Below are 69,842 nucleotides of genomic sequence, written 5' to 3' on the forward strand. Positions count from 1 at the left end.
TGTGCTACTGTATTTTTCCAGTGTTAACTGACTTGGCTTATGACATAGTGCACATAGACTCTCTATTTATCCAACTAAGTAAATGGAGACATTACACTTTCAAAGGTTGTTTTTTTTTAACCTAATAATTATTTTGAATTTTCCCTTGGGAATTAATAAAGTATTTAACTGTTTGTCTGTCTACTGTAAAAACAATCTATCTATCTATCTATCTATCTATCTATCTATCTATCTATCTATCTATCTATCTATCTATCTATCTATCTATCTATCTATCTATCTATCTATCAAAGAAAATTATTATTTGGTTAAATGCATTGATATTGATAAAATGAATACATAATATTGTGCAAACGTTTTAAAGGTACTCATTGCAAACAATGAAATAAAATATAAAAAAGATTATCCTGAACTATATTAAATTATGCATTTTGAAACTGTTTACTCCAGTAGTTTTCCAGTCGTTTTTTTTACTCTTTTAATGTGGTCTCAGTGTATATTTCTCTAGGCTTCCTTTCAAAGTTTTTCTTCGGACATTGGCTGCCTTTTTGGTAATTTCCTGTCCAGTACTTGTACTTTACTACGACAAAGTATTGCGCAACGTGTGCTGAAAAACTGAGCGAAAAAGACAATGCTCAAAGCCTTTGTGCCTCCATGATTAGTGTGTCTGTACTGTCCTTCAACAGGTCTGATAACTTTCTACAATGAAAGGTATCTGAAAGAGGAAACAGGAAAAACATGCAGCAATGACCTGAGAGGTGCACCATCATTCAGTTGATCATCGATTGTTTGTCAGGTTTTTAGCTAATAGCTCTTTCAGAATCACGTTGCTGGTGCTAAAACACTCTTAAATGTGTCAAATTGTGTTATCAGCCAAATAAATCGGAACAAATTGAGTCTTCGTGACAGGAATGTGCCTAAAGATTAAGTTTCTGTTAAGTTGTCTGACGTGTTTCAGCTAAACACCGGTCCATCCCAGGAGGAAGCATTTATGCCTGAATGATTCATAGGTCAGAGTTTAAGGGCTGAAAACGATTTTCCTGAAAATGGTCAGGTACTGGACTAAAAGTGAGTCAAAAATTGTTTTAAAAAAAGAACCAAAATTATGAGGAAATCTAAAACCTTGGAGAATTATTGATCAAGTCCACTTTAAAAGACGACAAGAAAGACCAAAACAAAAAAGTTGGGCATGACTTGAAACCTTTTCTCAGAACTGCATGTTTTTGAAATTGTTTTCTTCTGACAGGCTCTAAAAATAAATTTAAAAACAGCTAATTGGCCACAAATTCCAAAACTGACACAAAAGGCAATAATTATGGCTATTGCTTTGTGCCTTGAAAAATATAAAAAAGCCTCAAGAAAATGAAGGACAGATGAATCCCACACTGCAAAACAGGAAATGTCTGGAGGATCCCCAGCAAGGAATGGAAAACCCGACTCTCCAACTCATCTCTGCCTATCCCAACTTCCTCCCCTTTCAGATCCCCCTAACAACATGACTCGAATGCAGCTAAGAGCCTGCTCGTGGCAGCTATTATTATAACGTGATGACAGGCCCAGTCACAATCAGAGCCTGGCCATTCCTTTCATAATGAGCAGAGGACGAGGCACAGTGGACTGCTGTGATGAGACGCAACACGGGTGGGTGCTAGGAGGTGATCTAACCATTAAAAACTGTGTGCATGACTGCAACTTCTTAATCAAACTGCATTACTTAATGATGCAGTCTTATAAGATTGTGTAACAGGCTGAGATTTGTCGCTTAGATTGTATTAAAGTGATCGAAAGCAGACATTAAGAAAGGGAAGGAGAATAAAAGGATATATAGGGGAGAGGTAATGTTGTGCAAGAACTTTACTCTGGTTGTTTGTGTCTCAGGGTGACTATACACTGTTGGCTAAATAGAGTTGAGCTGGGAAGAAACATAAGTGACTGGCTGCCTTATTATTCATTCATCATTGGAGTGTGTTTGTGTGTGTGTGTGTGTGTGTGTGTGTGTGTGTGAGAGAGAGAGAGAGGGAGGGTTTGTGGGGGTGTGGGATAGGGAGGGGGCTGTATGTGTGTCAGGCAGAAGTCCTGCTCGTCTCGCTCCACGATTTAAGTCAAATCAGAGGCAGTCACTGGCACACAGCTGCGGTGGTCTCTCTTATCTCTGCCTGTCTGTGACGCTCTGAATGCATCAGCAGCCTCCAGGTTCCACACCACAGGTAAGAGCTCGCATCATTTTCAGGACTGTCTCGATAACTTTTTCTATAAAATATTCACAGATTTTATTACACAAATGTTTAAAGTCACTTTATCTTTCTTAAACTGCTCAAATTATACTTTTTTTTTGTCCAGAAGCAGAAAGATTCATAATCACATATATATATATATATATATATATATATATATATATATATATATACGTTGTATTTTAAAGCAAGTCTTTGCACAGAGTAAGTCCTTGTTCTAGTTTTATCTGTCATCTCGACCGGCACGGCCTCTCGTTGCTGTTTGCTCAAGTTATTCGCATGGAAGTCCTGCGAGCCCTTTAAAAAAAAACATGCTGTGAAATCCCGATGAGGAGAATCCACAACCGTATTGTGCAGCCTGTAGAAACAAAGGTTTCGTAGATCCACAGAAAATTTGATCTGTTTCCTGTTTGAGGAAACAAATAACGTAGCTCGGTGCCTTTTGAAAATTCTAACTTATGAAGAATCTCATCTCAAAACATTGATGGAAAAAAGGAGAATGGAGTCAAGAAAGCAAGAGAACTTATTGGGGAGAAAACAGGTAGGCCTGGAGCTGTTGAAGTGCAGTAAAACAAGCAATAATTTGGATTCATGTTTCACCTTCCTAAATGCTTATTTTACCTCGGATGTTTCCGGATTTAAAACAACGGCAGCTTCATGTTCCTGCAGTGAAATAATCCTCTAATAAACTATCACAACTTAACATAAGTGGGTGAGAAATGGATTTCTTATCGGTCGTGTTATTGTAATCAAACATAGCAGTGCAGGACAAGAGTGATGACTCTGAGGCAGAGGTCTGTGTAAGTCACATGTACAGCAGAGTTTTGTAAACAGTAATCTGTGGACATGGCTTCTGGAGCCTATCATAAGTTAGTTTGTGCACTTTTTCACTTATAATCCAAGTGTTTCTGAAAATACAGGCACACTGTGTGCACTCTTAAAATGTGCAATTATTTTTATTGTTGCAAAACGGATTGTTTAAGAGTTCTCAAACTGAAGTGACAACCTGTAATTGGAGACAAAAAAAGAGGAAGAGAGTTAAAGGAGGATACGGCTGAGATGCGGCATTCTTTTAGACATCCATATGCCTAATCTTCAAGGAGTATGACTAATAAATGACGTAATTGTGCGGTTTTAAAACTGCTGGTGCATAGTGGTGATAAATTTATGCTCCTGTGACATGTTAAACAGTGCAGGATGTAAAAAGTTGAAAGCGCCCATTGTTGCAGGGCTTCCTGTTGACCAAACAGGGCTGAAACGACGTTTAAACGAGAGGATGATCAGGAGATGGCAGGCTTAGAGGTGGTGCAGTGAGGTGAACTTCACTTCATAATGGGCTGGTATAAATCATTAACTCCATCAAGCCAGGCGCTTTAGTGGCTCTCTCTTTGGGTGGCCAGATGGTGGTGCTCGTGTCAGAGCGGAGTGGTGCTTCAGAGCCGAGCCGCAGATAGCTCAGTTGACGGGAACCTTGTTTCTGTTCAAAACTTTCTCCAACTTTCCCGGCTTTTCGAAAGATTCCCATGATGTCACGCAGGAGGAAGCAACATTTAAACCCCTCTGAAAATAGGATTAGATGTTGCAACTATAGAGCCGCTCAGACGTCAGCCAGGGAGCTGTAGGGCAGAAATGTCCCCAAACTTCCTCTTAATACTGATTTTTATCGTTCATTGTGACCAGCTTTTGTGTTTGCAATAAGCGCAGAGCCTCACAGTCTTTTGTCTTGTCTTTGAGGATGCAGCTTGCTCTTGTGGACCTTGTGAAGAAGATGTTTACCTTCCTGTCTGTGGTCACCCAGGGTTTATGGCTGCCATTCAGTAATGTGCCATCTCACTCGGAGCTATAGCTCACTGGACACAGTAACACTTAATAACCTGCTTCCGATCCACCTTCTGTCTGAGCCACCTCACCGCTTTTATAGGACTCACATGCATATATGCACAGCAATGACTTTTAGCTGCGTTTATGTCACTGCCCTCACTATCAGCATTTCCCTCATGGAAAAATACTGGTGCTTAACTAGTGCTAAAAATTGTATACTGTCAGTTCCTTCCTGTTTTCCAGGATCGGAAATTGTCTAAGCATTGGATTTTGATTTAACTGATCTACTAATACTACTTCTTTTAAGAATAGTGTGAATTTATAATCCACTGTTATGATCATTAAAAATTACCTGACATCTGAACTAGTGCTTTGCCGTGACATCAGTGACTGTGCAACAAACTTACAGAGATATTTCATTTTTCTGTTGCCCTTGGCGCTCGCGCCGCTTCCACGCTCCACAATTCCCACATCTGCAACCGATACGGTTGTTGCTTTAGTGCGCAGAGAATTCGCCCACCGAAAGCTGGTGGAAAATGAAGAGATCCTTCATTTAGAGATAAAACCTTCACACGTCACTGCTCAGACAGTTTTAACACCAATCAGAGGGCAGCAGGAATGCAGCCAGTGGAAGGTTTTCAGCTTGATTCCTGCTGTAAATCTTTGGTCTGCCTAAGCAAAGATATATTTACATCAACATCACTATGTTAGCTTGATATATCTATAAATTATTTCTCGTTTTTCTTCTGAGGCAGCTGTTAAATGTGAATAAAATCATATCGCTAGGTCGCCATCTTGTGGCAAGAACTATACTTAGTTTAGTAAAAATAAATTCCAATTTGATCTGTCTGTTCTTCCTTAATATCTTTTTTATTCCTTTATCACCTACATAATTATTTAAATTGTCATGGCATCATTGTGCTTGTTTAGCTGCTTTTTTTAACCTTTAACATCTGCTTTCTTTAATCTTTCCACAAAGATGTTATTTGCACATAATTAGTAACAGAAATGTCTTTCTAGCTTAAATGTTTCACACAAAAAGGCTTATGTTAATATTATTACTTTAGTTGCACTAATGACACCAACTAAGCTTTTCTAATAAACATAAAGACTTTCAGCAAAACAGGAGGATTTGTTTTTTTACAACCATGTGATATTCTGCTCATACAAATGAAATAAAAGCCAAATAAAAAAAAAACTAGCCCCGAGGCAAATTTTCTGCAGCACGCAGGTTTGATTTTCTCACAGAGTGAAGTTTCCACAGAGCCGAATCCCTGCTGTCCTGTTTGTTTAGGTGTAGCTGATTAGAAGTTCTCATGCTGGGTACAGTGTATCTCTGCACGCCAAGGGTTTCAAATGTGACATGTCTTTTACAGTGACTGGAGCCTGAAAGCTCTCCGCGCTCCCTCCTCCCTCCTTCCTCCGTCCTCTGTGTTTAATGGTTTTGTTATCCGAGCTCGCACTTTGCCTTGCAACCTCAATTAACACAGGTCATAACACGAAGCATAAATGTTCTTCTGGGCGCTGTCAGTCCACCCAGATGGACAGGCCATTTGATAAACACCCTTTTACTCTTGCCGTTCATTAGCCCAGGGACGATTTAGAGGAGGCAGACCATCTGAATAATGATCTTTCAAAGGGCATTTTTGGAATATTGAATAACATGCAACATCTGCTTTTCATGGCTTCTTCATTTACAGAAATAACATAAAGCTTCAGGATGGCTTTAATGTGCAGGTCTTTAATGAGCTGGTGTTGGGTGAGCACTTTCATGGGTGCTCGTGTGGATTAGCGTTTATGGGCCATGCCAGCGGTAATGACGGCTCCTCTCCCAGACTGTCTGTGACAGTTTTTCTTGTGTTTCTTTTATAGGACTCGCTGAGGCCCTCGCCCAAGGCCTGTATCAGTCACCACAGACGTCCCCCGCTGACAGGGTTCGCCCCCCCTCCCCGCCTCTCCCGGTTTAAAAGTCCCAGGATTTGGCACTAAAAAGAGAAGATGCTGAACCGAACTGATGGAGTGGCAGAAGGGATAAACCTGTCGTGTGGCATGTCTGGAAGCCACAAATTCATCTTCACCCTGGTGCCCATCGTGTACAGCTGCAACTTTGTCATCGGCATCATCGGAAACAGCATGGTGGTGGCTGTCATCTACAGCTACATGAAGCTCAAAACAGTGGCCAACATTTTTGTTCTTAATCTTGCCGTGTCTGACCTCACATTCCTCATCACTCTTCCGATGTGGGCGATGGTCACTGCCACGGAGTATCACTGGCCCTTTGGGGTGTTCCTGTGTAAGACCAGTGCAGGAATGGTCATGTTCAACCTTTATACCAGCATTTTTTTCCTCACCGCTCTCAGCATTGACCGATACCTGGCCATTGTGCACCCGGTGCAATCACGGCGCTTCCGCACTGTGTTGTACGCACGCATCACTTGTGTCCTTATCTGGGTTTTTTCTTTATTGCTCAGTGTTCCCATAGTCCTGACCAGGGACATCCACCACATCGAAAACTCTAAGAAGACCGTGTGTGGGATACTGCACCCGTCGAAGGAAAACGAAGAGAAGTTAAAAAAACTCCTTCTGGCTATCAGCCTCATGAAAAGCTTGCTGGGCTTCCTGGTGCCATTCATCATCATCATCACCTGTTATTGCCTCATTGGACGGGCACTTTTGCAGGCAAAACACATTCAGAAGACGACCCGTTCCAGGGATGACGAGGTGCTGCGCATGCTCGCAGCAGCGGTCCTAGCCTTCTTCTTGTGCTGGGTGCCCCACCAGGTGTTCCACTTCATGCAGCTGTTCACTCAGCTCATGCCAGGGAAGCACTGCGCCATCCTAGAAATCATTGACACCGCCATGCCCTTCACCATTTGCATCGCCTACTTTAACAGCTGCGTCAACCCAATCGTGTACAGCTTTGTGGGGCACAACTATCGCAAAAACTTGATACGTCTTTTGCGCTGCTCCTCTGTTAGAGGCACGAAGGCTCACCCGAGCATCAGCTCCAAGATGAGTGCCCTCTCTTTTCGTGCCTCTGAAGCACTGAGCCTTACAGTCAAAAGTAATGCTTCCTGTGATGTTAAGTGACCAAAACTGAAACCAGGAACGAAACCGGGTACAGTTTCTCCTTTTGGTTGTTGATCAGGAGGCTTGGGATACTGACTTTTCACGTATTTAAAACTCCAAAAAGCACTGGAGCATTTAGAATGTCAAAAATATGGTATTCAGGGGCCTCTGTGAAACCAAAGGATGGTCACCAACATTACATGTCTCATAACTGGCTGTGCTAAGTATGTCAGTACCACTTCATCAGAAAAAACAAGCAGATCTACTTGGTAGAAAAGACCACGCATAAATAAATATCAATTATTCCATTACATATATGCTGTATAAGATTTTCTGCAGAATTTTGTCAGCATCGTGAGGTAATGTATTGTTCAGTTTTGTGCGCTCAGCAGGTCTTTCACCAGTTTAAACAGTGATCAAGTGCAGTAATCTACTTCTGCATGTTCTGCCAGCAGCTGCATGAGAAGAAAAAATGAACGCGTAACATGGTGTGGTGTAAATTTCCATCTGTAACATATTGGACTAAGATAACTAGTGCCTGTATGTTATGTGGTATTATCAAGTCTTTGTGAAAATGTACGTATCTGGGAGTAAAAATCAGAGAGGCACACAAACCCTCTGATTAGTGATATTTGTCAATGTCTATGTGGTATTTAAAAGTGTTGATAGTTGTTTTGTTTTTTACTCTGTTTGTGTACATTTTGTGAATATATGAAAATATAAATAAAACTTAAAAACGTCAGCCATGAGTTGATTTTTTTTATTACCTCAAAAGGGGACAAATTATCCTTACTAGTCATCAACAAAACATCTGCCCACTAAGGCCCAGCATTCCTTGAAGGAATCCATATTGCCCGCTGCCTTTCATGTCAGAGTCTTTAGCAAAGATCATCTTATCTTGTAAAATGACAAAGTTTTAGCCTTTATGGTCAAAGACTAAAACATGTTTTCTATTAACAGTTTTATCTATTGGTAGTATTTTAACTGAAAGCATCATTATGATCAAACGAAGCTTCACTGGAGGCTCCAGGGACTCTTAAATACTTGTATTCAGTTGGTGCAAAAAATGTTGAAACGCTAATATTGAAATGCTTTTTTGTCTCAAATTTGATGCATTAAAACCTTGACTAGCTGATGGAGAAACAGACTCATCTCTCCCCAGTTCGACATTTAAAGCTTTTTCTTTAGTGTGGATTTTTTGATGGTATCTGAAAGATGCTCTGTGCCTGATTCTCTCCCCACACACACTGCAGAGGTAAGGTTTTTCTCACATGTGAATAAGCTGCTGATCTCCTGAATCTCTTCCAACATACATCGCAGAGGTACGGTTTTCCTCCTGTGTGGAGGAGCTGATGATATTTCAAATTACACAGGTATGAGAAATTCTTCCCACACTCTTCGGCTGATCCTGCTGTGTGTCTCTGAAGCCACCCTCTCCTACGTCAGGTTTCTCCTGTTTCATGCAGAACTGGTTCTTAAAAGCAAAGATCATTGGGAAGAAAGGAAAATAAACTCTCTTGTCCCATTCAAAGGTTATTTCAAATGTTTATATTTTGAGGAACTAGTTAAATCCAGATTTATATTCCTCAAGTATAACCAGATGCTACACATTACAGAATGAGTTTGTTCAAGCACACTAGAAAATAATTAATGTAACAGCTTCTTACTGCATTTATAAATAGAACATTATCTGGCAGTTTTGAATACAGTCTGATTTGTTTAGATGCTTCAGATTTCTCCTAGCAAACAGTTTTAATGTAACTTCTACATCCAAAGGAGTGTCAACAAAGAGAATTACCAAAACCTCAAATCTGCATAAAATGGCAACAGATAAAATAACTTACATTGTTTGGCTGTCAGCTTCATATTCCTTCTCTCCTCTGTCCATGATTCATCTCAGGAATATTAAAAATAACACAATAGGTCTGGCTATAGACATCAAATAAAAGAAGATGCATTTTCAAAATACCCAAATAAAAGAGAGAAAATTCATTTAAACATCACAGAATTAAAAAGTGTCTCATTCCACTTTAGTTTGTGCAATCTGTGGTTAACTTTCACTTAAAAATGTTTTGTGAAAAAAAAAAAAACAAGTTCCAAACAGAAAATGTGAAATCGTTTCAATCAGTTTTGGGCCTCTTGAATATTTTGGTAAACTCACTAACCAACAGACTAAAAATTAATGAGAAAACAGTGTAAAATGGGTGTTTTTCCTACCATTTTTGTGAAAGTCTTCTGCTGGTTAACGAGGTCCTCTCACAGGTCTCAGAGATTTGAGAAATGCAGTGCTTGTTGTCATGGTGATCAAATATGAAACCAGTTTGAAAAATCCGGAATTGATTCAAAAATATACAATAAAATTCCAATTAAAAAATAATAAAGTTAGCATTTCTGGAAAGAATGCGTATAACCTGCTGCTTTGCATGCCAAACATTTTAACAAAGGTCTCACATCATCAGTGCTCAAAGTATGTGTTGGTGATGACTCTCAGCTACAATCACACCAAATTTAAGTTGGATTTTTGTAAAGTTGACTGATTTATAGCTAAGGTCACTTGGCTGTGGTGGCCTTCTTGAATTGGATTGACTCCAAATGCTATCCAGATGTAAATGTACATGTAATTATTATTTTGTGAGAGTTTTATGAAAAATTGACTAGTGGCTCATGAGAGATTTCGTAAGCGCAACAAACAAATAAACACACAAACACATACGGGCGCATTATTTTTTAATGGCTGCAGATCTAAGATAAGGTTGCTATTAAGAGTAACCAAGGTTGAAGTTTCCACAAACATCTATTAATCATTGACTCTTCATTGTGAAGGTTCTTGTTCCTCCACGTGGCACAAAAAAAAAACGAAAAAAAGTGACACTAAACAGGTGCACAGAAGAGGATTGGTTGATCGGAGGCAGGCCGGTGCTTATAAGTGCTGTTCGCAGACAAGTTCGACTTTACTGCAAACATGAAGCTCCTCCTGGTTTTCGGACTGGTGGCTGTTGCTCTGGCTGACGTCACTCGTTTTGAGGGGTAAATTTTTCATTTTGTAAAACAAAAGTTGTTTTGTTTTGTAAATTATGCTCAACGCTGAGGTTATCAAAGTGTCAGAAGTTGTGCTAATTATGGATTTAAACTTTGTTACCACTGAGAGGTAAATTATATTAAATATTTCCAAATTATGCAGTTGAAGCGTAAGTTTGCATTTTTGTTAAATACTAACAGTGTGCTCCAAGTGAGGTGGATACAGTACTGGTAAAAAGTTACCATTCACACCTCATTTATAATATATTTTACTTAAAAAGGTGCAAACTTTCCTATAAGTTTTACAAGTCTTAGTCCAGTCCTAGATGACCATTTTTTAAAAGGAATTTTTGTTTTATATTTATGTTCGTTTGCTTTGCTGAGCAATTTAATGCTCATCTATGAGCCATTCAAGTGTAAGAAAAAACATTAAAACTCAAGGGATGAGCCATTGTTGTAACTGCACACTATTATAAGAGAGCTCTTAGCAAAAGACAAGTTTTTTACTGGGTCTTTAGGCACATTGTTACTGCAGTAAAGACACAATTTGTTTGTATGTTTTCAGTCATATCTGTGGAAAATGGCAAAAATCTGCGTATTTTTTAAATTTAGCTTAAGGTTGCAAATGTGCAGTTACGTTTTGTTTTACTTATGCCAAGTTTTAATAAGATATAAAATAAAGTTCAAAGAATATTCACAGAATTTAATATAATCAAAGTTGTTCCAAAAGTAGAAATAATAGGTTATTTTTAAAGAGCCCAAAAATATACTGTATGTTACTAATTAAGTAAAACCACTGGGAAAGTTCTAATGTTTTACTGTATTTATAGCATCACCCATCTTTTTTTTTCTCTCTACAGAGACAAAGTCTTAAGACTGAAGCCAAAGCTGAATGAACATGTGACCTTCATTAAGGAGTTGGCTAACAGCATTGAGGTACTTACATACCTTTATACTCACCAAACGGTGCTATTTTCTTTGTTTAAAAGGGTTTAGCTGTATTTTAATGTTAGATGGGGTGACATTTGACCGACTTTTAATAAATTAAAAAACTCAATGCCTATTTAGATGTACAAATTGTTATTTTATTTCCCTGTTTTTATTCCTTAAATCAAACTTTGTAGCTACACTATAGCTCCTCATCCTTCAGTAACATGAAAGCTTATTTTTGAGGTTCAAATCTCTGAATTTGTATTGGACTTTGATGCCACCTGCAGGTCGACATGTGGAGCCCTGAGAGCTCTGAACAGGTGACCACCGACATCGAAGTGGACATCCACATACCGGCCAAGTACCTCGACATAGTGTACACCATGTTGGGACAGAGCGACATGGAGCATCAGTAAGTCCAAAATGTGCAAAATAAAATCAATTCTCATTTTTATCAATACAATATATTCAAATCATCATGATGCTATGATGCAATTTCTCCTTAGGATTCTTATTGAGGATGTTCAGGCTGCTATCGAGGGTCAGGCTGACAGTGGAGGGTCTCCCAGAGCCCACAGTTACACCAAGTACAACACCTGGAGCGACGTAAGACGGAAAAAACAACTTCAAATCCCAGTTTCAGTCCTGAAAAGATCTGTTTTCTTAAATATTATATTAACATTTTGATCTGTTGTTTTTCTTTTATATTTTAGATCCAAAACTGGATGAACTCCATTTCCTCCTCCAACCCTAATCTGATCAGCAAGCAGGTGATTGGAAACACATATGAGGGCCGCCCCATGACTGTCCTGAAGGTAATTCACGCTACGATTTGAAAAGCATTCCTACATATTCAGGAATTGTAGTTTATTGTACAAATCTGTTTAAAACCTACAGCTCGGAAAGGCGTCCAGCTCTGCTAAGCCTGCCATCTTCATGGACTGTGGTATCCACGCCAGAGAGTGGATCTCCCCCGCTTTCTGCCAGTGGTTTGTCAAAGAGGTAACAGACATGTGCTTCACAAATATTATTAGCTAGCAGCTTTTACTCATTTTAATGGAATTTCTTTTTGTTTTCGCAATCTTCCTCAGGCTCTGTCCACCTATGGCAGTGATTCTCAGATGACCAGCCTGCTCAACCAGATGGACGTCTTCGTTCTGCCCGTCTTTAACATCGATGGCTATGCGTACACTCACACAAACGTATGCTACAGTCTAGTCTTACACAAACTCTGCTATGTGCATTCTGCGGATTTGCTAAATGTGCATTTCGTCCTCTTGGGAACTTTAGAACAGGATGTGGAGAAAGACTCGCTCCTCGCGATCTGGGTCCAGTTGCGTTGGAGCCGATCCCAACAGGAACTTTGACGCTGGATGGTGCAGTAAGTGGAGCATCTAAAAATTGGTCAGAATGCAAACTCTTGAATTGTTGCCACACTTTAAAGTTCACTACATCTTTTATTTTGATTTGTTTACTTTTGTTTTGCTGTCACTTTCAAATAGAATTCAAACGTGTGGACTAAAAGTGGATTTTACCAAAAAAAAAGATCTTTTACGTGAAGCTGAAATAAAAATAAAAATCTTAGAGAAAAACAAAAAACACACGAGGAGCAGGAAAAAGCCTACAAAAATCCAGATAGACAACAAAAGGATAAGGTGTAAAAAGATCGGAACAAAACTTTAAAAAAGCAGACCAGAAAATAAAAAAATCTTTTAAAAAATAACTTTTATCTTGCCTTTTGCTGCTTCTAGTTTTTAGCTAGCATGCTGATACTTTCATCATTTAAATAGTGTTTTGCTTCTTTCAGCTTCATCAGCATATTTCAGCAAAGTTATTCAACTCTCAGCATTCATGCTGCATTTTAACAGAAAACACAATTTCTCTCATTTTCCTAACGGGTTCTTACCACCTTCTTGTTATAAACGCTTTTCTAAATTGTCACTGCAGCCCTTGGAGCCTCCAGTAACCCCTGCAGTGACACCTTCTGTGGCTACTCTCCCGAGTCGGAGATCGAGGTGAAGAATGTGGCTGACTTCATCCGCAGGAACAAGTCCGTCATTAAGGCCTACATCACCATGCACTCCTACTCCCAGCTGCTGCTCTTCCCCTACTCCTACAAATACGGGCTGGCTGCAGACCACAGCGAGCTGGTGAGTCAGAGGCACAAACTCACATATGCAATTCTGAAATGTGCGCATGCATTCAACGTAAACCGAGCCTGAATCCACTGGAAAACACCAAAGCTTGAGTCACATGATTGACTTACGTTAGTAGTCAAATATGGTGGAATTGGACAAGTGTAGAATCAAGGACCTCTTTTAGCTGGAAATATAAGAGTTTTATGTAAAATTATGGGAAATGACAACAAATTACAACATAAATACCTACGTTTTGAAGTCTATTTCAGCTGAAATTGTTTTAAAAACCTATTGTTATTCTTTACTCAAGAAATCTGACCTTAAATAGAAACCAATACATCAAAATTGTTGAATTTTTCTGCCCCAAATGGTTCTTCCATGGACGTCACCATTGTTGATCTATTTGCAGTCACTTTGGCTGTTTCCGTAGGTAAACAAAGGCATGCGATAGTTGGTAGCATTCACAAATTTAGCTTACTTTTTCATTTAAGGACACATTAACCATCAGTATGAGAAAAAAATTGTGGGGATTATGTTTCTTTTTTTTTCTTTGACCAGACTTCATGACTTTGCATTGAGTACCTTTAAGCAAGAAGTCAGCTGAGGCCCATCACTGTGTGACCCTTATCTATGGGCCACATTTAGCTGCTTCAAATCATTGACTCCAATGGCTCGCATGCCTTACTCTCATGGCTCTTTTACCTCTCACTGGGGTGTCCGAGGGGCTGCGCAGTTAACGCTCACACCCCCTTGTACTCCAGGCTCTCGCACTAACCGAGGCAGATCATACACCTCTGCCCCCTCTATGGCTCGCCCGGGATTTAAAGCTCTCTGCCGACACTTCACAGAACAAAAGAACCGCAGGGATCCACCGCAGCTCATATGTGACCTTAGAAAAATCATTTCCTGCTCATGCATTTCTCTGGGGGTTTCATTTCCTCTTGCAACTCCTCCCTGAAGCTTTTTGCTAGGTTTTTGTTTTGTCATAATGAAAAAATTGTTTTGTTTGATCAATGTTTAACAGATGGTGGATGGAAAGGGGGAAAAATGTACAGACATGGATAAATTTGCTGATACCTTTACAACTCACTGAACCAATGCTTCATTTCTCACGAAAAGTGATTCAGTAAAAATTAACTGTCTAATGTATATTTTGGCTTTTGTTAGTATGTCACAAACAAAAAAATGTGAAAAGAAATGATTTGTTGTTTACTTTACAGAGATATTTTAAAATAGTATGGACAGGTTTGTTGGTACATTTTAAAAGACTATCAGTCCTTGCAAGTATTTGACCTTAATAATTATCACAGCTGCCTTCAAGCTTTTAATCGGTCATTCAGCCCATTTAAAGGGAACATACAGCCACTGGGCAGTTTGGTTTAGTTGTAATCACCACACTGAACACAGCAGAAAAAAGCTCAGAACGACAATTATAGATATCCATGTTAAAGGTAAAGGCTACAAGAGCACCTCCAAGCAACATCATGTTCCTCTGACCACAGCTGACAAGATTATTAAAAAGTAAAAGTAAGATTCATGACACTGCAGCCAACCTCCCAGGACATGGATGCAAGAAGAAATGTTACCCCAGGTTACTCATATAGACAGTGTGGATGGTAGAAAAAGAGCCAAGGAAACCATCCAAAGTCATTCAAGCTGAACTCCAAGTCGAAGGTACATCACTTCCTGAAGGCACCATAGAAGAAAGATCCAGAAGGGCTCCACTATAGACAGAAACAAAAAAAGCCAGACAGAAATTTGTCAAAACACACGTTGACAAGCCTTACAGTTTCTGGGGCTGATGAGATCAAACTGGAGCTTTTTTGTCCAGTCACATCAGTCGTGTTGTTTTATGAACAAATTTATCCGTGTCTATAGGTGTTTTAAGTCTTTATCTAAGATCATACTCTAATTTTTTTCTGTTTTCTTCATGATTAGACAAGAAATGTATGCTGGCCAACATCCTTTAACTGTATGGAAAAATCATGTTTTGTCACTGACACTGAAATCATTATTTTTCTGTTTCCTCCCTGTATTATAGCTGAAGGTTGCCCAGGGAGCTTCTGCTGCTCTGCAGAGTCTGTACGGCACCCGCTACACCAGTGGACCTGGAGCTACTACTATCTGTGAGTGCAGCAAATATTGTGTTTCCATTGTTTGATGAAAGCTTGATAGTCTATTTGCACGTCTAGTATCATGCATTTGATGTGTTCATGAGGCAGAAATCTCTTTGGAGAGGTCGGAGCCTCCAGAGACAAAACAAAAGACGATCAATCAGAGCAAATCAAAGCAATAGATGCATAAAAACACTCTGTTCTGAATAACAGTCCCTCACTGCTCATTTGCCCTCAGACCCCGCTGCAGGAGGCTCTGATGACTGGGCCTATGACCTGGGAGTGAAATATTCCTACACCTTCGAGTTGCGTGACACCGGTCGTTACGGCTTCCTGCTGCCCGAGTCCCAGATCAAACCCACATGCGAGGAGACCATGCTCGCTTTCAAATACATCGCCGCCTACGTGCAAAAGAACCTCTATTAAGGAGCAGCCAGGACCCCCGCCTCTGCACCAGCCCCCGGCCCTTCGAACCCTCGTAGCCATCCACTGCCCGTAACCATGGATACGGACACCACCCGCCATGTTTTCTCACTGTGTTTGACAGAATGTCAAGATGAGTGCAAACAATAAAATCAATGATCCATCCCCACATGCTGAATCTATTTTTTATGTGCATGTCATGATACAGTGTTTGATACACAGAGTCCTCCCAATCATAGACAACAAAAAAAATTACAATAAATAATATTGTTTACACTTTGCAACATGTCATTAAAATGTTAAAAGAAAAGCTGTATTAGAGATTTAGAAAAAGCTACATTTGTGGGTTAATTTATAATTTTCTGCACTGACGCACGCATGGTCCTTCTTGTGCACATGGCACCATTCCAGAGGAAGGTTTTGTAGATGTGTGTGTGTGTGTGTGTCTGATCCGTCTTTGAGGATTTCAGCCCATCTCCACAGTACGTGTCAACCGCAGAGCTCTCCTTGGCAGCGTCTCCTCTCTGCCAAGCATCTGCCCGAGTGGGGAGATAAAAGAGCCACGATCAGCAGGAAATGTAACTCCACTGGCACACAAACCTGAGGTAAAAAAAAAAATGTTTGCAAAATTTGGTTTGTGAGTAAAACTTTGCAAGTTCCTTTTCTAGCACTGCAGTCAAGTGAAGATGGTTAGAAATTATAATTTAAAATTACTCTGGGAATATATTACATCCGTCTACTTCCTGTACGATGATTCTTTAAAAGTTCTGTTCTGATTCACCGCTTGAGCCCCCCCAAAGCGCTGAGAAGACCTCTAAAACTTAAAGACCTAGCATTTTGTGAAAGAATGCATATTGCCTTTCTCGCCAGAGATTTAGGCTGAGATCACTTGATGCTGTGAAATGATGGAATAAAAATAAAAATAATCTTATGTGCAATATCATGTGGAATGGCAAGATGTCATGCTCAGAGTATGTGTTGTGAATGACTCTCAGCTACAACCACACAGATTTAGCACAATATCTGTAAAATTGACTGAATTATAGCCATTATTGTGTTTTGTAAGATCAGTTGGCTGTTGTGGCCACCTTGAAACGGGTTGACTCCAAAGGTTAATCAGTTGTAGGTGTACATCCAGTGATTAAGTTTCATTAAAATACGTCAAGTGGTTCATAAAGCAGTTTGGTCAAGTCAAGGCCAATTTATTTCTATAGCACTTTTCAGCAACAAGGCGATACAAAGCGCTTTACAACATGAAAACACAAAAATACAGTCAATACACACACAAACAATATCTAAAATGAAATCTAAGATAATCTAAATGAAATCGTGTGACTAAACATTTCTAAACTATGTCTGGTAACAGACAAACACGCAGAAACACGGACTAAAAGCAAGAACAGTAGTCTGCTCATTATTGACGGTTGCCTTGTGACTTGCTGTAGCGTCTTTATTCCACAAGATGGCGCCAAAGATTTTCTTTTTTTTTTAATTTCTAAACTTCATCAACAATGATAAAACTGACTAAGAAGGTACTTTGCATTTGTTTTACCTACAGGAAGTCCTTAAAAGAAAACTTAATTTTGTGTTTTTTTTATCTTTTGGATATTTGGAACTACTAACTTTAAATGAATGGCAACAATTACGGCAGGTTTGTCCTCAAGTATAAGTAGTGTGTGTGTGTGTGTGTGTGTGTGTGTGTGTGTGTGTGTGTGTGTGTGTGTGTGTCGGGGGGTTGTGTGTGTGTGAAGGATCATATTGGGAGCAGGTGGGTGTGTGGCAGAGGGCCGTCACGTGACCTGGCTGTCACAGCGGTATAAAATCACCTCTGTCTGTTTAGTCAGCTCTTTTCTCACCGCCCTCTCTCTCTCTCTCTCAAAGCTGCCGTCTTCGAGTCTGGGCTGCACAGTCGGTAGCTTCGGCTTCTCCTCCTTCAGCCATGGCAGGTAGGAAACATTGAAACACCCCGAGCTGCGAACCTGAAAAACAAACAAACAAAAAAACAAAAAAAAAACCAGCCCTGTTTGTTTTCTGTTCACGAGGCGCCCTCGCGACGCGCAGGCGTGCTTGATGAGGGCGAAGTTTTTTTTTTAAAGTCTCTTGGACTTTTATTTAGGTGAAATTAAAACGCGTCTTATTATACTTCTATGCTTTAAAAAGAGTCAGGCGTCGATATTCAGTTTGTTGTTGCGTTTGCGTGTTTGTTTAACGACCGCAGCCCCTTAAAGTCGCGCTTTCCAAGACGTACCTTTTTAGGTGTCTATATTTTGCCCTCGTGTGTTTTTTTTTTTTGTTTTTTTTTTTTTTTTTTTTTTTTTAGCTACCAATAATCCTGTGACATAAGTGTGGCTATAAATGACCAAATGGCATGTAAAACACTTGTTTGTTATATTTAAAACCTGAGCTGTATTCCATATAGTAAATAACTCTTTTAGTGAACAATGAGAACACTTTAAGGGTAATTTTTGACCCTTTTGGGGGCAACTATAGTTTTAGTTTTGAACCACAGCAATGCTGCATTCCTTGTCTCAAGTGCTCACTTGAGATAAAAGCTTTCTGGAGATTGTCCTGTCAAGTCAGAATGGAAACCATGTTCAGTCTGGACTCCAAATCTGTGCTGTGGCCCAGTTCATCCTCAGGTTTTTTTTTTTTTTTTTTTTCTAATGAAGCTGGAGGCATTAACACCAGGCTGGTTTCACCAATTGAGACAAGGGGTGTGAAGGGAAAGGGGGTGTGGTGCTGTGTGCAGCCAGAGAGACAAAGTTTTCCTTGCCTGCTCTGGTAATGGGGACCATTGTTCTCTGGCTGGCCCAGATTTTTCATTTTGACTCAAAGCCTGCACCCTACCCCTGGTTTTCCTTACTCTGGTGTGACTTTTGCGTACACCAGAGAGGTTAACAATCTCGTGGGATTAATTCTGGACTACATGCAACATTCGCAAACGCCTTCCAGCTGCCGCGCTGACCCAATCATCCCAGTTTAGTTCGTCTCTCAGGCGAATCGTTGTTCACCAGCATTGCTTGGCAGGAAGTTGATAAAGTCTTGAGGTTATGCTGATTTTCATTATTTTTTCACAGATCAGGCCTTTGTGACGTTGGCTACCAATGATAGCTACAGTCTGGGTGCGATGGTTCTGGGCAAGTCTCTTCGTAACCACAATACAACCAGGAAGCTGGTGGTACTCGTTGGCCCGAATGTGTCAGAGCCTCGCCAGTAAGTAAGTGCTTCCATCTTGTAATGCAGCGTGTCCTGTTTTAATTGAACGCGACGTGTATTGCTGCGACTCGTTAGGTCCGTGCTGAGGAGGATCTACGACGACGTGAAGGTGGTGGATGTGCTGGACAGCGGCGACACAGCTCACTTGGCCCTGATGAAGAGGCCCGATCTGGGTGTCACCTTAACAAAGCTCCACTGCTGGACCCTCACGCAGTACTCCAAATGCGTGTTCATGGACGCCGACACCCTGGTGAGGCTCGGCGCGCTGCCGCGTTTGGCACGGGAGCTCCGAGGACCTGTAACAAACCGCGTGAAACCATGTTTGTCTGTGTCCATGTCCTAGGTGCTTTCCAACATAGACGAGCTGTTTGACAGGGAGGAGCTGTCGGCTGCTCCCGACCCCGGCTGGCCTGACTGCTTCAACTCTGGCGTGTTTGTTTTTCGGCCTTCTGTGGAGACGTACGGCAAGCTGCTTCAGTACTGCACAGAAAAGGGGAGCTTTGATGGTAAGATTTAGTTTGCATACTTGCTTGTTCACCTTTTTTAAAGAGTTGTGACACCTTTTTAAGCTTTGTTTTGCCTTCACCATAGTTTTCTTTTTAATGGTCTCCACATTTCTTCAGATCTAATTTATCTGCACAGATTTTTGTATTAATTAATGGGTGTGACCGCAACAAAATGTTCTGTCTCCAAAAATTGTGAAACTTCATAGTTTTATCAAGAAGAGAACTTTTTTTTTAAAGGAGGTAGGAATCTGAATTTGTAGTAGCTTTTCAGACTTGTCCTTTTAAATTAATACTCCATGGTAATTCACACCTCCCTCCAAAAGACATTTTACGCTGTCCAAGGGTATGGCTACTTTATTCTGGAGTCATGTTTGAACAGTTGCACTTCAATCTAGTTTAATCAGTTCTTAGTAACATGATGTAAAACGAGGTTTGTTTATCTTTAGCTCTAAGTAAGGTCTTTATCGTGCCCAGTTCCTGGACACAAGGCCCTCCTGTCAGAATTTCTGGCTCTCCTGAGTTATTCTCAGAGGAGCTCTGTGGGACAGGCTGGAGGTTGTGTTTGAGGCCTTGTTCCTGCACAGAGCACTGGTAAACAGTCGGCCATCTTTGTGAAGTGTACCGTCACTGAATTGTACTTGTTGGCTGCAGATTTTGGTTCAGTGGCTGGAAGAAAAAAATAAAATAAAATCAGCGGTCAAGGTTCGAGTGGTGCTTGTAGCTCTGGTCTCAGCACTTCTCTTTTTTTTTTTTAAATGAACAAAGATTTGTCGTCGGAAATCTTCGTGAACCTAAAATATGCATCCTTGACGTCTGCAGTTTTTCATCTGCTGCGACACGAAGCATAACAATGTCCTCTGGCATGCTTGGTATTCCTTCGGGAGGGGAAAAGGGATAAAATGGAATCTTATGTCCCCTCTCTAGAGTATGAACTCTTCTAAGATGTGCTCAAACAACTAAAGTTGGTCCAGAATTTAAAAAGCAATAAAAGCTGGCAGAGAATGTTTTTTTTTTTTTTTTTTTTTTTTCACAATTGGTGTGTTAAAACTGCTAAAGCTAAATGTAGAACTTTCTCACTTGAAGATGTTGAAAGAAGGAACTGTAAAGGTTTAAAAAGTTTTGCACAGTCCACTTTTCTTAAACTTCTCTGGAACAGTTCAGTACTGCAGTGCATGCGTGAAACTGCTTCTAGCAGTGCTGGTACTGGGCCTTATTGGGCTTTATTTGTACAGCTTGATTTTATAATAAAGATGCTTGTTACTCCCAGTCTGTTGTATAGTTGTCAGATATTTAATTTTGTTTAACTTCAATATGTTTTGGCAGAGTTTGAAGTCATTTTGTAACCTATTAGACCTGCTGTTGTGCGAGCAGCACAATGTGTAGCTGATTGTAAGAAGCTTGAAATTTGCCTTAACATCTATCCTGCGGAGTCTTTTTAAGTTTAGGCAGTGCTATTATGGAATAAACAATATGCAATTTATAGTAGAGGCTGGAATTTCTGGGCCTTTGTTGGTGGAGAAAACGGCGGGCCTTTTTTGTGATGCTGACCGATTCCATCAGGGGCTATTCTTTAGAAAACCCCAATTAGTTTACTTTAAATGGGCCAAAGCTTTCAAGCACCCGACTCATTTTGGCTTGGCAGGCCACTTGGTCACAGCACACATGACCACATAAAAGGCATTTTTCTACACCCATCTTAATTAAAACTAATTTATTATTAATGGGCTTTATTTTTAGTATTTCAATGGTGTTGGTGTCTTATCCAGCTTGTAGCCATGGGCGATTCCCGCTCTAGGACCAGAGTTGCACTTGATTTGACCTTTCACCTCAATTATGGACTATATGAAGCTCTTTCTGAAGAAGGTATGGAAGGAAAAACTGCTATGAAGAGTCTGAGTAGCTGGACCCAGAAGCTGTATCTCTGCATCTGTGAGTTTCGTGCAGTCTGTTGCCAAGACAAACTGGCAGGGCTGGATGCACATTCTTGCTGAGCTCTGCTCATCCTCTCAAAATGAAGATCCTCAGTCCTATATTAAGTTTTGAAATCCTCAGAGGAGGCTGTGTGTTTGAATAAACTGTTCTATTTAAACTTGGACACTGCGGTCGTATTGGTTTTTATCTTTACATGAGTCCCTTAAGTTGTCACTTGGCCCCAAAATGTGCACGATAGATGGACAGATATAGGTCATTTTCCCCCCCAAAAATAACTAGTGGTCTAGTATCAGATTTGTGAAAAGGTTTTGAGTCAAAAAGCTCTAGTTTTGCACTCAAACTGACCTGCTTGTGTTTCAAATGTACCCCGAACTCTGAGTCCTGTTTTTGCAACTCGTTGCCATGAGAAGGGTTGTCTTGGTTCTAGATTGGCCAACAGTTTGCTGGTGCTGCATCGCTAGGACCCGAGGCGAATAGAGTTCAAACTTTGTTATGAGCACTCATCCAGAGGGCAATGCTCACCAGCAGGGAGGAAACTTAAATACTCATGTCTACTCCTGTTATTTCAAGCTGACTGCTCATGAATAGGGTCGGGCATTGTTTGAAATTAGTGTACCTTTTCTTAATTTGGACTTTGGGGAAAAAAAATATATATATCTGCAGCTTCTGGCAAATCGACCCAACTTAAAACGTATACAGCTGTCAGTCAGTGGACAAACATCTGTCTCTGCGTGCCTTCAGCTCTGCTCCCTGGAAGCGGTAAAACCAATTATCTGGTTTCCACAGGTGTTTCCCATCTGACTGCAGCTCCGAAATCACAAAACACGACTGACATTTTTGTGACATTGCATCAATTTCAGGGCGACTTACGCCCATCAACGCAAGTCACGAACTTGATGCAGGTTTCAGTGATCCACAAGCGGAGCTCGTTTTCCTTCCCCTAAATTTAACTGAAATCTCAGATATTAAAGTGTTTTGGATAATCTGCTTTGAATCGCAACTTTTTACATTTTAGCAGTACTGTGACCTTCTTGGTTATCCTTTTTGTACTTAAAACAAAGGGGTCAGAGTTCAGCCATCTTATTAAAACCGTTCTTTGCCAAGTTCCTATGTGAAGACTCTCTGGCTCATCCCTTGAATCCGGCACTTTATTTATTTTTCTAAGGCACTCAGGTGGTTCAAAAGAACTTCTGAAAGCCTAGAGGTATTGCTCCTCTGAGCATATGGAAAGCGGGGTGGCTCGAGGTTTGCGCAGTACTTTAGGTTCCCATAAAACGGCTCAGGTTGCAATTGTGGCACAACCCCCCACCCCTCTTGTGCCTGTGGCATGATCCATTACTTTCAACTCAATATGTATAAACTTAGATTGCAGGATAAATTGTCTTTAAGTTGATGTCTAAAATGTTATCAATTGTAAAAGACTTTTTTTGAGCTAAGATTTGTTCAGACTTGCTTACATGTTCTGTCAGTTGCCTTGTTTATTAGAAATGGTTTTAATGGCCACATGTTCTCTCGTTTCTCTGCAGGAGGAGACCAAGGTGTTTTGAATGGCTTCTTCAATGACTGGGCGACAGCTGACATATCAAAACATCTCCCTTTCGTTTACAACCTCAGCAGCATAGCCATCTACACTTACCTGCCAGCGTTCAAGCAGTACGTGGCCACTCTGACGTCTGAAATCGCATGGAAGCTTTGAAATTCAAAATGAACCGACCTGTATGTTCAGAATTGCAGCGCTTATGTGAACAAAACAATGGTTGCAACACGGGGGTCTGCTGGAATGACTTGACAGGATGTGCACTCGATGAAAAGCCAAGATGTCAGCAGATACTTGATCACATGAACATGTAGTCATGTTGTGGCATGACCTCGAGTAGCGAGTTAAAGATGAGCGGTAAGATTCCAGCCAGTCAGCTGGAGCGTCACCCCGCAGACCTCTGCTCCGGGTTAAGTATTTTGACTCCCCAACAGCTGATGCCGCTCCTGAAATAGAGCACTGTATTTAAAGACCTCCTTTATGTTTCCGTCCTGGGCTGGTCATTGTGCGTAGCCTTAAGCCCTCCCCGCTTCCACTGCATCTGTGCCTCCTAAGCATAGAAACGAGCAGCAATAATGAGCTCCTAGGTTTGGCATTTCCTGGCAGCCAAGCACAGATCACCAGGTTGGTAAACATGTTTTTAGTTGTTGGTGGCTGTCAGCAACGGTGCTTAGAGGTCTGGCAAAGGAAACGAAACAAACCCCCACAGGAGCAGATTCTGATATATTTCTTTTTACGTGGCAGTTTGCCAAGCAAAGACTAATATCTGTGAGATCTGCTTTAAAACTCCATATTTTATCCATATTGATCCAGTTCTACATGGACCTTTTTTTTTTGTTCAAGCTCCCTGAAATTGTATAGCTTCAAGGAAAACCTTCTTAAATTTCAATTTTCTTTTGCTTGACTTTTATTTGGTTTGTATTGAGTGGAGCTTTTAAACAAAAGCAGTTGGGTTAGATATATTTTGATATTTTTCAACTGTGCAACATTATAAAATGCTTGTACTATAATACAGCCATTAATATCACTACTTTAAATGGCATTTCATATCATTTTGAGAATGCAGTGGCGTCTGGCTGCATGCAGCTTAAGAAGTTTAGTATTTTGAGCCATTGGTTACAATCAAATATGGGTCCAATTTTTGCTTGCTCTTCAGGTTCGGTGGCAGTGCAAAGGTGGTCCACTTCCTTGGGCAAACCAAGCCATGGAGCTACACATTTGACCCCCAGACGAAGCAGATTTCAGGGGGCTCGCAGGAGGCCCCCACACATCCAGCCTTCCTCCTGGACTGGTGGACCCTGTACGCCAGTGCTGTGGTGCCAATGCTGCAGGAACAGTACGGAGACGAGCCTTTTCTCACTGGATGTATGGAGGTGAATTGGACATTATGCATTCTTGAATTTAAGGTTTATGCCTTGGAGACCTGGTTATAAATGTTTAAACGAGGTGGATGGGGGTCTTCTGTTGCTGCTTTGCCTTTTTTTTTTTTTTTTTTTTTAAATGTGGCTTTTGGATTCTTTAATAGAAAAATGGAAAGGCAGTTTTGAAATATTTACTGAAAGTACATCCTGTAATTTTTCTGCCTCTTTCTGTCTTCCTGTTGATGTCAAAGTCCCAGGAAAGTGACACAACAGTCACTACTGAAACTGTACAGGTATGGAGGAGATGAGTTTGTGGATGACATGTTTGCACCTGGTTCACAACTGTCACCATGTTTGAGTTTGAATCTGCTTTGGTGTTTGCCTGTGGCTAATACAGAAAGGGTACACGGTGTGTTATTGTGTGACCAAAACTATTAATCTGAGTGGCTCTTTCCTAATTTCCCTCAGTCTATTGGGCCAGTCTGGTTTGCCAGGTTACCCATTTTTCCTGTTCTGTCTTCAGGTGGAGAGCAGCTCCTCACATGCACCCATGGAGCCCGTGATGTCTTCTGAGCAACGAAAGGAGCAATGGGAACAAGGTCAGGCTGACTACATGGGAATGGACTCGTTTGACAATATCAAGAGAAAGCTTGACACTTTCCTCAAATGAGGGAGCGCTGCAGAAAATGGCACTTGCAGTCTAACAAATGGTCACGTGTCTCTTCAGAAAGCTGATGGATTTCAGTTTATTTCTTAAATAGAAATGAGCCAGTCTCTCCCACCAGCACTACATTTCTATTCTCAAAAGAAAAATGACATAACCGACTTAAACTCATAGCTGGTCTTTAGTTTGCCTTGCTCCTATATGAAGAAAACGGCAAGTTTACATCACACTATACTTTTCAGGGTTATGTTTAAAATCTTTGCAATTTCTTTCCTTTTCATGTCAGTGCTCTTTGAGAAACATTTTTGCATACACTACTTTTTTTTTTTTTTTCCTCAGTCACTTGTGTACATGTTTTGTACTCTTCAGTTTTATTAATGCATTTTTTTTTCTGAACTTAGCTTTTTGTTTTTTCAAAAGTTTGAAAATGTTTACAGTACTGTTAAAGGACTCATTTACTGTAGAACTTTAGTGCCTTAAGAGTCTTGCTCTGTGCTGCTGTCATCCTGTTCTCACAACCAGCTGCTTTCCTGTAGGTGATCTGGGTCGAGTTGTATTACATTTTAATTGACCAGAATGTTGGCTGTATCAATTTTTCATGTGGAAATTAAAAATATGAAATATGCTCAGGTGAGTGGTTTGTTCTTTAAAACTGTTACATGAATATCTTAAATGTATGCATTTAACCACTGTTACTGCAAGTGGAGTATTATGCCTAATTTCAGTTATGATCTGTCTTACAAAATTTGGTCTTTGATTAATACTACAGTTCCTGTATTTTAAANGTAGAATTAGTAGGGAAAAAAAGATAAATATATATTGTTTTTCATTTAAAAGAATAAATACTCCTGAATAAGGACTACAGGTCTTAGCTGAATAAAATAAAACAAAAAATATATACATAATGAGCTAATTCAGTTCATTTTATTTATATAGCACCAATTCACAACAGAAGTCATTGCAGGGCACTGTACTCAAACCTTCATATTATAAGAAGCCAATCGGTAAAGTTCTTAAATAAACCATGCAGACTTTTATTTTTAATGTTGCAATCACTTATCTTGAGTTTTGAGGGGGGGAGAAAAAAAACTGCCACATGTATCTAAATCTGAATGTTAATATTTTCAGAAATGTCTTAACATGGACCTGAAAATAGAGAAACTTATTGCGTGTGTTTGGAAATAATTTTCACAACTGTAGGGCATATGCCTGTTTTTAATTGTACTCAAATTTGTCTGAATTTTATATAAACAAAGATGTTTAGGACGAGATCGTTCCCATCCATCTACTTCCGGTTTCGCTGCATCCTGTTAAAATAGTGGTAGGATTTGTTCGGAAGCAGTCAAAATAAAAAGACTCAACTTAAACACTCAGAGAAGCCGTTGACCGCTACATGTTTATTACAATTTAGACATGAACGAGACGTAATTTATTTATTATTTTAACACGGGACGCCGTGTCGTGTCGTCACCCCCACGCGGGTGGGTGATGCAGCCCGTTCTGTCGCCAAAGTAAACATTCCACCAAGATGGCGTCCCAGTCCATGTTCCAGGCGGCGCTCCTGGTGTTCCTCTCGGGTTTCCTCACCGTGGTGTTGGGTTTTGGGCTGCCGGCTCTCCTGAACGGGCTCATGCGGGTGTTGGGGCTGCCGGAGACAAGTGCAACGGAGTGCATCGTGGGGATATATGCCGTTTTTGTGCTGTACGTCGCCACGCCTCGACTTCCTAGAGGATTGGTGGAGGTAAGGTTACTAAACATAACTGTGTGTCGGGTTCTTCACGGAAATGAGTGCGTCCCCTTTCATGTACCCCTCCCACATTTAACTGGGTTACAAAATGTCTTAGTAGCAGTCTAATATTTCAAATAAACAAATTTAAAAAAAAGAAGAAAAATATAAGTTACAGAAAAAAGCTGTTAGGACAGTGTAACAGTGAGGGTTAATGTGCTGTAAATTCTGAATACAGTCAATCCATGGTGTTAATATTTACTGCTATATAATGTGCAAACAATGTTATGTGCATCTCTATTGGGGAAAGCCTTATTGCATTTTGTCCCTCTGTTTAGGTGAAAGGGAAAGCAGTGCTTATTACAGGCTGCGACAGTGGATTTGGGTTTGCGCTTGCCAAACATCTGCACTCGCTTGGCTTCATGGTTTTTGCTGGATGTCTTTTAAAGGTAAGGATACAAAATGCCTCATCTGTCAATAAACATGAACTATCCTACCTAAGCAGTTTGAGTCCATCTATGAGATTAAAGCAACTCCCATAAAACACACTATATTTAGATGGCTTCAACTCAGTCTTATAATTTCAGCAATCTGTTGTTTTTGTGATACTGCTCTCGCAGAATAAAGATGGAGAGGGCGCAAAGAAGCTTGAGGAGTTGGGTTCGGATCGCTTGAAGGTGGTGCAGCTGGATGTCTGCAGCGACGAGCAGGTGAAAAAGGCCGTCGAGTATATCAAAGACAATCTGCAGGACGCGCAGAGAGGTAAATGACCCTTTTAAGGCGTCGGAACTGATTTTAAAACATGACCCCTTCGTTCACGGATCTGTCTGACTCAGGTCTGTGGGCCGTGGTGAACAACGCCGGTGTGTCAACCTTCGGGGAGGTAGAATTCACCTCCATGGACACCTACAAACAGGTGTCAGAGGTCAACCTCTGGGGCACCGTCAGGGTCACAAAGGCTGTTCTGCCATTAATCCGCAAGGCAAAAGGTAAGCCGCTGGAAAATTTCACATTGTGTTACTTATTAACGCTCAAAATTATATAATCGTGACTTCGCGTTCTGTCCAAAACAACAGGTTCAGAGTGCAAAATTCTTCCAAGCGCCTTAGGGTCTCAGTTTCTTTGTGAGCGATTATGAGGATTGTTAGGATTCCTGTTGGAAGTGAAACTATTCAGCTCTACAGTTAGCTTATTAGGGTTTTATCATTTCAGTGGTGCAGGTTTACATGTTGAGTCTTTTATTGTTTTCTTTTTGTAATGTGAAATAAAATGTTCAACAGCAAGAAAAAAAAATACAGAGGACATTTCTGATCTTCTAGAACCGAGGTCCCCAACCCCCGGGCCGCGGACCGATACCGGTCAGTGGGTCATTTAGTACCGGGGTGCAGAGAAAGAATAATTAACTTACAGTATTTCCGTTTTCGTTGTTTTCGGAGTCTGATCGACATTTTTTTTTTAAAAAACTGACCAGATTCTGTCCACTCCATCCGTCTATGACTCCCTCTTGATTGGTCAGAACGCTTATCTATGTCACGTGATGCGTTACCGCTAAAAACAAACAGCAAAACGAGTAAAAAACAAACATCTCTGGAAGCCCTAGATGGGACCGTCTGGTTACTGAGAAACAGGCTCAGAGTTCCACTGATTCAGCGTTATGGTGAGTTGGATTCTTTGTGCACTTTATATTTGTGGTGCATCTTATTTTGAAGGGCTTGTTTAAACACAGAGAACATCAGAGGTTGTTATTCACGTTGATAACGTAGCTAACAAAGCTGCGAGGACACGTTGGATTTACGTTTATTATGTTTTTTAAAAAAATACCCCCGTTTTCATGCCGCTCGTATCGTTTTATTTTATTGTATTTATCCGCCACACCTTTAAAGGCCGGTCCGTGAAAATCCTGTCTGATAATGAACCAGTCCGTGGAGCTGAAAAAAGTCGGGGACCGCTGGTCTAGAATAATCACTAATTCATGACTTCCTGAAGAAGGCATGTAAGCTGAAACCCATTCGAGTGGTTTTTACTGGTCTAGGAAACTCTGACATGTCAAAATAAAGGTATTTGTTATTAGATGGTGCACAACAAGCAACAAAAAGATGAACAGATTTAACTCTGAGGACTGGAGCATAATGTGAATGTATTGCTGGTGTCCCTCTGCGTGCAGGTCGTGTTGTGAACCTGGCCAGCATGTACGGCAGGATGGGCAACCTGATGCGATCTCCCTATTGCGTATCTAAATATGGCGTGGAAGCGTTCTCCGACTGCCTGCGCTACGAGATGAAGACCTGGGGTGTGAAGGTGTCCGTGATCGAACCGGGGAACTTCATCGTGGCCACGGGCATCCTCACCCGGGACATCGTGGCCACCACGGCCAACAAGCTGTGGGCCGAGGCGCCGGCCGAGGTCAAGGACGATTACGGCAAGTGCCACTTCGAGCAGCACATGGCTCTGATGCGCTCTTACTGCAACAGCGGCGAGAAGGATGTGGCGCCCGTCCTGGAAGACATCACTGACGCCATCGTGTCGAAGCGCCCGTACACGAGGTACAACCCCATGGAGCCGCACTGGTGGATCAGAGTGCAGATGATGACCCACCTGCCTGGCGCCATATCCGACCTGCTCTACTTCTAAAAGAAGAAGAAAAAAAAACATTCCTGTACTCTTTTTCACCTCAGATCAGTTAGCAGCAGATTTTATGGCACATTATGCAGATCTACAACAATTAACCCACTGTGGGGATTCTGATATGAGCCTACCTGAGATCCTTCACTGATCAACCCTTAAAGTGGAGGTTCAGCTCTGCCAATGTGAGGCCCTGTGGAAAGGTTAGGATCAGTTAATATCTTACCTGTTGCAGATAGCTCTTTAAACAGCCTCGGTTTGACGACAGAGTGATGAGCTAAAGGTTTGTCCAAGTTGGGTTAAGATTAAAGCAGTTTGCGTTCATCCTAAAACAGCTCCAAGGTAGCAGGCAGTAGCAGCTAGTTGTAGCACTTGTGTAGCCTGGGGTAGTTCTACTATTTTTGCTGGAATAACTTTAAGGTGAAAAAGTGACGCAAAAGTTTAATAATATTAGCGTAAACTGATTCTGAAATGAAAGTTTAAGACCCCAGCAAGCTACCTTTGTCTCGGCCTCGCTCAGACTAGCCGTTAGCTCGTCAGCCTGGCCACTCCATTTCTCTGAACTGCTAAAAGCTACGCACAACAGGTAGGATATTAACTGTTCGTGACCTTTCCACAGATCTTCAGCTTAAATGACTGAAAATCATAACTTTATGAATACACTTTATAATAGTTTCTACTTTTTATTTAGTATGAACAGGATGCACTCAGAGCTATAAATGCTGCATTTGTATTGCTTGCTGTGGTAGCATCTTCAAGGTTTGTGCTTATATTTTATTTTACTGTGGTATTTTACCTTTTGTGGCTCGTCCCGAAGCTGGAAGCCTCCTGCCGTTCACACCAGAACAAACAGAGGTCAGCCGCGGTGACATTTGGCCAGACTCGCCAGAAAGTTACATAAGAGCAACGACACAAGCCCGCTTTTGTCTCACATGCTCCATGAAAACCAGCATGCTGTCAAAACTCCAGGGATTTATGAGGGTGTTGGAGAATAAAAAAAGAAAAGAGATTACCTAATACCCCTACTTTTAGGAACAGTATATTTTATATTATATTGAATTATGCAAATGAACAGAGAAATTTATTAAAAATTGTATATATATATATATATTACAGTCAGTGTTGCTTTTATTAACTGACTCTAAATAAAGTGACTAAAAACAACTGTTTTCTTGGAAATGTTTAGAGGTTGTGCCTTTAAAGCAATTTTACAAAGAGCCACCAGAGGGCGCACATGCATCATATAGAAAATATTTACTGGGTTTTTTTTTTTTTTTACTTTCACACAGAATTATTAAATAAAATGAAGCACTACCATTTCACAGCTAAAATCTTCAAGGATTAACAGACCGTAACGGATCTTTTTATGCTTTTATTACAGCTTTTTCCAACACTCTAAAACATCTAAATTATAACACCTGAAGACGATCTCCCCTCCAATAAAAACAAAAACAAAACAGTATTAAGAACAAGACATTAACATTTTCACAGCACTGCCTTTTATCATTCCACAGCATGACTGTTCTCTTTACTCTCAAACGGGAAAAAAGAAAAGAAAAGAAAAAAAGAAGCTTTTTAAGACAAAGAACACCACAGAAATATAAGCAGCACGTAAAAAGCACCAGAATTAAAACATGGGCCACTTGTTAATATTATCAAGACATTTTAGGTGTATATTCAAGGTTTTCTCAGGCTTGTTCAGCAGACGGGGAACTTAAGTTTCCTGCAGCGCTGTAGTTTCTCCATCAGGACGAATAGTTTGATAAACGATCTCGATAATATCTTTCACATCCGACGTCTAGTTCTTGGATTTCTGTACAGCTACGAGGCTCTGCTCATGCAGCGACCTCTGTAACAAAAATGTATGCAGGGAGATATTGCAGTTTAGTTTCAATATCAAGTAAACTATTTAAGCATTTAAGATTTCTTTTTAATATTTAAGTGGCTAAACTGCACAAGTGAAGTCTTAGATACAGACAAAGTGATATCCTTAGAAAGTTTCCTCACATCCAACATGTAATATTGTTACTTGAGGTGCTCATACATAAGATTTGGGGTTACGTTTCGGACTGATAACACTGGCACATTTTCTTAAAATGTACACGTAGGCATTCACTGTTCATCCAAGAGGTTATACTCGATGAAGTCAGCTGTGATAAGGTCACTTGAAAACGAAACGGAAACTTAAAAACGGCGGACAGAAAAGGCCGCGCCATCTTTCAGCCCGACGTCAGATCGAGCGCTTCATCAGGGAAACGCACTTTCCTACAAGGATGTGCTCGCACGGAAATCGCTCGGCCGATGCACATGCAAAGCTTTACCCAAAGCCTGGGTCATGAGAGACGTGGGAGGGACGCGGGAGGAAGAAAACAAAAAGAGAGGACACTAAAGCTTTGGTTGCCAGAGAGCTGTGAAGGCACATTAAAATCTTCTAAATCCTTTCAGGGGGCCAATTGCGTTGGCATTTTTTTCCACTTTAATGCTGTGTAAAACTGGAAATCGGGGAAAATATCTCCAAGAAAGAAACAAAATAAAAAGTTTGCTGATGATCATTACTGCAGATCAACAGTCTCGCATTATCCGTCTGCAAAGTGGCAATCCTACAGCAGCTAATGAATTAAGAGGATTCTGGTTGCTGAAAACAGGAACTAATGGCCTCTGCAAATTGAAATGCTAATTAATGGTTAAACTAGTAATAGACTTTGAACCCCTCCCAAAAAAAAAGCAGCATTTCCCATCACCGTCAGCTTCGTTCCTAAAACCTTCGCCCGCTGTGAACAAAAGGGTAAAGTTAGCTTTTATCCCATCGTAATTCATGCAGAAAGTGTTTCACTGATTGTATTTTATCTTTTCTACTTTCATGAAGGGTTCAGTCAATCACCTGGGTCATGGAGGGGAAAATAAAGAAGGTTTATGCTGATGTTCTGTCTCCTTTGTGGCAAGATTGATTTTTCATTTATTTATTTTTGCCGTGCTTGTATTCCCTGGACCTTAAAGTGCTGTCAAAGTACTCCCATCTGAAATCTTCCATCAGCTCGTCTGGGCGTGGTAGTCCAGATACTCGGAGAGCATTTTTCCCTTTCCGCTCTCTTTTTGCACGCGGGTCCGCTCGGCCACAGCTGGAAAAGCCATCATCGCAGGCATCGTGATTATCATCCTCCTCCTCTTCCTCCTCCTGCTGGAGTGGCTCCCCGCCAACGCTGCAGCAGCTCTGATTGCTGCCATTCACCATTCAGTCCTCTTCCAGTCAAAAAGGCCCGTCCACTTGAGACCTGTCCTGTAAATATGAACCATGTGCGCTGCTGAAAACTTTTACATGCCCTGTGTTCTCACTTAACTGCAAATTTAGGAAAACAAACAGGATTTATGGGAGCCTTCCCGTGCCCGAATATCAAACAAAAGCATCTCAGACTGCCTCTTTTTTTTTTTTTTTTTACATCAGTGCTTAGCCGTAAAGAATAGTTTGTTTTTTTTTAATCCTTTGTGCCTGCTTAGAAGGGTGTATACTTGTTGATGTATATACTTTGCAACAGCGTAAACCCGACCCTTAGGTGACCCTCGTCTCCTCCGTTCCCTCCAGTAATCACTAATTCAGGAGCGGTGACATCATCCCCTGAACTGCCTGGACTGGCCCTCAACTTCCCCTCCGAGCTCCAGAGAACTTGCTGCTTTTAACATTTCCCCCACTCTCACTTGACCACCCTCCATCCTGAAAGCTGTCCCCTAAAAAAGGAACAAAAAACAAAAAAATAAAAGTACTTCATGGCTCCTTACACGACGCACAGATAGACCCCAATCGTGTCTACGGGACGTTAACGCCTCTTCTGGAAGATACGATGTTGGTGCGAGGTTATGGAATTCAGAGCTTCTGCCGTCTGTGCCACCTCAGCTTCCAAACATTCACATGATGTGGATACAGCAATATGTGAGACAAGCAGTCCTGTTGTATAAAAGGAAAGCTGACTGTTATAGTTTGATTTTGCACAAGAAAAAAAAAAAAGAAAAGAAAAGATGCACAGTGTAATATTTCAATTTCAACAACATTAATCCTAGCAGAAATATGAATAAATATCATGTTTGGTCACTTAATATTTATCTGTGATTAGCAGAGGTTGCAGATTAGGGTCCACGACCGTGTAGAAAGCTTTAAAACACAAAACGTAAGCTGAAATGTTGACCTGCAGACATGTTTCCGAACGTGCTAACGTCTAAAAAGAATACCTCAATCATGTTGTGTGGTGTAATTAGACAAAAAAAAAAAAATAATCACATTTTTAAAAGAAACTTAAAAAAAAAGATTATATATTATCAAAAGAAAACTAAATGAAACTAATAGATATCATGGTGAAATACAAGACCTAACACGTGGATAATTTAAAATGTGACCAAGAGGTCCTGTAGTCAAACTCTCAGGGGTCCATAGTCTTTAGTCTCCCACCTTCATGTCTCTCCTAGGCGTCCCCCCCCCCCCCCAGCCTCCTCTTGGAATGCTCACAAAGTGGCCATTTAAGTCATGTTGATGTGTTAAGCATGTTAGTGTGTGTGTGTTCTGGCATAACAAGTATCTGTGTTATATATGTAAGCCACTGATGTGAAAGGGTGTGTGTGTGTGTGTGTGTGTGTGTGTGTGTGTGTGTGTGTGTGTGTGTGTGTTTAAGAGGGAGGTGGATCAAGAGGCAGCCAGGGCCTTGATCAGGTACAGTTTGTCTCCCTGCTCGCTGGTGAAGATGGGAGCCTTTTTGTAGTGTTCGACTAGCTCTTCCATAGAGCTGAATTTGCGCTGTCCGATGCAGTAAAGGCTCTCCTTCAGCTGAACTTTGAAATGCTTGTTCTTGCTCTGTGCCTTCAGGGAGATGGAGAAGTCATTTGGCTAAAAAGGAAGAGGAAAAGTTAGACGTTAGCGGCGGCATTTTACGGCAGCTACAGACTCGGGCTGCGATAAACGGTCGCTGCAGGAGCAGGTCTTCGTGACTCACCGATGACTCGCTGTCTCGGATGAGGAAGTCTCCCTCCGTGCCTCGCTGATTTAGGGCCACCTCCGCCTGGTGTCGGGTCACCTTTCCGTAGTACCACTCCTTCCCCGCGAAGCGCCCACTTCCCGAGGGCGAGATGTAGTCGCAGTCAGGTGTAGGCGGCCCGGCCAGTCCTGCTGTGGATTTGTGGGAGCTGGAGTCCAGCACATTGACGTAGTTCTTGGGCACCAAGCCCAGCTGTCCGTCCGCTTTACGGCACTTCCACCACTCCGGGTCGTTCTCGGGCTTCTCCACGACTTCCATCACCTCTCCCTTATCGAAAGTCAGTTCCTCGTCGTTGGTCGTGTTGAACGGGTAGAGCGCCTGGACTGTGTGCAGCACTCTGTTTCCGTTAGTGGTGCTGTTCACCACCGAGGCGAGCTTCTCCGTCAGCGATCCGGTCGGGTCCCCGAGCCCGCTCATGCCCCCTCCCCCCACCGTCCCCACCACATCCTCCGTCACGTAGTTGGACGGGAACCAGCCGGACCGTCCGTTGTAGCTGCCGCGCCACCAGCCGTCGCTGCACTTCTCCATCACCACCACCTGCGTGCCCTTCACCAGAGACAGCTCGTCCTCCCGCTCCGCCGTGTAGCTGAACTTGACCAGAGCGGGCACGTTGAGGTCGTACAGCCGCTCCCCGTTGTCTGTGCTCAGATCGGTTTCGGCGTTGGAGGCGGCATCTCTCATCCCACCCTTTCTGCTCTTCACCTTCCCAATTCCTAAAGAGAGCAAACCAAGGAGAAGTGTTAAGGACTCCACAGCTGACATGTACTCTAAAATTAAGTGAAGTGAGTCAGACGGCAGCTGGCGACCTGAATGAGCAGGCGCGAATGGCAATTAAAACTAAAGTCAGAGGTTTTGTAACACAAGTCCTCTTAGAGTCATATTCACATTTTTCCCCAATGATGTGGGATGAGTCTCAACAGAAGAAAGAAAATATAAAATTACTGTTCAAAACACCTGAAATGCTGAGAAAAGAAAACATGGACTAATATTTCGTATTATAAGCCATGCCAAAATACAAGGAGGGACAACATTTCACCCTTTTTCCACAAACCCCCCACACTCCAAAGCACAATACGTTGTTGAGGATTAGATCAGGGTGCTGAGGAAACTCAAACAGTGTTGGCGTGTTTGGGATTAAAAACCAAGTGGGACGACAACTTGTTCTGACACAGACCTACAAATCCAGTGGAAACTAAAAAAGAAATATTGAGTCATTTTCTTTGTGTACTCCAAACCTAACAATGAAAACAGTTACCAACAGTTGCCTTGTACTCTGTGGGACAAAACAAAAAAAAGGTTCTGTGGCATTTCATTGTTGCTAATCACATTGCACTAATCAGCCTGACTGCTCTGACACCTGAGGCCTTGTGTGCACGGCGGCATTAGGTTCCTGCCAAAGCCATCTAGTGTTCATTCTTCTCCTGATTCTGGACGAACTCTGAACTCCCACTTAGCTTCTAAATCTCAACGCCCTCAAGCACCCCACCAAGCTGACCGTTTCACTTCAGAATAATGCGGAGATGACTGAAAACTTGTTTCAGGATTTTATCAACCGTGGAATATCGAAAGACTAGGAGGTGGATTGGTTGATCAGTAGGCCAATTATTTAAGCAGAATTTTGCCATTTTAAAAGAATATTCGACCATGCCAGAGCATACCAAACAATAAAAACAAAACAAAACTCCTGTGTCAATGCGTTTTCTGCTACAAAAGTGCAGGAGTACCTTTTTCCAGCTCAAAACCAGCAGATCCCAAAGGAAATAAACCATTATTTTAGCTAACTTTGTGCTTTACTTTTATTCTTTACTAATTAAATGTGTTTACAGTCTGTGGTTCCAAGCCAAGTCATTGTCTCAAAGACATCACTAGTGGCCTGTATAGTCTTAAGGACTTTCAGATACAAACAGCAGGGTGTCTATAAGACTACACTGCATTTTTTAAACCACTTAAAATCAAAGTCATTCTAATCAATTGGTACTAAGCTCTGTGCTGTTCTTACTATAGACAAATCAACGGCCCAAATTTCTTAAATCACCTTTTCCCCCAAGTTTTAGGGCATTCTAATGTAAATGCATAATAAACTTCTATTTTGGGGCCAAAACCAATCTAATCAACTTTAAAAATCAGCAATGGGTTATTTTAAAAAAAAAAAAAAAACACAATCGGCTGATCGCTACAAAAGACTTGCAGCGATTATCTGCATTTCCATTCTGTTTAAAAGCAACATGTCAATTACAAACCATTTCATAAACGACGACTTGCAAATGGGAATTCTTTTCATTTGTGCCGAATCTACATCTTGAAACTGCACAGGACCTTTCGAACCTGACACGATCTCGAAACAGTAAAAGGAAATCACCCAGAACAAGTTCTGGGTGGTGTGGCCTTGATGCCAAACCCTTGTGGTCTAAGTCCAACTGGACAAGAATTTCCACTTGGCAGTCTAGCATGCTAAGAGTTGTAGAAAATGTGCGTAGCCAGCAGTAAAACGAAGTGCTAAGGTCATCACTTGTTTCCAACTTTTCAGGTGACCTAAAAGCAGCTTTAATTTTTCCATTTGTGGTGTCTGGGTATTACCATACTGCAATCAGTGTGTGGTCTAACTGATGATGTCAAATAAATAAATAAATAAATAAATAAATAAATAAAACTAAGAGCAACCAGGCGGAACAGTGAACAGATTTAAACCGAGACTCTATTTCTGATTACGTTTGCAAGGCTATTGCTTGCGCAGTCAAAAGACAGCTGGGTGAAATTATACAGTGAGGCAGGGTGGAGTCTCCAGGACAGCGCTGGGAGGACGGTGGACGTGTTTGTTATCCGAGTGGGGAACATGGATGTGCTCCACCACAGATAGGCTGTTACTGAAAGGTGCCTCTGACTCAAGGAGCGCAGACAAATTTCACGGTAGAGCCGAGAGTCCAACGTCAAATTGCTTCCAGGTAGACCCTGTTATTAGTCACACCACTGTGCATAACTGCAGACTCCAGACAGGGTGTTAAGAGCTGATGTCTGTAGACGGAGGTTAGGGATTGCGCACATGCTAGTTAGACATCTTTGCAAAAGCGCCAACTCAAAAGAGACTCAAAACAACGTAGATATTGAAGGAAAAAATGACACACTTTGCAAAAAAACTTTAAAGAACACAGTGCGTCCCCAATCTGCCTCACAATTTCTCCTCTTTTTGGAGCTGGAATATCTGCCCACACTTTCCAGGCCTCCCTCGTCAAGCAGAAATGTATCACTCTGCTTCAGTGGTTTAAAATGTGCAAGCATGGCAGACAAATGCTAGATCAACATATCTGAAATAAAACAGTAGAAAACGCTGATCATGCAGGTGCAAACTCCATGGTGGGTCCTGGCCCGGTTGGAAATAACTTGGTGCATTCCAAACAAAGGTTAGATGTCGTTTCTGAATAAAGAGCAGTATATTTTAGCTCCAAATGAGAAACAAAGAGATGGAGTTTATATTTTATCTCTTGGTAGGTAAAACCCTTATCGGCATACATGTCAGGGGTTTTCAGATGCTGCTGTTGGCCACGGTCACATGAACACTTTGCATTAAAAAAGCAGAGCCACAGCATTTGACTAGATGCTCGATATGCAACACGGTAAGAATGGGAAGCTTGGATTTGCCTGCGCAGCTTCAAATAAATAAGATACGAGGGCTGTTATTGAGGGCAACTGCTTCTCTGGAGGCCCATCTATCATTCTGTTGTGGGTTAATCATGAGAATTCACTTGGTTTTTCGTGTGGGAGTGTCGTACGTTTGAGCTTCTTTTTGCAGTTTTACCAAAGATAGCATCTTTTTTCACATGAAACTCTCAGAATGGAAATGTGTTTCCAGAGGAGGGCACAGGTGCAGCATGCTCAGGTGACAGCAACTGATTTTGACAAGCACGTCCTTTATGTTCAGGCTGTGTAAAACATAAATGTGCCAACTTTTCCGAGGTCCTCGAACCAGCAGAAATCTTACTTTTGTGCCCAAAAAGATAACAGAATTTAGCAAATTTGAATAAAGCGTATAAAGATGGGCCGTTGTCTAGTTAAGGTCAACTCCTGAACTGGACTGAAGCTGGTTAATTTAATTCTATAGCAACAAAACCTATATGAGGGCAAGAAGGAATATTCTAGTGAAAATAAAATATACACTTTTTGTGTAAGAAAACTTTGTTGTGGAAACAAAATTACTTTAAAAACTAGTAAATGGCTGGCAAGTACCATTTGACAGAAAGAAAATAAATAAGGGCAGAAGATGGACAATAAAAATCTAAAAATAACCCTCCCTTTCTGCATCTGATGTTAGTCCTAAATGCTGCCAACTAGATGAACCTTGTGCACACACACGCACGTTGGGACTTTCAGCTTCCCCTAAAAACCACAACCCTTGCTGCTGCAGTGCTGCAAGCAGGGAAAACCTTATGACGGAAATGAACAAATACTGTGTGTGCTAAGCTTCTCTTGTATAACGTCACACGTCTTTTCCTGCGTTTTTCCTGAGAGATGGTCGCGAGGGAAGGAAATTGCACAAAAATCAGATGGCAGTAATCACTGCAAACAATGACGAGGAGCATATGTTAAACTCCTCCGAGATGAAGGGTGCTTTTTCTGTTTATAGATGATGTACGCTAGCATGGGGAGTTTGTTCGTCTACCAGTGACATACAGGAATGAGTTTTGTTTTTAAACTCTGGCCTGCCTACGCTGGCTGGCTGTCCATTGTCTGCCAGGACCCTTTCGACCCCTCGGTTTCCCTCCATTCCAGGGCTTTTCCTCTGTGGACGACAACACCCCGCGTCAGACTGTCTGATAATGCTTTTACATCCCCTTTGCTTTGAGACACATTTTTTTCCTTGTCGTCAGTTCAGTGCGAAACAGCCTGCCAGCTATTTTGTAATAAGTTATCATCATATCCTACGTCGCAATTCTAGCCAAGTTGCTTAAATTATGATGTAGCAATGCTCATCGTCTGGAGTCAGGCGCTCAGGAAGTGCTCTGTATGTTGATAGCAACTTATACCCTGACAACAATTGGTCTTGTGACAGGTAATAGAAAAGAGCAACCCTCAGCTACACGGTTTGGAATGAGACATGCACATTAAATGTAATGACAGCATGTTGGGTCAGAAACGGCGCGACTCAATCAAAGGGGAGGCAAAGCGCTCGGGAGTGAGTCGGTGTTTTGGTGGCCGGGGCTGCCTCTTAAAGACCAAAAGCTTCGATCCAGCAGCAAACGTGGTTGATGGATACGCAGGAAACGTGCAGAGCTCTTTCAACTTTGGTCGGCGGAGACATCAAAAGCGGGCAGCCATCGATCTCTGCGACAGAACAGAGTTCACGAGAAGTGCAGCTGTATTAGCTCTGTACAGCAGAGATACAGTCAGGAGCAACAGCATGCTCTGAGTAAAGCAAATATACCAGAAACTTATTGATCGAGTAGTATCAGTGTTCACAATACCAAACCTTACAGATTCTGAGGCCAAATGACATGTTCAGGTTTATCTTGATCAACAACTCTGAACTGACATGTTCCTTTCTAACACAAAGCCATTAAATAACAATAATAATAATAATAATAATAATAATAATAATAATAATTTACTGAATTCAGCTAATGGCTAAAACTATTCTGAGAAAGATTGAAAATTTGGGTTGTTGCCAATATCAAGTTTAAATGTACCTGTACAGCCCAAGTCTATAATATTCTCTAACAACGTGTTTACAGCTCTGGATACTGTTCAACAAGCCCAGACCACTACTCACTTCCCCTGATGGGAAGAGGAGACAAGAAAACAAAGAGCAGTGAACAGCTTGAAAACCGAAACACAGCTTAGACTTATTTGACATCAGCAAGCCTCCCACTAATCTCTTATTGTAACTCTGATTACTTCTTTTGCTTATTTGGCAAGGAAACAGGCCTGAACGGTTCGGAGTAGACAAACAGGAATTGGGAGTGAGGGAGTAAAAGGAGAAAGACCAACAAGCAGTCCGTAAGCCATGATTCAAACTTCCTTCTAACTTCCTCTCTGGCTTGCACTTCTCCGAAGCTCGGAGAGAAATGTGGCTCAAATTAGAGTTCGGGGAGGCTGAGAAACAGGAAAACAGAGGGAGGGGAGAAAGAGAGAGAGAGAGACGGAGGAACCACCAGCTCTCAGTTTACACAAGCCAAATGTTTGTTAGCTCATCTCGATCTCCTTTGCCTCTCCTTTGACTACAAGCAGGCCGGTCAGCGGCATGCAGACTCGCGAGCAGCAAACACAAAGCCAAGAGATACCACTCAGCGGCTACAAGGTGAGATTACAGCAAGGGTGTGTGCCAACAGGCTTGTGAAAAAAAGTGTGTCAGTGTGGCGGTGAAGTATCCATGAGCCGCAGAGCTTCACGAGGAAAGGAAATTCCTCTGATAAGCAAGAAAGGTGCAGAAGATGGGAACTCGGGTCCCATCAATCATCGAGAACCCCCTTCCTCCTTTTAACACAATGACTACAGTGTTCTACATGAAAACCCTGCGTCCCTTCAACTGTAGCTCATGACCGGCAGTGGGGTGTGTGTAAGGGAAGAGGGGGGGGAACCCCTTCTAGAATGAGTGAGCTTGCCCTGAGGGTAGCCCAGAAATAAAATTAAAAAAAAAAACACAGGCACTGGTTATGTCTTGAGATATTCCTGAACAGAGTAGAGAGGAAGGGTCTTCAACAAGACACCAAAGCAAACTCACTAAAGCAAATGTTGGAAAATGAAAAAATAAAATCTTGGATTTTGGTGTGTGTATGTGTTTTAAAGAGAGAGAGAGAGAGAGACAAAAAGCTTGCTGAGGCAATTACAGGCTTCAGCTTAGCAGAAGGCTTTTCAAAAGCATATCCACCCAGTCTTTGCAGCCGCTCACACACAGACGCAGCCTCAAAAGCTGTTAAGACACTCACAGACGCTTTTTGTCAGAAACAACATGTTAGCACAAAAATGTGTTCCTTCCTGCTCCGGTTTTGACACAATTGGTTAACTTGACAGTGAAGTTGCTATACGACCAAAGAAAAACTCTTTTTTCCTCTTTCAAAGGAAAAAACAATTCTTCGTGGTAAAGAAAAAGAAAAAGCCTCAAAGTTTAGAGAGAAGATTTTCAGAGGATTGGAAAACACCAAACAGGTCAAAACTACTTTAAGCAGCCACTGAAAAGTTAAAAACTCACGAAAGAAATGTTTGAATAGGTTAGCCATGTCCATTTTGGGCTCGCTGTCGCTCCCCCCCTCTCTGTCTCGCCAGCTCTCTTCCCACTGCAGCTGTAGAGTTATTCCATGTGAACACCCAGAGAGCTGGGAGGACTGCAGAGAAGGGCAGCCCACTCTGTGACCATGTGGTCAGGGGTTAGCCAATCAGGATGCAGGGTAAAGAGGCCTCCAGTCCAGCTCTGGAAGGCAGACTACAGAGGCCTCATGGAGAGAAGAAGAAGACGTAGAAGAAGAGGGAGGGGGTGAAACTTAAGAGTCAGAAAGAAAGGAAATAAAAGAAGAGCAGTATTTGAAAAGCAAACAGGCCATTTTCTTAACATGTATGAGAATATTATCATTAATAAAAGGGGCGAGTGCTAAGAGAGAAAAAAAAAGGGTATTTGTGGGGATGTAGCAATGGCTCTGAGTCAGTGAGTGCTCAGTGTCACATGACAGCAATTGTTTGTAGAGACATGCTCATAACTTTGCAACAAACCCAGGAAACATGAGTCCTCCAACACAGAAACACACTCCAACAATAAAACAGCCTTTTGTCAGACACGCCATACTCTTACACATTCTTCCAAACTGTAAAACTACTTCACACCCAACGACAAAAACACCCATAAAACACACATTTTTTCCCCCATCACAACATTAAAGAGTCTTCTTACCTTCCCCACTTGTCAATACAAAAAGAACAAAACCATAAATCAGGGATTGTAGCTGTTTGTGTCCGTCAGGAAGAAAGCAGCAATTTGATCAATGGATGCAGTGAGAGTCTATCTATTCGCATACATACATATATAAACACACACACGCACAGATATGTATACTGCTTATACTAATTTAAGTTGTAGAACAAAAAAAAAAAAAGACAAAAAATGCTGTATTTTTACATTAAAATAATCCTATTTCTGTATATAATTTCTGTGTACACAAAACTGCTGAAATATTACTGAATTCTACAGTAACAGCAAGCGTGCACACAGACACACAGCACTTTACAGCAAACAGGAAGACACAATTCACATGTCCAAGAGATAAATGCTCAGCAAACCCTGTAGCGTGAGATACAGTTATAAACTGATGACACGTTTCTGTTGGGGAGTACCAAGAACATCCTCAATTTTTTTTTGTCTGCAGGGAAAAAAAAAAAAAAAAAAAAAGCGCTACTTTAGCGCCTATGGCTTCCTCCTACAGATCGCCTTGTTGTGGTGCGCATCATTTTCACCGCATCAGTTAAAAAACAGAAGACCTGAGGCCACCTTTTCTGTCGGTCTATAAGTGCGGCGTGATATTCTACTTTTGCCAGGACAAACTGAAACACATGGACGCCTAATTAAAATCGGATGTGGATAAAACGCTGCGACAAAGATTAATGTGTTAACAACGACAGCCTGAGGTCCCTCCTATTAGTTTGCGTTTACATTTTTCAGGATACAGCCTAATGAGAACTGGCCAAACGAGTACACCAACCAAACCATGACATCTGTGATTAATATGAAGAGCCCCTGCAGAGTAAAGTGTACCACACTAAAGGTAAAGCTCTAATTATTTCTTTTATGTGTTTTTTTTATTTTAAACTGCAAAACCACAGGCAGATCTAACGCCACGTTATCTGCGCTCCATGTGCGTATCACAAATTACCATGAATATCTGTCATCAAGAAGAGTTATGCAGAGACAAGCAGTAACCTTGGCATGATTGCAGAAAACCGGAAGTTATACGAAGCTTTTGGCAGATAGAAATGGTCAGAAATATTACCACAGTACAGAGACAAAACAAGGCCAGTTACTATAAAAAAAGTAACTGTTGTGTTTCCTTGCACAGATATTTGGATTTGTGGGCAGACAAAAGCATATCTAAGAACATATCTATACATATAAATCAACTATCCAAGTTGAAAATGTCTAAAAACAACTTCCTTACCTGTGTAAATGATTGGATAAAAGAATCAGAAAACACCCTCAGATATAGAAGTCTCAATCTAAGTGCAGGGTGAGAAGAAAGTAGCTGTTTGCATTTTAACCAATCAGACATCAGAATAGTAGCTTCCTTTTGCAGATATTGTCACGTAATACATTATATAATCACTGTAATGTGGTCAAAATCAGAACAAGAGTCGGCCTAGATAAAATCTATCTTAGAAAAAAAAAAAAAACTTCATATGGAGGCACAGGCCATGTCAGCCTACAGACAAAATCCTTAAAGAGACTGAAAATATTTAGAGTACTAAAGGTTATGTTGGTAAACTAGAATATGATATTCATAAAAATAAACAAGATAATTGGAAGAATTTAAGCCAAAATGGCTAAAGATGATTACTTATCGGCCCCCTGGAGAAATCAACGCTAACAAAACTTAGAAAACAATATTTGGTTTTGTTTGTTTTACCAAGAGTGTCTTTCAGATTCTTGACAATAGAAGCCTTCCTTGCACTATTTTTCCTCTCCACGTAGTTGGACGGTACAAAGCCAGTTTTGTTGGTGGCGTTCCGGACCCTCCACCACGACTTGGAGTCGTCAAGTAGCCAGAGGCGCTCGTTTTTCTTGATGTCCAACTCCTGGTCCTGCTGGGCCATGTAGTCGAACTTGGCGATGACAATCACCTCTTCGGTCATCTTGCACTAGGTAAACTGATAAAGAGACACTTCAGAATGAACGTTAAAGTGTTTTATTACACTGAAAACACCGGTGTTCTTTTATGGGCAGAATTATAAGCAACACATAGATTTTTGTGGTTGTTTGCACTTGTATGTAGCAGCTATTAGCTTGTAAATCTAGTCAGAAATAAAATCTTACTCTACATTGATAATTCAAAAAGCTCACATGTTCGTAACCCTCCATGCACATTTCACTCTTTAAAATGTAGATGACAAATTTCAAGCTAAATTTAGAAATTGTCAGTAGATAAACAGTCATACCTGTTCTGCATCAAAGCTGAAAACTTCACAGGCTCTGGAGCTTATGCTGATCTGGAAGGAGGAGAGACAACAGAGAATCACAAATCAGCTCAAAGATTGTATTTGTCTGGTTTTAACAAAGCTGTCAATATAACACTGTTTTTTTTGGGTGTATAATCATGCCAAAAAGGTGTGGACAGAAATATCTAAATATAACGCAGCTACGTGTGAATTCTGCAGACGTTCCAGCCCCCATTTCCACAATTTAGTCTTCTCAGACAGAATTTCCCTCCACCAATTGTATTCTTGAAATAACAGATACATTGATTTGTTTTTTTTCTCTTCAGTCTTCCAACACCAACAGCTGTCAGAAAACAAAACTAATCTTTTGGAATCTCTATTCTTTCTAAATTTCCACAGGGGGGATGATTTCCTATGAGGAGCAGCACAGCGATTGTTTGCGTTGGCTATGAAACATAAACCAGGAGGATGGCAAAGATTACTCTAATGAGGGAAGTATAGTTTGTGTCAGCAATGAGGCTACATCATGAACTGGAAATCTCTCACCGGGTCCTAATGATGTAGGATGCTGTATTAAATTTAGCCCTGGCCTAGAAAGACGCTTATTTAAGCAGCCTTTGCAAATGGAGTGCATGTACGAACTGGATTACAAATGATCAGGGCTCTATTGCCTTCAGTGTCAGACATCCTAATATCTAAATTTATGGTTTTACAGATCTATGAACCACTGTGAAAGTTTGTTCGTGATAAACAATAATCACATTCACAACGACGAGTCTTATGACTCGGAGAGCCACTGAGACAGTCGAGTTATGCTTAGCGTAACGCTGCAGATACTTGGGTCAGCACTGAAGGAGTGAGGGGCTACTGAAGTGGCTGTTGAGCTGCTCTGATGTCATGGGAGTGGATGAAGTTTCACCTTTCCCCCCCTCCCGGCTGACTTCAGGGACCAGACACTGACTTCATTGATAGGGAGCTCTTGGTTTTTATTTGGAGCAGCAGTAGTGTCTAGGTTTCAGTCACAGCTGGCCTTGAGATGGGCACAGAACCTGATCTTAGGCAAACATGAACAGAGGCAACCGAGCGTGATTAACCAAAGAAAAGAAAAAGTTTTTTTGTTGTAGAAAAGGTCCAGATGTCAAGTAGAATCTTTCCAAGAAATTAAAAAAAAAAAAGTTTGAAAATGTTATTTCACAGTTGGGCAAGTTTAGTCTCAGCTGTGACAAAGATATAAAAAAAGCTCCCTGAAATTTACAGAACTTGTCTTACATTAAATAAAATAAACAAGGGAGGTGGGACATATGGGTGTACACTGTGGTTTAATCTTATGGCATGTTATTGCCTGCTTCTTTTCCATCAATAATTACATTAGTGAACACTGGAAGACATACAAGGGAGCGGCACACAAAAACAAAGAGCTGATTTACTCTCCTCGAGTGCCTCGTTCACGCAGACAAAAGCAACAATCTCTCCACTCCCTGGGCTGGACTAAATAGCTGCTTGCCAAGGAGCCAGACAAGAGTGTATATGTGCTCCATCTCCCTTTACGACATCCCTCCCTAACTGTCGTTTTTCCACTTTACACTTTTCCAACCATTTCACGCTAGGATCATCCGTGGAGGGCTTTTCCTTTCTAAACAAGCTCACGTTTTCAGACTGAACTCTGTATCCTTGGCTCACCGTTTTCAACCATCTTAAATCTAAAGGTGGCTGAGCACAAAGTGCACGTCAATGTCACAGTGACTTACGACGGTGCAGATGTGAGGGGAGATCAAACAGTAGGTTGACAGATGCTCTGAGGTAATCGCGCAGCTGCGGACTGAGCCAAGGCTAGTCGTCACACCAAAGCACTAAATTCCAGGTTAGACAGGTCAAACTGCTCCAATAGGATCACATTCGTGTTCAAAATGAATCACCGTTTACCCCAATACCAAGCAGAATCAACAAGTAAGGGTAAACTGAAACCAGCATCATATTATCATCTCATCTGGAGTACAGTAACTTTAGACTACAGTAACTTTAGACTGTTTTTGTGCCACCATTTGTTTTGATTTGAACCTTTGACACATAAAGCAATCCCTTCTAAAGTAACCTAAAGGTGCAAATGCTGTCTTTGAAGGGACACCAGTATAAAATGTTTGATAATCTTGTCAGAAAAATTATTTACCAACCTAATGTATTGTAAGACTTGAAATCAAATCAAATGTTTTAAGGATATGTAGAACTAAATTATGAAATTATGCTCCCAAACAACAGTCTATTATTCATAATAAAAAATAACAAATGTAATGAGTTATGTTTTTCAAATAGCCAGTGACTTTTAAAATGAGTTTAAACAATATGCAAGACAACCTCTATGAATATTAATGAGGACACCCAGAACGCATGTGACATTAGAGAAGTTGTCAAAATAACATGACTTTGAAAAGCGCAGGGTTTTGCAAGCTTATTGTACCGTGATTTAAAGCCATGTCATGAAACTATTTTGCAATATTGAAGCAAAAACGAGCCTCTCCTAAAGCTGCCTCTGGTCATTTATAAACACACCAATCAAGCCAGCTGTGTCCTTTGACAACAGGGATTACACAAATAATGGCATTGTGGAACCCATAGGAGGCACGGAGTATAACTCAACAACACTGGCATGTAGCTCTTTTGGAAATAGATCAATTAAACTGGTCAATATTGGCCATTTTTAAAAAAAAAAAAAAAAAAGATTGTCAGTTAGTCGTGCCTGTGCATACTTTGTCAATTACAAAGTAGGAAAACAGAGATGCAGCAGCAGATGCTGCATCTTTGTTCGGCAATAGAAAAAAATAAGTGTTGGTCAACATCTAAGCACTATGCATCCAACGTGCCAGATATCTAAATCCTATGGATGGATGTTCGCACAAACTGCCATTACCACATCACAGCATCAAGATGCAATGTCTCTGTCACAACTGTCACAACAGCGGACTTAACCCCCCCCTGCTGATTACCACCTTAAGTAATGTTTGGTGATATTGGTCAGCAAAAGTGTAATGGTTCTTTTTAGGCCCATGCAATTTAAAAATCCATTTGTTTTTAAAATGGCAAATTTTAAAAGTGCCACACACCATTTGTTTAAAAGTTGGTAATATTTACTTAAAAGCCTCTGAGCAGCACAGAATAGTGGTACTTGTTACTTACAAAAGGAATTCGATAAAAATTGATAAAGTAAACTAAGAGCAAGCTCAGAGACAAAAAAAATATTAAAAAATTAACATGTGATTCAGGTGCATCAATGTTTTCCAACACCTTGTCTGATAAGTTTTTTTTCCTCCCTTTCTTATTTTGATGCGTACCACTAAGCCTATGAGCATTTAGCAGATTCACTACGATGACTAAATTTAAGATTATATGGTAGAAAGCTGCAGCATGAGCAAAAAAAAAAAAAAAAAACTACAATTAGAAGCAGATACCTGTCATTTTTTTTAAAACTGCTACAAAGGGCTTTGAATTTAGCAGAGTATAAGCTCTCTGACTGTCGCTCTAGTTTTGTTGCCAGTCTGATTAATAATTTAGAACAACAAACCAAATATTCAGAATACAAAATAAACCCACATTTATGATATATTACAGTTAAAAAACATCTAATGATTTGTGCAGAAAGCAGCCTAAGTTAAATACTTTTTTCTCCCCCAAACATGATAAAATCTCAGTATCTTTTGTTTAAACTACAAAGGCCTGTTGCAACATAAAATAAGAGTAAAACTATACGTTTCACACATGACAGACTGAACTAGAAAATGGACATGACTACGCATATTACCACAAGACAAAACAGGAATACACTATAGGAATATGCATCTGTGGCATGAAAAGTCAAGCGATACTCAGGGATGTAAACAATGAAGTAGCAGGTAGTATCTTGTCTATTGTTCTAGCAGTAGCATGGAGAAGTGACCAGTCAATGTTAGTTTGGTCCTGTTCTCAAGAATACAAACACTATTTCCCATTAAATCTACATCACATTGAATGTTTACATTTTAACAATAAATTTGGACATGCTTGCTTGATTCTATAAACTAAAATCTACAACTGCATGTCACTGGTGTATAAGAGATGCACGGTGCAACTTTTTCAGTTTTTTAGTTATCATTAAAAAAAAAGGAGTTCACCACATCCTGCTGTCTCTACAGCTGCTGCCATAACCTCATGTGTTTCTGCATATGGGGAAGAAAAAAAAAACGAGTTGAGATCTAGTCAAAGAGCGCACCTAGTGGCCTGTGTGGTAATTCAGCGTCAATAGGATGCTACTTAAATGCAAGCGTGAGAGACGGAAAATAAAACTGTTGGTGCATTTACCACTGGCGTGACATGTTTGTTGTAAGCATTAGGTCACATCAGGTGGATATAGTACAGATTAAACAACAGAACAAATATGGATCCTCGTTTCTCCTCACGATGAGAACAAATGGTGTCATTCTGCTCAGCAGGACTGCTGAGGCACTGAGACGGCAACAGCATGAGCTCACAGAGGCAGACAGGGTAACCTAATCCCTGTGACAGCCTGCTAAAATCACAGGGCTCTGCTGCCTTCTGGAATGTGCTCTGTATTCTAGCTGCTAACTCAGCCCCTCTGGCAGCGCGGCACTTCCTCCAACTTGCACCAAAACTAGCATTTTAGCCACAAGAAGTCAGGTCTGCATCGCATGCACGTTTCAATGGGCTGAAGAGCTCGTGCTCTTTTCCACACTGAGCCACATCAGCTAATAGCCCATGAGACCGACTTTCATCCCCGCTGTCCGAGATTCTCCCAAAACAAAACAGCAAAGGGTCATGGGAGACTTGGCAGGCCAGCTGTGAGACAGGAAGTGTGGACACAAGGGTGACCGGATGATGGGAAAGTGATGCTATCTGACAGAGTGCAGGCTCGACCCCTGAGCTGAGGAGAGTTCAGATAACTTATCATTGTGTTGATGTGTGTAATATACCTTGTCAAAGAGATGAGACGTGCCATCCAGGACTAGTTTAAACTTTAACACCAGCATAGCTGAGAGATAAAATCATTCATTAGAAAACTGTACTGATTCAGGATCATTAACTAAACATATAGGCTGAACTCATGACTGTGTGAAAGCGGTTGGTTATCCACCCCTCGGGATCACCCTCCGCAGCTGGGAAAAGCCTAAAATAGTTTGTGGCTCACGTCCTTTGAGAACTGCCAGATTTACTCTCATTGCAGCAACCAACAGCGAAGGTTTCAAGCTTTCTTGTAGACCCGCTTTACATCAAATGGCTTCCTCTTCACTCTAAACAAATCTGTGAAGCAGACACAGCGACCACAATTTGAAAGGTGTCACTTAACAAAAAATGACAAGAAATCACAAAGTAGCCAAGCTGTATTTGTATAATAGCTCATCCAAGTCAGAAAGTACCTCTCACTAAATTCAACACTAAAAAAAAAATAAAAAAAAAATCACAAGACACTTGAGGAAAATTTATAAACAGAAGTGACTCTGAAGTGCTTTCACTTCCCCTTTTCACTTTACACTTCATTACAGCTCCAAATTCCCCAGTCTGGTTGTTACAGTCTAGCCAGCAGAGGTGAACAGCTTTGCTTTCTTTATGTCTGAAAGACAGGTTGAGATGCCAAACAATACAACAGTTTGGGGTGGGTTATCGAAATAAAAATGCATTTATTCAACCATAGCAAGGATCATAACAACATGAACTGCTCAGTTATGTCAGCCTTCCTACCACACATGACATAACGGTTGACCGAGCTCTCAGTTTCTTTCGCTGCATGCTGGTTAAACCTTCTTATTAATGCAAACACTAAGAACTAGAAGACAAACATTCCCTCTCTCATACCTGAGCTATGACTCAGATGAGAGCAACACTTCGGGAACACTTGGCTATACTTTGTTTATCCATAAATGTGAAAAACCAGTCGAATTGTCAGAAAATCTGTTGCATTTTAATTTTTAAATGCTACCTATGCTATGAATAAAGCAACCAACAATCTGGAATCATAACTTTCCATCTCTGTAACAGTGAAAACTGATTTCCAGCGTGTGTTTTTAAGGAAGAAACTCGATGATCAAAGCGCTGGACATCCAAATATACCGAATAAATTTATCAGATTAAACACAGCACAAAAACAGGATACATCAATATCAAATCTATTAGCAGTTAAAAAAGGTATTGCTACAAACAAAAGCTGACTGCTGAAGTTGAAATATAAAACCTCTACATCACCGCTCCTTTCAAAACAATAAAAAAAACACCTCATTGATTAGAAGAACAATTCTAGATGATGAACCAATCCAGTGAAAAAAAAAAGCTTAGACACATTTGACAAATCGCACTCACAGGGTCTCTTTACGTGGGTGTCTGCTAAAAAAAAAAGCAGCACACATTTATTAAACCAGTGATCCGTATCAGCTCTAAAAAGCCTGCTCAAAGCATCCTTATCATTTATTCACGCATCCTCCAAGAAGCCCACACTTTTCCAGGAGTGGCTCAACATAGACATCGTAACTCATAAATCATTTGCAGAAATAACTTAAATGTAAGCCAGACAAAAACATAATCTAATCACAAGGGCAGCGATATATTAGAAGTGAAATATATAGAGACTTTCAGATGACTTGAGGAGCTTAGTTTAGACAGAATTATTCATTCTATAAAAACAGTCTGCAGGGAATATGAATATAAACAGCAAAGATTGGTCCTTGAGTGTCAACCACTATTTGAAATTAGTTTCAATGCATCAAAAACTAGAGAAGAAATACGAAGAGAGAACTAAGACGGGGCGATGTAAAGAACTGGAAGGACTCGTAAATAAGCTACAAAGTGAATGCTACTCTTTTTTTTCCCCAGACTTGTTCAATTGCTTGTCAACACAAATACCTAATCAGCCAAACGCATGGCAGCAACTCCATTCTTTTAGGCATGTAGATGTGACGAAGACTTGGTGAAGTTCAAACTGGGTATCAGAATGGGGAAGAAAGGGGATTTAAGTGACTTTGACTGTGGCGTGGTTGTTGGTGTCACACAGGTTGGTCTGAGTATTTCAGAAACGGCTGATCTACTGGGATTATTACACGTAATTATCTCTAGGGTTTAAACTGAACGATCATAATAAGAGAAAGTATCCAGTGAGTGGCATTTGTGTGCAAAAAGCCTCATCAGTGTCAAAGGTCAGAGGAGAATAGGCAGATTGGTTCGAGATGACAGAAAGACAACAGCAGCTCAAATAACCACTTGTTGAAGACAAAGGTCTGCAAAAAAAAAAAAAAAAACATCTCTGAACACAACATGTTCAACCTTGAAACAGGCGGGCTCCAGCAGGAGAAGACCACACCGGGTGACACTTCTATCAGCTAAGAACAGGAAATTGAGGCTACAATTCACATAGGCTCCCCAAAAATTGGACAATAAGAAACTGGGAAAAACACTGGCTGGTCATTCACTGGCCTCCAACGGTCTCCATCCAATCGAGCCCCTTTTGGGTTCTGGTGGAACGGGAGATTCACATCATGGATGTGCATCCGATAAACCTGCAACAACTGTGATGCTAACATGTCAACATGGACCAGAATCTCTGAGAAATGTTTCCTACATCTTGTTGAATCTATGCCATGAAGAATTAAATGGCAGATTGGGTCCAACCTGGTACAAGGTGTGCCTAATAAAGTGGCAGGTGAGTGTAGCTAACCATTTTACTAGGAATATGTATAACTGGATATTGTAAGGTATTTAAATTGAAAATACATTAATCTTTAATTACAGTGTCTTATTAAGAGCTGCTCCTGCTGAAAAATGCTACTTGTCTATTTGAAAACAGATGTCTACCTGTGCATAATACCTCTATGAAAGAAAAGACTTATTTCTTTGGACCCCACCTAGATCATTAGCCCACGCATTTTTATCCACACCCAGAGGTTGACAGATCTTGTCTTGGGTGGTCTGCCTAGAACGACCAATGACAGCAAAACCCAAGATATTCTGGATTAAGTCTAAAGAAAAATAAATCTTCAGCTTCCCTAACAAACTCTGAAAGCGCCAGGAGGTTTCAAAATCATTAATCCAAGTTTATATAAATGCAGCAGAAGGATTTCCAATATCACGTACTACAGTGCCTTAAAGCCATTTGAGGTTTGGTTTTGTACACTTTCACCTAATGGTGGTATTAAAGAATCAGAGAGAGAAATGGTGCACATCAAATCTAAAGTGCCCAGGTGATGGATTTTAGCTGCAGGCTTTTGTGAGGGGGGGGGATAAATAAAAAGGTTACCAACCTACTGATGCTCTTACAATGGGACTAAACAAAGACTGCTTGGCACAAATGTCCAATGGAGTTGCATGACGGAGCGTGTGCGCAAGCATTTTGAGAGCAATAAGTTTTTTAGGTTGCGTCCTGAAGCCACAAACAATGTCAGCTCTGCACAAATCAGCATATACGAGATCTCCGATAGGACACGGACAAGAAAGCGAACATTTTTCCCCAGAAAACCCCTCACTGCTCTGGTGCACAACAGACACCCTACACAAATTTCTAACAACAAGAAGACTGTTCTTCATCAAAACTGGCTTTTTTAGAATGCCAACTAAAAAGAGTACAATACACAGCCTCATGTTGGGTTAAATAAAGCCAACATTTCTATGGTAACTTCATCACTGCGTACGTGAATTAGTGGCAGACTACATCTAATATCCTTCTAAAGGATCAGCCTAAAGCAAATTTTAATATGATGGTCAAATATTTTAAACAAACAACAATTCTTAAATCAAAAAGTATTTCACAAACATTAAAAAAAAGATTGAAGAAGCTTGCAACAGATTTTTCAACTGACTTGTTTACTAACATCAGACCACTTATTAAAATCTGACTAGATGTTTAAAACACTTATGTGGCAGAAAATATGTCAGGCTTTAAAAATATTTGCGATTTTGCTCATTAATCTACAGCTTTCATTTCCTGAGTAAAAAAATTCAGAATAAAAAGTATTCGTCTTGAACATTTTACATATTGTGATATAAGCTGAATCATCAAATGAGCTGTGCTACAAAAAAAAAAAAAAAAAAGTATATTGTGGTTTTTAGTGAAATACTAAGCTAAAAAAATTCATGAATGTCAGTGTTTCAACATACTCTCTTATGGTAACTGAGGCACATTTCTGAAAAGACATTATGAAAACGTTTCTCTTTTTAAAGTTCCAAATACACACCAGGATCAATTATAACATGATGGTTGCAGTTTCACAAGTGCTCACATCCCCATTTTTAGACTGCCAAACCCAGTGAAAGAACCCCCCCCCCCCAAACCCTAATGAACTCAAAAAAAAAAAAAAAAATCACATAACCGAAAGTGCACACTTCTTTTTACTTTGGAAGAGGAAGTCTTATCACTAACTCCAAATGAAAATATATAGCAAATATCTCAACCACATGCAAACCAACGGTGTGAGGTTTTGCAGAAGTGGTGAGATTAAACATGAGCAGAACGTAGGGTTTGATGACTTTGCTTTGGTATGTATTTAAAGCTGAATCGTGTCAGATCAAGAATGCCTTTTTTGTTTCCAGACAGAAGGCAGTACACAGTAAATAGTGACATTTTCAGTTAATATTTACCAGCGATAACACTGATAACAGCACTACTGATTTGCATTCAATCTGCTATCAAACATTTTAGATTCTTTCTTACATTTCTGCTCTCATGTCCTGCATTTTAAATTCCTACTCTTATTTCAATGTGACATTTTTTCTGTTATCAAAACAGAAATAGTATTACAGAAAGTAACAAAACAACTGATTAATGCATCGTTTTACAAAATGTGAGACAAAGTGAGAGTTCACACTGATGTGGCTGTTCAGGACTGAGACGCAGTTTAACCGAAACGTCTCCACATTTAACACTGGTTGCTTTTCTGAAAACGTAACCAGAAAGCAGTAAGAACGATAAGGAGAAGTACTCTAGGAGGAGTCTGCAGCTCAGCTTGTTAGTATGGAGGGAAGTCGATGGCCAAGCTATGTTGGGATTAGGAAATGTTTCGACACAAACAAGGAAAAATTACAGCATCAGATGCTAAACATCATGCCTTATCTTTAAAATAATTCAGATATTAATTCAAAGGCTGGTATATAGACTGGCGCTATGATGAAGTTAAGGAACAAACATCAAAACCTGGACGTCTGCGGAGCATTTCAGCAAACGGAAAGAAAGTTTACTCCTGACTGTTTAACCAAACCAACACGCATGAGCAGTCACTAGAAAACGTCAACAAAAAAAGAAAAAAACATATTGCAAGAAAGAAGAAACGAAAGAGGACACCTTATGCAATACGAAGATTAGGGGGATTACATGTGATCAGTAAATTATAGAAGACCAGAAATCCCCATTTCTCCATTTCACTGGGAGCCTATATGGACTGGATTTATAGGGTTGTCGTTTATTGAGGAAAATTTCGGGCCACATTAGTTTTCTGGCTATTACGACATGCACAGTTGGTATTTTTCCTCTCGGTTGCGGGGACAGATTTGGCTGCTGCAGGCCAATGGCAGCACACAGACAGGCACGGGGGAAGCAGCAAGGGCAGGATCTTCTATAAAAAGAGATCATTATACCACATCCATAAGGGTTTTCTGTCATAAAACGCACACAATGAAGCTTGTTAGAAAGCGCGGGAGTCAACAGGAGCTGCAAATATGACACAGCTGAACTAAACACGCTACGATCAGCCTCCAGAGGTGAGCTGTAGTTCAAAAGTAAACCTCAATTATTCATGTAAACTGGCAGCTGACAGATGAGTAGCAGCTATTTTTGTACATGAAATATATAAACGAAAAAACTTGTGCCTTCAAGCATTCAGTGCTTACAAGCGTGACTTCGCCTCCACGCCGCCGGTTAACTGCGACAATGCAGAGGTGGTAAACCACTTTGCCATTTCTGGAGCTTTGCATTTGCTTATTGTACAGCAATAATCAGCGTAAAGTAGAGACGTGCCATTTCTGAAGAGGTCAGCTGTTACTTTCAAGTGGTATGTTGCTGCTTTAGGACGGTATGTGGCTGCACATTTCAATTCAGTGGCGTTGAATGGTCGGTTGCATGAATTTGTTACAAATTAAAAGGACTAGCTTTCCTTGAATGAAGGCATATTGCTCACCTACTATCTTGTGATGAGATCATTTATAGCAGTTTTGCTCAAACCTTATAAATGACATTATGCACAATCTAATGCAATGTTGAGAGACCTTCTGTGATCCGTTAGTGCCTGAAGCACGTGTTGAGGATGACTCACAGCTACTAACACGCCCAATCGTAGCACAATATCTGTAAAATCTGTCATTTTTTTTGTTGGCCAAGGTCAGTCAGCTGCGACAGCCGTCTTGACCCCAAAAGTTAATGAGTTGTAGATCCTCATCTAACGATTACTTCCTGACAGCTTCCAGCTCGTGTGTTAGTGCTCAGAGTTTAAATTTCAGATCAATATCAGTAAAATTGTCAGAACTATACATCTTTTGTGGTTTCTAAGGTTGTAATTGGAGGTCTACATCAAATAAATAAAAAAATAAATTCTGCAAGTTTCATTAAATTTTGCTGAACGATTCACAAGATATTTTGCAAATGCTACAGGCAAACTAGCACACACACAGACAAAGACAAGGGCAAAAATAACCCACTTCCCACCATCTTTCTTTGTATTTAAATCAGGCTGTTGCATCACTGTTGTGTGATTCTTTATATAGAAAGAAGTGTGAAATTGCAGGTTTTGGTTTGATGACTCAAGCCAACTCGATTAAACGGTTTAGTTCTGTGGGAAAATACAGCTGACAAAATACGTGTACAGTTGAAACTTTCCCCTCAGCGATAATTAGAAAATGTACAATTTAGTTAACGTTTTAAAGTACTTCAGTTTAAATCACACGAATTGTACTTAAGCAGCACAAAAGTGACAGTCTGAACGCAAAGAAAGATTTGACAATCAAGCGGTTTGTGCCACTGAAAAGTTGCCTGTAGCATTTAAAAACAAGTGAATACCATCTCAGGACAGCAACTCTCCGCAGCAGAGTCAACATTCAGCTACACCATTACATTTTAGAGCATCACGACGTTGGTATACGCAGTGGCATACCATCCCAGAGCAATGCATCCCGAAACACCTACAGTCCTTTGGGAACTTTGCGTCTCTGTGTCTTTTTTGTGACTCCCACAAAAAAAACACTGCTAAGCAGCACGTCCTCTCCCAGAAATCTTTCCGATGACAACCCCAGAAGATGTTTGGAAACGGTACTCGCCCGTGTCCTTTTCCAGATACGGCCAAACACATCTCGTCAAATTAGTCGTAAGCTGACACGGGCGAATACAACCTGACGATAACGGTGCAGGGTGTTGAGTATGTTTTCTTAAAAGGCTACGGAAACAAAAGCAACAGGAGCTTGCCAACTATTATTCAGCCGCATTGTGCTCCTGAAGGATGACATTTAGTGTGGCTTGGGCTGTGTTAAATGAAAACAACGTCAGGAGATAAACGGGGTGTATAACACTTTCCCATTTTAGCCCACAAAACAGAAATGGTTTCTAAATAAGCACTGGTACTGGCCTCATTTGGAGGATGTGGCCATGTATTGAACCATCTTTTGGTTTCAGACACGTTCAGAGTAATAATTCTGTAATCTCCATCCTATCTGCAGATTTTCTACACCTCACATCATTGTAAACAAGGTATTTTTGGGGACTTCAACACTGCTGATCAGCCCAAACATGAGCAGTATTTGTTGACATCATCTGGGGAGGGAAAACTGTTCGAGTCGTTGTTTTCAATGGCAGCTAACTGTTAAATAAATGAACAAACAAAAAAGTAAAACCAAGAAGAGGTATATGCTGAAGGAAGAACATTTTTTCGTATCACAACCAGGCATTGATGAATCAGTGCAGGACGCAGGAGCACAAGAAGTGGGGGAAACACGAAAATGGTCGTGAATGCACCAAAATGTGGCACAACTCTATATAGAGCTCTGGTGTTTTCACGCCATTGCGGTTCCAATTAAAGACATCATCTCCATTTTCAGTTTCAGACAGAAACGCGTGGAACAAAGCGCCAAACGCGAGGTTTAATTTCACGTAAACTAAGTTATCCATCTTCTAACTTGAAGCCTGACAGCGCGTCACGCCGCCCAACTTGGCTAACGTTAACCACCCGTCTATGAAAATACACCAATAAATAAATTAAAAAAAAAAAAATACTAAATGAGCAAATATCTCGGGTTAAAAGGCGAACTAACACCTAGCCCGCTCGGTGACGGTTTTTGGTCTCGGTTAGCTGTAAGCCCGTGTGAGCTTCACTGGGGGGAGAAGCAGCTAGTTCATCCCTCCGGGAGAGCCGTTAGAGCGGCGGCGGCGGCGGCGGAGCGGGGGCAGCCTGGACCAGCAGCCAGCCGGATTCTGTTCAGTCATGCCACGTCTTACCTGACTGATGATGGCCACCTCTTCTTCTTTTTTTCCCCTGATAAATCTCCTGCTGGAAATTATTTAGGCGCCGAAGCGTCTGGAAGAAGATGCGGAGAATTCCTAGCTAGCCAGCAGCTTCTTTTCTTTTTTCCCCCCCCAAGGCAAAGGGCTAGCTTAGCTGATTAAACACCGCCGTGCCCCGTTGGAATAGCATTTCTACATCGGAACATGTCACTAGCACTGCCAGGCTAACTGGCTGCAGAGACACTGGAGCTCCGTCCCACCCACGTGCTAAATACTCTTTTCTGATTGGCTCAGGGAGAATTCCCATTTCTTTTGATTGGACACGGCTACTCTCAGTCAAATACACTGCAGCTGTTGCTGTTCTACATTCCTACAAAATATAGTTTGCCTTAAAAAAAATGCTATCACTTATGTAAAATAAACTTGTGTCAACATTTACAAAACAGCATTTTTATCAGTTTCCCTATTGCACTAATAAGATTGCTTATAAAGTGATTTGTCCAAAAGAAATGTGCTGGACATGATGCTCATGTTCTGTATAATTTTGTGAATGTAAAACTGTTCTGCATAATGTATGCACAGCAAAAGTCAAATGTTGCAGCACATTAAAGCAAACATCGACACAAAATAATATATTTAAATTAAAGAAACCGTTACCAAACTGAATTTTCTTTTATTATCCAGGATAATATCATAATTTACACAAGGGCAGTCACAACAGCTTATACATGATGAATATGTTTAATTTATAAAATAAGTAGTCGACCTGTTGTTTTTGATGAAATTATGAAAATGCCTTGTCATCTGCACCATTTATCTCAAACACATGCATATACACAATCAACTGACCAAATGATCAAGTGATCAAATATCATTTACCCCCACTTCTGATGCATCTGATAGCATGTCTGTGGTTAAGAGAGTTGCAGAGTAATTTGTAAGGTTGAGCAGCTCGCTGCAGGATGCAGTCTGTTTCCTGCTCAAACAGATGGGCCTCCTCTGCATGTGCTCTGTGTTCTGCACCCATAACCCCATCTCAAAACAAGTCCAAAATACGCAGCCGTGTATGCTGAAATAAAAAACCAACTTCGTCTCAGTTTTGTCACACTGCGAGACTTGAAAAAAATCAACCTTGGCTGTTTTTTTTCTTCTTTTTTTAAATGAGTCACAACATAATACAAAATGAAGACAAAAAGTGAGTTTATGAAAGCGTTTAGTCTCATTTTAGTATGAAGTAAACAGCTCGTGTGGAATGTGCACCGTTTTATTTATTTTCAGTGACATCAGTGGATTGTCGTCTCACAGGACAGTTTGATTTGAGCAACACATCTGCTATGGGTTTGTTTTCTGTGCAAGTGTGTTTAACACGAGTCCCATAACAGTCTGGTGACACAGTACACATCACACATCAGAAATGAATGGGTCCTATAATTACACAGCTTCTGCTGAATGAATAAAAATGGAACTGAAATAAGTTGTGTCGAATTCTTCCTGTTGGGAAAAAAAATCATTATCTGACTTTTTTTTTTTTTTTTTTTTACAAGCAGATACACCACTAATTGGCTTCATAATTCACTGGAAGAGGTTACAGTACAGCAGGGTGTCAGAAATGAAGTATATTGTGCCACCTGCAGGGCTATTAGTGAAGCACGCCTGCTGTGGATTGCCAGATTTGAAAAGGCCTCTTTCATGCCTTTATTCCCATCATGATAGTGTTTCTATTTCATTCCATTGCTGTTGCTTCGCCTCTGGGCTGAAATCTCAGGGACTGCTGATCTTAGCTTGGTTTTCCAAAAGAAAAGCGACATCGCCGACAGAAAAAAGCGGATGAACTTGCGTTGTTAAAAGGGGAATTTATTTCAGTACAGTGCACCTGCCTCTGACGTTAGTTTGACATGCATCTGAAAGTAAACAGAAGCCACATCCAGTGAGGTAATCACCACTGTTAAATATTAAGCAGCTTATCGGTTTAGAGCTGCAGTTTGAGCACAAAACACTGAATAATTCCACTTTTCACCCATAGAGTTAATCGAACCTTTGGATTTATTTCAGAATCTTTCATTTGCTTTACCTTAACACATAAAGACAAATATCTTGTTTCTTTATTGGCCCCTTTCTTTAAAGTAATCATGTTTTATAACAACACATTAAGGCTAAGAATATTGATGGCAGTCAATTTATTCGATAAAGTGTTTATACTTAAGGGTTTGGGGGTTTTTTGGTCCTCGTTTACAGTATGAATGTTTTCTGGGCTGATATTTACAGACTGGCAGTGTGAACAGAGGACTACACTTGCAGATGTCTCAGTTTTGTCTTTTTTTTTTTTTTTGCTTGTGACACAATTTGACATTAAAGCAGCTCTGTTAGAGGGAAGTGGTCACAATATTACAACTGTCTTTTTATTTCACACATAGATATTAAGAGATAAGTTACACAACTGGCACTCTTTTTGACAGCACAGCACTACAAAAATCATCAGTTGGAGATCCAGACATTCTTTAGATTGCACAACCAAGCAACATTGTAAACAAATGGACTGACGTGTAGAAATTCATTTGATAGGCGAGTCCAGGATCTCTTGATAATCCTGGCGAATTGCCCTGCTTACTCTGTACAGCTTGACCCCGGTTAGAGTGAACACGCTGACCATGATGACCAGGCCTCCAATCACGTCGTACACAGACGGGATCATCCTCAGGACAATGAGCTGCAGGAACATGGAGACCACGATCTCTAGGTGCTGCACGGTGCTAACTAAGGCTGGATGAAACTTATTCAGAGCATAATAGACTCCAAGAAAAGCCACCGTGGAGCAGATACAGATCCCGATTAAATAGCCCCAAGTTTCTCCGTCCAAAGGGATGATGGGCTCCTGCATGATAAACATAGTGGAAGCTCCCCACACCGTGCCCGTCCATCCGAAGGTAAAGAGTGCCGTCCACATGCTGACACGCTCTTTGATGGCTCTGTAGACGATCATGGAGAGGGCCGCGGTCAAACCTGCCATCACTGTCATTGTGTAGCCAAACGCCTCCTTCCAGAACCCCAGCCTGGACTTTTCCTCATCCGCTACATTTGGCACCATAACGAGGCACAGACCGAACACGCTGCCCACCACCGTGACCACATCTGTGTAGCTCAGCCTCTCATCCAGCAGCAGGAACGCCAAGATTGCACTGAAAGCTGTGGTGGAGGCGCGCCACATGATGGTGCCATTACTGGGGGGTACGATGGCAAAGGACGTGTAGGCGCAAGTAATGGAGATCACGTTGCAGACCCCGTAAAAGAAGAGACGCAATCGGTAGCCTTTGGGGCCAAAGGGGGCCTCGTGGTAATAGAAGACCACTAGGATGGACAACACTTGGATCACAGAGCGGATGAAAAGTAGCTCCAGAGAGGGAACCTTTGAGCGGTCCGCTGCTAAACGAGTAATCAGTGACACACAGCCATGAGCCACCGCTGCCCCAAACAAGGCCATCCAGGTCACTCTGGAGGCCAACACATTAGCCTCACCAAAGCTGGCCAGCTGGCCCTCAACCCCCTTGTCTCTTTGCACACTTGGCTGCCTGGGCTGAGTCTCCATGGTTCCAAAGAAAGTCCTACCACCTTTAGAGTCCGACACCAGTCGTTTCCCAACATTCGCTTCTGCGAAGGTGCCAAAATCCTCAAAGGAGGGCGCGTCATCATACCCCTCATCGCCAGGCTGGGGGAAGTGAGTGGCATATTTCACTGTCACCGTGTTCGGGTGGATCTTGACCCTCTTTTTTGATCCATACTGGAGCGAAGATGAAGATCCATCCATGATTTCAGGATATCAAATGGGTTAATCTGCAAAAAAAGAAGAGAAAACATACACATTTGAGCAAAGTAGAGGTTTTCCTCAGTTTTATAAATAGGCTACACATCCCTTGTGAGCTCATTGAAGCCAAGCAGCAAACACTCTGAGGGTGATGCAGTCTGATGGGAATTACATAACAGGAATCCACAGAGAGGCTGCTGTGGGCCACTTAGGAGATGAATGGAGTGGTGCACAATAATTGAGCAATGCTTGAATAAATTAGTAAGTGAAAAAAAGAGGGGAAAATTATGCTTTAAGTATTTGAATGAGGATTTCTGGATCCTTTCACCAGATTTTTATAGAACCAATTACCAAATCTAAAGCATTTATATATATTTTGGTGGTACAATATGTACTATATTGTTGTTATTTCATTTACTGCAGCACTCTTTTAGGAATTAAACCTAGCGTAAACTGAAACCACCAGGGGGCAGATGGATACTCCAGTTTGCCTTCTTTCTAGTTGCTCCTCCTTTTTGAAAAAAAGATTCACCGAAGAATAACTTCGCAATATTAAAGACTAAATAAAAAAAAGCATGTTTTTTATTGAACAGTCAAGAAAGCTCAAATTCACATCTTTAACACATTAATGTTTTAGAGGCGATCAGAATGAAAATCAAACATGATTTCTGCTTATAGTAAACATCCAGCACCATAAAAACCATTATTTTATCGTTTAATAAGATTTTGTTAATCAGGTTATGTTTGATCTCACAACAAGTATATTTCCAGATAAGACATTTGCATTAAAACGGTTAATTTCGACAAAAAAAACAAACGAGAAAAATCTCATTTCAGCGCCTTACCTTGTTATTCTCCAGTTAGTTCCTAATGGTGCTTAAAGCGGAGCTTTGTGTCATAAAAGCAGGTTTTGTCGGATTTCTTTACATCTGCTCGTCTGCAACTGCCATCTCTCCATCTTCCTCCCTCCTGAAGTGAAGATGGATCCGGATTATTTAATCTGCACGGGCTCTGCCTCGGCTTCTGCAGCTGATGGAGCTGCTGCTGCTGCTGCTGCTGTGGCGGGTGATGGTGATGATGATGAGGAGGAGGATGGAGGGAGGGGGGGTAGCAACTGTCACTGTCACAACCAGCGGTTTCCTCTCCTTATTTTCCACCTAGATTCGCTCCTATTCGTCGGTTCGTCNGGGGGGGTGTTCCGTCATCCTCTAATGAGATTATTTGGATAAATGATGCTGAGATTAGAGGGGCGGGGTGGTGGTGGGGCACCCATACTATGCCTCCTGCCTTCAGGTTGCATAACAAAACAGGACGTAAAGGCATATTAATAGAAAGGGTTAAAGGGATAGTTCGGGCTGTTTTAGAGTGAGGTTTTAACGGAAAAGGTCATGAGCAAATAACATCTTACCTGTTGCTGATAACTCTTCGAAGAGCCTGAGTTTGGAGAAACGGAGTTTAATTTCTGGCAGGATTGGGGAGCTAACGGTTAGTCTGAGGAGAGCCAAGACCAGTTGTCTTAAAACAACTCGTAGCAAAAATTTCATAACATTTCATGCCAATAGTTTTGTTTTTGTTTTTTTTAATAAGACCTTGACATTACTGTCAAGTTCTTCTTACGTTGGTATTAAGTTTAGATAGAATTAGTTACAAGCACAAATAGCATCAACAGCAGCTAGCTGTAGCACTTTCCATGCAGCCTTTTCATAATCCTCTGGGGATCGTGTTATTTGCTTCAGGATGATTCTCATTAGACCAGTTGTTCTCTCGTGGCTTGTGTCTTATCTGTTATCTGTTTCTTATTCCTAACGTGGAATTTCACAAAAAACAAAAGCTGCTCTGCTAAACATTTCATGAGTATTTTGCAAAGAAATAAAAGGAGGAGTCAAACGCATTAATGAAAATGTCATAAAAAGGACAGGAGAGAGACATGAACGTGACATGAATGATAAGAGTCGGGAAGAAATTGTCATTTCTTTTTGGAGAAAGTTGGAACAACTAAAATTAGGTTTTGGAGTTTACCCTTCAGGCAATGCAACAGGATCCTCAGCTGGTGATATAGACGAAACTGCAGTATGACTGTGATTTTAATTAGCTTAGAGCAACACAGAAGGTGAATTGTAACACTGTGGCAATTAACTTTGTGTCATCATTTGCATAAAGCCCTTACAGTCACAATAAATCCAACAGGAATAGGAAACTCGGGGCTATAATGTAATTTATTGTTAGGGAAGAAAAACTGGGTTAGAAAATATGTATTGTCTTGTGTAAAAAAATCACAATAATGCCATTAACACACATCAGAATGACAATTTTAAAAGTACATATTATAGTGGAGACAAATAGATAATATGGAAGATATGTAACACCTTTAAAAGCAATGTATTTCAGCAAAATAAATATGACAAACAAGAGCCAAACCAGTATAATTTTATTATTTGTCTCCCAATGATCAATCAAGTGTCATTAAAGGACCACAGGTGGCAAATTAAAGGGAATCATTGAAGTTATTTTGGGACGATGTGATGCCATCATAAAATGTCCAGTGTGCCTTAACACTGATTCTACAAGAACACTGGTAGAGTCATGCATCCATTATTTTCTTTACCCACTTTTACCTTTCTGGGTGCTGGTGCCAATCTCCAGCGGTACACCCTGGACAGATACACCATTATTTCAAAAGATATTGCCTCATTTAAGGTTTCGGTTACAGTGGCACAGAGTGCTGTGGGTTGAAATTCTTCAATTTTGGGTAAATTAGCTCTAAATTGAGTGAGTGTGAAGGCCACAGAATTAATTTTCATCATGCAGTGACCCCAACATTAGCTCTGACATCCTGGAAGTCAGATGGCCAAGAAGTAAATTAAAACATAATGTCAAATGAATAAGATTTAAGTGTAAAAATAGGTTAAATTTAGATGTAGTTTTATTACCTGATTTGTTTTTCATCATTTTGATTGATTAAAGTGAGCTCTGAGTCAAGCTCTTCCCTCCTCAATCAAAGGTTTTCCTTGGATTTTTCTGTTATTTTCTGAAGCTGTAAAAGCTCAGGCATTTATGGTCACCGCGGTCGCTTGAGCACCCAGTGTTTGTGCAACAGAAATAAATCAAGGCATCGGGAAAAAAGATCCCAGTAAAGTGCCTCACAGCTCATTGAGCTACAAGGGAAAACTGTGGAGGCAATCGTGCCACGTCTTCTCATTTTACCATCCGTGGCGTGTGATGGGGTTTGATGATTACGACTATTGAAGAGGTGTTGAGGAAGCAAAATGGTGGAGGTCTTTTAATGTCTCGCATAAAAGAGGCACAATTCTATTGTAATGAATATCTTTGGTGATGTCGGAAGCAAAGGTTTTATAATCCTGAACACATTATTTTCAAGTCTGCCTCATAAAGAGAGCTAAATTAAAATCTTATACTGTGCTTTAGATAGCTTACATTCATCATAAAGTCGTAGGAATTAAAGGCCTAGCATTCCTTGATGAAATACCCGTTTCCTACTTCCTTTCATGCCTGAGGTTTAGATTTCTCTTATTATCTTACACAGAAAAAAAAGAGTTTTAGCCACATTGGTCAAATCTTGAAAACATTGTGCATAATCTCATGCAATATCCTGAGATATTATTCCCAGGGTATATGTTGTAAATGATTCTTTTCTATGGTTTGCTATGGTTTTCTAACATTAGTTGGCTGTGACAGCCATCTTAAACTGGGTTAATGAGTCATATATGTACATCCACTGATTTATTTATTTATTTTTTTACTTTTCCTGAAGGTTTTATTAAAATCTGTCCAGTAATTTAGGACAGTGAGCACCTCTTCTGACAAAAGTTTTCTTAGTTGACTGCAGCTTCTTTGCACCCAAAAGCTAATCTTAATCACTTTACATATATATATCAGAATCAAATAAGTGAAAACATAAAATATGCATAAGATCCAGAATCATTCCAAATAAAACCAGGCCATTTTTACATACTGCCACTCAGAAACTGTTATCCCAAAGATGTGACATTTAAACTATTCCGTTGCACATGTCCTGAAGCGATTTTCTTGCTTTCAGACATTTCAGTGGTGGCTAAAATTGCAAGGAGTGCGTGCTGACGCAGGCTGTAATACTTCACCTGTCGCTGCAGCCATCATCTCACAAGTTTTCTTTAAATGGGATAGTTTCTTTTCTGTTTTTTTTTTTTTATTATTATTTACCAAAAATGGAATTGAGCATGCATTACATTCGCAGGCTTGCAGAAAAAAAACTATAAGAGCCATCAGGTGTGTCTTGAATTGTTTGGATGATGGTTTTTATTTCATTGCTTGTCGTTCCTCTTAAAAATGACAGATAAGGTGCTCATTTATCTACCTGGCCTCTCAGCCATCTGTCATTGATTAAGCACTTAGACAGTGTTTCTGTTTTATTACTCGAGATAAGAAACCAGCATCCCTTCATTTGAAACACCAGATGAGCTTCTGCAGCAGTTTGAGCATTTGGAGAGTTAGTCACTGACATGAAGCACACACACACATAAAAAAATTGTTTATTATTTATTTATGTGCGTGGGCTGTAAGAGAATAGATGTCATTGTTGTTTGTTCAAGGATGGGGGTGAAGAATCCAGCCTACCATGTTTAGTTTTCATACCAAACATTTTGTATGAAAAAGACCAAAGCCAAACATCTATCACACAAACATAACTCGATAATTTCAATATTAAAAATCCAATAACTGGAGTTCTGGTTTGTGTATCTGTTCTTTAAAAATGTTGTGCTCATGGCTCATTTCTCAGTAAATCGTTTAAGCTGAGGGCTGAGCTGCACGCTTCAGTTTGTTTAAAAGCCACACTGCTATTGTTCAGCCAGAGCAAACTTTTTTCCAGGATGTTGGTAACAACAGCTATTGCTCCGAGAATAGCTCATCCCCGCCGGCAGGCTTTTGGCACTTTTGTTTTCTGCATATTTACCTAACTCAAAAATCAAACAGTGGCTCATACTTCCATGGCTCATAAATAGGCCAATGCACCAGTTTGTTCTAAATGCAGCCATTCTTACATTATGGATGAGCTGAAGAGGTTTTCTCCCTGGCTCGCCAAAAAAATGACACAAGGCAAAATGTTTCCCTTTATTATTTTTAAGAGCTGTTGTGATGAAAGATGATAATGTCTTTATGATTGTCTTTGATCTTTAGCTTCAATAGAGATGTCGGAATTACGATGAAGATGTTTCTAGAGCCTTAGCTTTAATTATATTTCTTTGAAGATTCACTTAAAGAACGAATAACGTTGTGCTTTGACCATACTGTGCAACTGCAACATTTTCACAGAAACCATTTTTCCTCATTTCTTTCAAAACAAAAGTCCTTTCCCTGACAAATGATTGCACATTTTAAAACTAGTGCCAGTCATATGTTTGACAAAATATTGGTTAAATCCAACAAAGGTGTTCAAAAGTTGTACAATAAATGAAAACAAGCCTGAGGAATGAATCAAGTCAGTATTATGATTTGTTGCAAGAAAAGGATCTAAGAAGTATGAAAGGGTAAATGTTTCTGCTGGGAATGTTTTAAACCATTTGTAGTTTCCCAACCATTCATAAGGTTTACTTTCATTGCAGAAGTTTCACCATCTGGAGGAATATTTTTATCTCCAGACGTATTAAAGGCTTTGAATATTCAGGCATTTTAGTGATGCAGATAAGACAATTTATGTGATACAGATTTACACTTAAACTCAATTTTCCCTATTATCCATTTATCCATTCATTCATCGATCCATTTTCTGCCAGCTATAAATAGACATCACTTTCCTCAGCAACACTCCAGCTGCTTTTAGAGGATCCCAGAACATTCCCAGGCCAGAGAAAATGACTACAGGAAAAAAACTTTGAATGAGAAGCTCTAAAAGTCCGTAAACTGCCATTCTCTTGGTCTTTTTTAAAGATAAGTAAGTAATCTCAGTGGCCACTATTGATGTTTAATATTTTTTTATTTGTGGAATTTAAATCAAAATGACCACAAGTCATTATTCATAATGGCTTGCGGCTTTTTAACAAGAGAAATGGACATGTTTTCATGGGAATCTAAATGGGAGAAATGATCATATTTCAGCTGTACAGGAGTACCACAGGGCACTGTACTCGTACCATTTCTTTTTACTCTGTGCAACTTGGGCTACAAAACTCAAACCACTGTCATCTGCATAAACATCCAAATGACTCAAAGGTTGTGATGTGTCTCAGTGTTTGTCAGGAGGCTGGGTACAGAAACCTGAGGGAACAGCTTGTGGTCTGATGTGGAAACAATCAGCTCATCTTGAACATGACCAAGACCGAAGAGATGATTCAGAAAGGAGTGAAAAGAAGGTGAATTCTGTTGTCATTCTAGTAAAAAAAGATTAGTGCAACAATGATTGTTGACAGGAAATAACTGATAAAGCTTTGGGACACCAAAGGCACTCTCAACGAAATGAAACAAACAAATAAAATAAAATAAAAAAACAATTTAGTTAAAATAACAGGTATTAATGTACTTTAGTAAAATAAGTGCTGTTCAGATTTGTGAATATTTATCAGACATTTACAGGACATTTTCCCCCAGATTTTTCTCACTCCTCACACTCACTTTATGCTTTTTCACTCAGTCATATCAGCAGCTCATCAGAGCAGCCAAGGCCAGGAATAATTGGATCCTGAAGCCTCAGCAGCTGTTAATTTTATTCATTCCACTTTTCTGGGACTTCATTTGGCAGTAAAGACTCTTCATAACTCAACTGTTAGCAAGAAACGAAGAGAATTTGAATCATATAATATATATTTTTTTACAGACTTTCATTTAGATATTCAGAGGTAATAAAGAGAAGAATTTAGAACAGCAAGCAACAGGCTGAAAGAAGCAGATCGGTGTGTATTTGGCCTCGGGGCTTATGATAAATGTACCATTTTCTCATCAGCTGCTGACATTTTAGATGAACGGCTCTTTGCCATTAACTCCTTTCTCCTCAGACTGAGAAGCAGAAGCCAAGATGTCGGCTTCATATGAAATGACAGCTGCTGTTGTGTGTGGGCTCGGCTAATCTAATTCTGCAGCTTCAAAAACACGCGACGAGAACGTTCAAGTGGATGAGACATTTCCAATTTTCATCATGGATGGACATAGTTATGTCCGGTCAAGCATATGAGTGAGTAACTGTGGGTGTTTTACCCCTGAGCTCAAGAGAGGGAAAGTTTAAGCTTTGTTATACAGAGAGGCTTATTAGATTGTACAACAATGTTTTGATAAATGGAGAAAGAATGGTTTATAGTATTAGATAATATGAACATGCAAATTACAACATTTGAATAATAAGGAACTACAGCATGTTTACGACAAGAAGGAGCTTGGTCAGTTTGACTTCAGATGATTTTAAACAGCAGGCCAATAAATAAAATCTTAAACAGATTCTTAAAATGTCAATGTTTTTTATCTTTTTTAAACTAAAATCTAGCTCATTAAATAAATAATATGACTAGGCTAAGTTCCAACCCATATTTCAAGATTTTGAGTGTGCACTTGACCTTGAATTAGATGTTGCAAAAGTCAACGGTTGAAATATTCCCCTTTGAAATGGGACTCTCACTCAAAGCGACAATACACCAGTTGTTGCATATATTTCTGAGGAGACGTGGCAGGTTCTCTCTTATAATCTTTATTGCATCAGCTATAGGTATTTTTTTGTGGTTGTCTGTCACAACATAAAAAAAATAAGAAAGCAAAACAGTATTTAGCAGCTGGTAACGCTGATGCATGTTTGTCAGTATGATGGACTGCAAACACATTTTTCTCGCTGTTAGCCGCATGGTAGCAAGTTTGACACTAAATCTTTCTATTATGGATTAATCTGTTTGGTTATAAAAGAGATATGTTCACTGTAACTCTTGTAGAGGGATTTATTTTACTTCATAATTAAACAAAGGACTCATAATTGTGGGAGATTTATTGAATCCCAGACAATGTTATTTTACACAACTGGACAGTTTTCCAATTTGGATCTCCTGTTTTTAGAGTATAAATATCACAACTTGTGCTTTTTTCATACATCCACCTGACATTTGTCACAATATTGCTTATATACTCTGTACGCATGAAAAGAGAATGTCTTTTCAGATAAACGCCTTTCAAAAA

General features: G+C 40.5%; 6 protein-coding genes and 1 long non-coding RNA gene across 10 annotated transcripts; 4 read left to right on the top strand and 3 right to left on the bottom strand.

The window, feature by feature from the left end:
- Nucleotides 1-2,048: 2,048 nt before the first annotated feature.
- Nucleotides 2,049-7,866, top strand: agtr1b (angiotensin II receptor, type 1b). The gene is made up of 2 exons (XM_017406824.3): nt 2,049-2,207; nt 5,928-7,866. Exon 2 carries the CDS (start codon nt 6,054-6,056, stop codon nt 7,143-7,145), a length of 1,092 nt encoding a protein of 363 aa, XP_017262313.1. The 5' UTR covers nt 2,049-2,207; nt 5,928-6,053; the 3' UTR covers nt 7,146-7,866.
- On the bottom strand, nt 7,202-9,409 carry LOC119616634. The gene is made up of 3 exons (XR_005232604.1): nt 9,342-9,409; nt 8,969-9,053; nt 7,202-8,598 (listed from the first exon to the last, which is right to left on the bottom strand). It is a non-coding gene; the product is annotated as an uncharacterized LOC119616634 (long non-coding RNA).
- Nucleotides 9,410-10,009: 600 nt separating this feature from the next.
- On the top strand, nt 10,010-15,916 carry cpb1 (carboxypeptidase B1 (tissue)). The gene is made up of 11 exons (XM_017406823.3): nt 10,010-10,151; nt 11,003-11,078; nt 11,360-11,484; nt 11,579-11,678; nt 11,786-11,887; nt 11,970-12,074; nt 12,164-12,274; nt 12,363-12,453; nt 13,020-13,222; nt 15,252-15,336; nt 15,563-15,916. The coding sequence occupies exons 1-11, from the start codon at nt 10,087-10,089 to the stop codon at nt 15,748-15,750; spliced, it is 1,251 nt and encodes a 416-aa protein (XP_017262312.1). The 5' UTR covers nt 10,010-10,086; the 3' UTR covers nt 15,751-15,916.
- A 1,622-nt stretch (nt 15,917-17,538) lies between these two features.
- On the top strand, nt 17,539-25,588 carry LOC108230279 (glycogenin-1-like). 3 transcript variants are annotated; one of them, XM_017406346.3, is made up of 8 exons: nt 17,539-17,693; nt 18,825-18,960; nt 19,039-19,213; nt 19,307-19,469; nt 22,928-23,054; nt 24,095-24,311; nt 24,551-24,592; nt 24,823-25,588. In XM_017406346.3, the coding sequence occupies exons 1-8, from the start codon at nt 17,687-17,689 to the stop codon at nt 24,967-24,969; spliced, it is 1,014 nt and encodes a 337-aa protein (XP_017261835.1). In that variant the 5' UTR covers nt 17,539-17,686; the 3' UTR covers nt 24,970-25,588. The 3 variants fall into 3 exon arrangements, with proteins under 3 accessions (XP_017261835.1, XP_017261836.1, XP_037829236.1); XM_017406347.3 differs by lacking the exon at nt 24,551-24,592; XM_037973308.1 differs by lacking the exon at nt 17,539-17,693 and having other exon boundaries at nt 18,827-18,964.
- Nucleotides 25,589-26,355: 767 nt separating this feature from the next.
- On the top strand, nt 26,356-30,311 carry bdh1 (3-hydroxybutyrate dehydrogenase, type 1). Its single transcript, XM_017406679.3, has 5 exons — nt 26,356-26,704; nt 27,028-27,138; nt 27,310-27,451; nt 27,526-27,678; nt 28,854-30,311. Exons 1-5 carry the CDS (start codon nt 26,492-26,494, stop codon nt 29,318-29,320), a joined length of 1,086 nt encoding a protein of 361 aa, XP_017262168.1. The 5' UTR covers nt 26,356-26,491; the 3' UTR covers nt 29,321-30,311.
- Nucleotides 30,312-30,668: 357 nt separating this feature from the next.
- On the bottom strand, nt 30,669-58,127 carry nck1b (NCK adaptor protein 1b). 2 transcript variants are annotated; one of them, XM_017406677.3, is made up of 5 exons: nt 57,893-58,127; nt 44,455-44,505; nt 43,926-44,166; nt 34,288-35,042; nt 30,669-34,181 (listed from the first exon to the last, which is right to left on the bottom strand). In XM_017406677.3, exons 3-5 carry the CDS (start codon nt 44,149-44,151, stop codon nt 33,981-33,983), a joined length of 1,182 nt encoding a protein of 393 aa, XP_017262166.1. In that variant the 5' UTR covers nt 44,152-44,166; nt 44,455-44,505; nt 57,893-58,127; the 3' UTR covers nt 30,669-33,980. The 2 variants fall into 2 exon arrangements, with proteins under 2 accessions (XP_017262166.1, XP_017262167.1); XM_017406678.3 differs by lacking the exons at nt 43,926-44,166; nt 44,455-44,505; nt 57,893-58,127 and adding an exon at nt 41,510-42,338.
- Nucleotides 58,128-59,417: 1,290 nt separating this feature from the next.
- On the bottom strand, nt 59,418-62,853 carry slc35g2b (solute carrier family 35 member G2b). The gene is made up of 2 exons (XM_017406332.3): nt 62,543-62,853; nt 59,418-61,726 (listed from the first exon to the last, which is right to left on the bottom strand). Exon 2 carries the CDS (start codon nt 61,698-61,700, stop codon nt 60,450-60,452), a length of 1,251 nt encoding a protein of 416 aa, XP_017261821.1. The 5' UTR covers nt 61,701-61,726; nt 62,543-62,853; the 3' UTR covers nt 59,418-60,449.
- Nucleotides 62,854-69,842: the final 6,989 nt, after the last annotated feature.

Source organism: Kryptolebias marmoratus, linkage group LG21 (assembly GCF_001649575.2).
Source record: "Kryptolebias marmoratus isolate JLee-2015 linkage group LG21, ASM164957v2, whole genome shotgun sequence".
NCBI classification, from domain to species: domain Eukaryota; kingdom Metazoa; phylum Chordata; class Actinopteri; order Cyprinodontiformes; family Rivulidae; genus Kryptolebias; species Kryptolebias marmoratus.

What these genes read in the sequence shown, in the direction of transcription:
- agtr1b (XM_017406824.3), top strand. Translation starts at nt 6,054, where the DNA reads ATGCTGAACCGAACTGATGGAGTGGCAGAAGGGATAAACCTGTCGTGT.
- cpb1 (XM_017406823.3), top strand. Translation starts at nt 10,087, where the DNA reads ATGAAGCTCCTCCTGGTTTTCGGACTGGTGGCTGTTGCTCTGGCTGAC. An exon ending in GCCCCATGACTGTCCTGAAG is followed by an intron (nt 11,888 to 11,969) that starts GTAATTCACGCT and finishes TAAAACCTACAG; the next exon opens with CTCGGAAAGGCGTCCAGCTC. An exon ending in ACCTGGAGCTACTACTATCT is followed by an intron (nt 15,337 to 15,562) that starts GTGAGTGCAGCA and finishes ATTTGCCCTCAG; the next exon opens with ACCCCGCTGCAGGAGGCTCT.
- LOC108230279 (XM_017406346.3), top strand. An exon ending in TACCTGCCAGCGTTCAAGCA is followed by an intron (nt 23,055 to 24,094) that starts GTACGTGGCCAC and finishes CTTGCTCTTCAG; the next exon opens with GTTCGGTGGCAGTGCAAAGG. An exon ending in TCACTACTGAAACTGTACAG is followed by an intron (nt 24,593 to 24,822) that starts GTATGGAGGAGA and finishes TTCTGTCTTCAG; the next exon opens with GTGGAGAGCAGCTCCTCACA.
- bdh1 (XM_017406679.3), top strand. Translation starts at nt 26,492, where the DNA reads ATGGCGTCCCAGTCCATGTTCCAGGCGGCGCTCCTGGTGTTCCTCTCG. An exon ending in TTGCTGGATGTCTTTTAAAG is followed by an intron (nt 27,139 to 27,309) that starts GTAAGGATACAA and finishes CTGCTCTCGCAG; the next exon opens with AATAAAGATGGAGAGGGCGC. An exon ending in ATTAATCCGCAAGGCAAAAG is followed by an intron (nt 27,679 to 28,853) that starts GTAAGCCGCTGG and finishes CTCTGCGTGCAG; the next exon opens with GTCGTGTTGTGAACCTGGCC.
- nck1b (XM_017406677.3), bottom strand. Translation starts at nt 44,151, where the DNA reads ATGACCGAAGAGGTGATTGTCATCGCCAAGTTCGACTACATGGCCCAG. An exon ending in GAATCTGAAAGACACTCTTG is followed by an intron (nt 35,043 to 43,925) that starts GTAAAACAAACA and finishes TGCTCTCTTTAG; the next exon opens with GAATTGGGAAGGTGAAGAGC. An exon ending in TCCGAGACAGCGAGTCATCG is followed by an intron (nt 34,182 to 34,287) that starts GTGAGTCACGAA and finishes CTTCCTTTTTAG; the next exon opens with CCAAATGACTTCTCCATCTC.
- slc35g2b (XM_017406332.3), bottom strand. Translation starts at nt 61,700, where the DNA reads ATGGATGGATCTTCATCTTCGCTCCAGTATGGATCAAAAAAGAGGGTC.